The 72,089-nt window shown below is 34.3% G+C and overlaps 1 protein-coding gene, 1 long non-coding RNA gene and 1 other non-coding gene across 3 annotated transcripts; all 3 read left to right on the top strand.

Moving 5' to 3' along the window:
* The first annotated feature begins 62,676 nt into the window (after positions 1-62,676).
* Positions 62,677-66,048, top strand: LOC139875224 (tRNA:m(4)X modification enzyme TRM13). The gene is made up of 9 exons (XM_071862567.1): positions 62,677-62,948; positions 63,021-63,086; positions 63,165-63,467; positions 64,362-64,611; positions 64,755-64,812; positions 65,078-65,164; positions 65,268-65,375; positions 65,452-65,566; positions 65,661-66,048. Exons 1-9 carry the CDS (start codon positions 62,875-62,877, stop codon positions 65,863-65,865), a joined length of 1,266 nt encoding a protein of 421 aa, XP_071718668.1. The 5' UTR covers positions 62,677-62,874; the 3' UTR covers positions 65,866-66,048.
* Positions 66,049-66,256: 208 nt separating this feature from the next.
* On the top strand, positions 66,257-66,329 carry TRNAF-GAA (transfer RNA phenylalanine (anticodon GAA)). Its single transcript has one exon. It is a non-coding gene; the product is annotated as a tRNA-Phe (tRNA).
* A 1,319-nt stretch (positions 66,330-67,648) lies between these two features.
* LOC139875218 (uncharacterized) lies at positions 67,649-70,741 on the top strand. The gene is made up of 3 exons (XR_011767913.1): positions 67,649-67,884; positions 69,315-70,288; positions 70,405-70,741. It is a non-coding gene; the product is annotated as an uncharacterized lncRNA (long non-coding RNA).
* Positions 70,742-72,089: the final 1,348 nt, after the last annotated feature.

Genomic DNA, 72,089 nt, shown 5'->3' with positions numbered 1-72,089 from the left:
AAACCCAGTTTATTGTAAATCTCTCCTTCTCTATTTTTTCACTTTGTTTTTACGAGTTTCTCTCCTCATTGAGACATGGTATCCACTTGGTATCAGAGCCTAAACACCCATTAATGAGTCACTAAACACCTCATCTGGTAAAATACCCTTATATGCAAAGTGTACTTAAATATCAAAAGTTTTGCTATTTCTTTTATTAGTAAAACTATTGTTCATCCAAGATAAGTATGCTCTGTATTAGCCAAACTATGTTTGGAATTTTACATCAGAAAACATGGATGGTATCTAGTTTGAATGACTAGAAATATGTACAATAATGTTCTCTTACAAGATATTCCCGGAGGCTGGAGTGTTATTGTAGCCGAGGAAATGGCGTTGTTTGAACACGTAGCCGTAGGAAGTTGGTAAAAGAAAATTATTGTTTTCAAAACTTGAAACCCAACATCAGAAAACTTTGCAAAAGGTGTGTAATACCAGATCACTTCTAAATATGTCTTTCAGATCTTCATCAAACTCATCTTCTTTACCCTCTTCAAAATTAGATTATCTATATCAGTTATCATATATAGATGATGACTCTAAAATTCCAGAATCTAGATATCCTGTAGTTAATCCTTATGATGTTTATAAAAAACCTCCTTCTTCAATTTCTAGAGTAGCTTCTCAAGTATTTCACTCATCGAAAAAACCAAAAACAAAAGAATTTATCCAAGCTTCTCGATTTGATCAATATCAAATCCCTTCTGATTCAAAAGAGCAGTTGGTATCTCTTGAATTACCAAAACATTTAATCCCTAATTGGCAAAGAGCAGGTTACACACATATGCACTTTGGTGCTATCAGATTAGCTCTTAATTTTCATGGGAGAAAAGGACTTGGAGTAGTCTCTCGAATAGCTCTCCTTGATTCAAGGTTTACAAGATATCAAGATGTTTGTATTGCAACAGTACAAACAACTCTAAATGCTGGAACAGTCTTCCTGACATTCTTTCCAAATTTCAATATGCCTCTCACAGATCCATCACTGTTGACAGCCTTGAAAGTCCAGATGCAGATAACTGGAGCACTTCAGGTAAACACATATGCTGCTACTCTTCACTACCAAATGGTTTACAGAGTACAGAACCATGCTTTTGACATACCAGTTCCATCTCACATAAACACAGAAGATGCTATATTTCTTAATATAGATTCATCAGCTACACCTAGCCTTTCCTACATCCCAAAGCAAATAACCAAAGAAGCCCTTTGTGAATTACTCCCTTCTTCTTGGTTAACAAATTATGAATCAATCCACTCCCAGACACAAACAGCCCAATCAACAGATCCAGTTTTCCACACTAGATCAGATGGTCTAGTTGAAATCCGTTTTCCAAAACCAAATATTGTTCAAAATTGTCCAGTGGTTCCCTCATAACTAAACGTATTATATTCTGATCCACTAAAAGTTGCATATTTTACAAATGAAGGAAATCCTGTTTATCATGGTAAAGATCCAGTCACAGGACATATATGGTTTGATGATTCCATTTGTAAATGCTATCTATGTCTAAATCATCAAGATGATTCTGAATCTGATGAAGATATAGAGGTTCCTCAACCATCTACCAGACGATCAAGAAGAAACCCCAGATCCAGATCTAATGGATCTCGTATCCTACAACCGGAATGCAACATGTTTGAACCACAAAACTCATCATATGAACAAGAATTCCTACCCCTTAAACCTTTTCAAAACCCAGAGAAAATCTCTCATTCATGGACAATAGAAGCCCCTGTAGTTATTGATCATCAAGGCAGACGAACTCAACAATCACCTGTTGAACAAGTACTTAATTGGCAATCAGAAAACCAAGTTGCTCAAAATAGAGTATTAGAAAAGCTTTCAGATGACAATGAAAAAGTGAAATCTAAAGTTTTTTCCATAGAAGCAACTACTGCAGAAATCAAAGCCAAAATTGATGTACTTCATGAAAAATTGATGATGGTGGTTACTACAATGAAAGGTACTGTAAATTATTCTGAACTCCTCTCTCAAAAAGAACAAGAGAAAAAAGCTCTTGAAAACCAACTATTTTATTTTCAGAATAAACAAAATCAACCCTCATCTTTTCCTTCAAATCCTTTTTCCCCAAGAGTTTCACAACCAAACATCCAGATTCAAACACTTCAAGCAAACTCCTCATTCCACCCATCAGTTAACCCATTCTCACTAAAACCAAAACATAGCATAAAATCCAAACCACGAGTTAAACCAAAAGTACCCAATACTATACCCAAAACTGAACCAGATGAACCTGATGCTTTCATTGGAGCTTCAACCTCAACCTCAACAGCAAATGAAACCCTTGAAACCATGGCCCTACAACAAGAAAACCCGATAAGTGCCTTTTTGAAATCCCTTACCATATAACCACTAAATCCAAAACCCCATATCAAGCAAAAAAAACCAGTTCCAGAACCATTTGATCCGTTTCAAGCCTTTGAAGAACTATACATGGCAGATCAAGAAGAACTTCGCTTTGATGATCTTGAAACTCCTTACACAGAAACCCATCAAACACCACAATCCACGATGTTCAAAAGTTTCACTATTGATGATATTCCTTTTCCACAATGGCGAGATCGCATGCAACATTTTCTTGCATGGTGCACGGCTGAATTAGAAGAAAATGATATGCATGAAGTCTGTAAACGATTTGTTGCAAGACTTGAAAGCAGACTCTCTGATTGGTATCATTCTCTTGGCGAATACCGACAGATATAAATCCTTTCAGCAAGAACCCCAATTGATCTCATGAATTATATTCACACAGAATTTCTTGGTACTGGAGATCAGATGATTACTGCAGCTCGTGAAGAATTTTTGAAAATGAAATGCTGCTCCTTCGAATCAAAACACCTGAATAAGCATTATAATCGAATGTCAAAAAGATTTTATATGCTTGGTGGAATAGATGATGTTAATCTCAAACAAGTTTTCTTGAACTCTTTTCCTGAACCTCTGGCAATAGAAGCAACACGAACTATCCAGAAAACAGGCAAGCAATTAAAAGATGTTTCATTAGGTGTTCTATACCAATTCATTACTGAAGCATTGGAAAAGTTTTGCAATCACAAAAAATTTCTCAAATACGTTGAAGAAACTGTCTCTAAGCTTGGCAACGCATGTGATGACAGAAGATTTAAGATAAAGTGCAAAGATGAAAAATGCATTTGTTCTTCCAAAAGATCCACAAGATTTAAGAAATACAGAAACTACAAGATGAAGCCTTTCAAACGAGGAAAATGGAAATTCCTAAGAAAGAAAAATAAAAATTCTTTTAAAGGAAAAAATCGATGCTTCATTTGTGGCAAAAGCGGTCATTTTGCAAAAGAATACAGAAACAAGAAAAAGGATAAATTCATGAAACAAGTCTCGATGATTACAGAAGAAGACTCGTCTGATCATGATGTCGAATCTTTATTTTCCTTAGATGATGAGCCCAATGATGAAACAATTTTAATGATCCAATTATCTGATTCTGAATCAAGTTGCTCAGAAGATACTTCAGAAAATGAATCGATGATGATAGATATTCAGGGAATCTATCCTGTTGAAAGAAGTGTCCCTTATGCACCAGTCCAAATACTCCTTACCCATTATTCAAAACCTCAAACCCTTATCGCCTTTTTTGATACAGGTTCTTCTTCAACCATTATGAATCCAGATCTTCTCCCCTCTCACATGTGGCAACCATGTTCTCAAACCTTTCGAACAGCTAATAGTTCTTCTCTCTCTATAGAACTTATTAGTAAACCTTTACTCATAAAACTCTTTCCACAATGTATAATACGTCATAGAGTTTTAGGATCTCATCTTCCCAACAAAGATTTGTTATTAGGTTTTGATGTCTTGAGTCAAATCAAAAATCTTTCATGGTCAAACCAAGGTCTAAAATATAAGTCTTTTGTATTACCCTGGTTATCACTAACCCATTTGCAGGTACACACAATTGACAACAATTTTGGAGAATTTTCAACAAAGATAATTAGTACATCCTGTGCTAATTCACATACAGAATTTCTTCAAAAATGCAAGAATCCTTTATGGCAGAATCCAGAGTTTTTCATCAAACTACCTTTCAAGCTCAATGAAGATGTCAATCCAACAAAAGCAAGCCACCAAGGAATGAATCCAGAAGACTTACAACTTGCAGTCCAAGAACTTTCTCAACTCCGACAGGAAGGCCTGATCGAACAAACAACATCCCCATGGGCGTGTGAAGCTTTCTATGTCAACAAACACTCAGAGCAGATACGTGGCATGAAAAGACTTGTAATCAACTACAAGCCTTTGAATGAATTCCTTGCAGATGATAAGTTTCCTCTTCCAAACAGATGGACTCTCTTCCAAAGTCTAACCAATGCAAGAGTTTTTTCCAAGTTTGATCTTAAAGCAGGTTTTTGGCAAATTGGCGTTCATCCTGAAGAAAGATACAAAACAGCTTTTTGTATCCCTGATCATCACTACCAATGGACAGTGATGCCCTTTGGTCTAAAAAGTGCTCCTTCAGCTTTTCAAAAGGCAATGATCAAGATCTTTGAACCAATTCTATCAAGTGTAGTAATTTATATTGATGACATTCTTCTCTTTTCAAAAAATGAAGAAGAGCATTTAGTACTGCTAAACAAATTTCATTCATTGCTTTTGCAATATGGAATTATGCTCTCAGAAAAAAAGATGATTCTGGCAACATCTCAAATTGATTTCTTGGGAATGACCATCAACAACTCTCAATATCACCTTCAACCTCATGTAGCGAAAAAACTACTTGAATTCCCAGACATGCTTTCCACTATCAAGGAAATCCAACAATTTCTTGGTATAGTAAATTACATGTCCCCATTCATCAAAAACCTTTCCCATTTAACCAAACCATTGTATGATATGCTCAAAAAGAACCCTCTACCCTGGAATTCTCAACAAACCAAAGCAGTGCAACAACTTAAAAGACTAACTGATAATCTCCCTCCCCTCCAAATTCCATCCAATGGAAAAAGAATATTGCAAACAGATGCAAGTGATGAACACTGGGGAGCAGTCCTTTTAGAAGAAATTAATGGTAACCGCAACATCTGTGGTTATCAAAGTGGTCATTTCAAACCTTCTGAAACACACTACCATTCTACTTTCAAAGAAATCCTTGCAGTAAAAAATGGTATCAAAAGGTTTGCTTTTCACTTATTGGTCACAAATTCCTTATTGAAATGGATATGTCTTCATTTCCTAAAATGTTACAATTCAAGAACAAGACAATCCCACATCCTCAATTACTCAGATGGGCAGAATGGTTTTCCCAATATGATTTTGAAGTCAAACACATAAAAGGATCAACCAATTTTCTTCCAGATTTTCTTTCAAGAAAAGGCGCAGAACAAAGCAATTTACTCATTCATGTTATAGCAGTTTTACAACCAGATGCAGAATCTTCATCTTCATCATCAGCACCTCAATCAACAGTATGGCAAAGAATGGATCAACTCCCACATGAAATCACAGAGAAAATCCTAGAAAAGTCAATTCCTGTCTATTATAATGAAACATGGACAGCATATTGGAAAATACTTCCTAGAAAATATGGAAGTTCTCCATTTTGAGGAATGACCTTCAATTCTGAATATCCTTTTCTCAACCTTTTCCACATTCATGATCCATATCACCTTGTCCCTGAAGTAATCCCTTTCTTCCTCAATCTATCCAGGTGTCATTTCATTGCAATTGTATTCAATGCACAATTGATGGACAGATATTTGTTCTTAACACAAGTAGGAAATCCCCAAGATGAACAACAAATGTTTCAAAATACTATCAAATTCCTTCTAAGATATCAAACAATGTCTTATTGGGAATCAATATTTGGCAATTTCCTCACTACATATGTTGTAGTTATTTTCCATCAGAACCTGGTCCGATGTTCACAGTCTCCAAACGGCACGATAATCCATCAAGATTCATTTGTAAAAATCCATGGCTGGTATGGATATAATCTTATCAGTACAAAAAATGTTCACCCAGAGCAGTGGTTATTATTCAAGGTAGAAATGAGTCAGCTCAACGGATTACCTCATACATTCATTGACTCAGCATTTTTTCGACAAGCAGATCACCCTCTAAGCCAGACACCATCAACAGCTTTGGATACTTTTGTTAAAGATACTATTCGTGAAAGAGATTTAATGGAAACCATAATCAATACAGATCCAAACAATCACATGGATGAAACATCATCAGAAGAAAAACAATACAGGCACCCTAGAGATGATTTCGACAGTGATGAGTGGTCGGATAAAGATTAAAATATGTATTTGTGTAATATTATGTATGCAATGACGTCATAGTGTGGTGTGATGTGTGCAATGATGTCATTAGATCAATAATTGTGAGTGATGTAAGCCATGATGTCAATGTGATCAATAATTGAGCTTTTACCTGATTAGCAGGTAATAAGTCATCCGGTAACCTCTTTAAGAGGTAGCAGGTCATATCCACTTTTATGGCCTATAAATATGTATCGATAGAATGTAGTTGGATCATAACTTTTCTGATCACAACTTCTTCTTCCTTGTATAATAAAAAACCCAGCTTATTGTAATTCTCTCCTTCTCCATTTTTTCACTTTGTTTTTACGAGTTTCTCTCCTCACCGAGACATGGTATCCACTTGGTATCAGAGCCTAAACACCCATTAATGAGTCACTAAACACCTCATCTGGTAAAATACCCTTATATGCGAAGTGTACTTAAATATCAAAAGTTTTGCTATTTCTTTTATTAGTAAAACTATTGTTCATCCAAGATAAGTATGCTCTGTATTAGCCAAACTATGTTTGGAATTTTACATCAGAAAACATGGATGGTATCTAGTTTGAATGACTAGAAATATGTACAATAATGTTCTCTTACAAGATATTCTCGGAGGCCGGAGTGTTATTGTAGCCGAGGAAATGGCGTTGTTTGAACACGTAGCCGTAGGAAGTTGGTAAAAGAAAATTATTGTTTTCAAAACTTGAAACCCAACATCAGAAAACTTTGCAAAAGGTGTGTAATACCAGATCACTTCTAAATATGTCTTTCAGATCTTCATCAAACTCATCTTCTTTACCCTCTTCAAAATTAGATTATCTATATCAGTTATCATATATAGATGATGACTCTAAAATTCCAGAATCTAGATATCCTGTAGTTAATCCTTATGATGTTTATAAAAAACCTCCTTCTTCAATTTCTAGAGTAGCTTCTCAAGTATTTCACTCATCGAAAAATCCAAAAATAAAAGAATTTATCCAAGCTTCTCGATTTGATCAATATCAAATCCCTTCTGATTCAAAAGAGCAGTTGGTATCTCTTGAATTACCAAAACATTTAATCCCTAATTGGCAAAGAGCAGGTTACACACATATGCACTTTGGTGCTATCAGATTAGCTCTTACTTTTCATGGGAGAAAAGGACTTGGAGTAGTCTCTCGAATAGCTCTCCTTGATTTAAGGTTTACAAGATATCAAGATGCTTGTATTGCAACAGTACAAACAACTCTAAATGCTGGAACAGTCTTCCTGACTTTCTTTCCAAATTTCAATATGCCTCTTACAGATCCATCACTGTTGACAGCCTTGAAAGTCCAGATGCAGATAACTGGAGCACCTCAGGTAAACACATATGCTGCTACTCTTCACTACCAAATGGTTTACAGAGTACAGAACCATGCTTTTGACATACCTGTTCCATCTCACATAAACACAGAAGATGCTATATTTCTTAATATAGATTCATCAGCTACACCTAGCCTTTCCTACATCCTAAAGCAAATAACCAAAGAAGCCCTTTGTGAATTACTCCCTTCTTCTTGGTTAACAAATTATGAATCAATCCACTCCCAGACACAAACAGCCCAATCAACAAATCAAGTTTTCCACACTAGATCAGATGGTCTAGTTGAAATCCGTTTTCCAAAACCAAATATTGTTCAAAATTGTCCAGTGGTTCCCTCAGAACTAAACGTATTAGATTCTGATCCACTAAAAGTTGCATATTTTACAAATGAAGGAAATCCTGTTTATCATGGTAAAGATCCAGTCACAGGACATATATGGTATGATGATTCCATTTGTAAATGCTATCTATGTCTAAATCATCAAGATGATTCTGAATCTGATGAAGATATAGAGGTTCCTCAACCATCTACCAGACGATCAAGAAGAAACCCCAGATCCAGATCTAATGGATCTCGTATCCTACAACTCGAATGCAACATGTTTGAACCACAAAACTCATCATATGAACAAGAATTCCCACCCCTTAAACCTTTTCAAAACCCAGAGAAAATCTCTCATTCATGGAAAATAGAAGCCCCTATAGCTATTGATCATCAAGGCAGACGAACTCAACAACCACCTGTTGAACAAGTACTTAATTGGCAATCAGAAAACCAAGTTGCTCAAAATAGAGTATTAAAAAAGCTTTCAGATGACAATGAAAAAGTGAAATCTAAAGTTTTTTCCATAGAAGCAACTACTGCAGAAATCAAAGCCAAAATTGATGTACTTCATGAAGAATTGATGATGGTGGTTACTACAATGAAAGGTACTGTAAATTATTCTGAACTCCTCTCTCAAAAAGAACAAGAGAAAAAAAGCTCTTGAAAACCAACTATTTTATTTTCAGAATAAACAAAATCAACCCTCATCTTTTCCTTCAAACCCTTTTTCCCCAAGAGTTTCACAACCAAACATCTAGATTCAAACATATCAAGCAAACTCCTCATTCCACCCATCAGTTAACCCATTCTCACTAAAACCAAAACATACCATAAAATCCAAACCACGAGTTAAACCAAAAGTACCCAATACTATACCCAAAACTGAACCAGATGAACCTGATGCTTTCATTGGAGCTTCAACCTCAACCTCAACAGCAAATGAAACCCTTGAAACCATGGCCCTACAACAAGAAAACCCGATAAGTGCCTTTTTGAAATCCCTTACCATATAACCACTAAATCTAAAACCCCATATCAAGCAAAAAAAACCAATTCCAGAATCATTTGATCCGTTTCAAGCCTTTGAAGAACTATACATGGCAGATCAAGAAGAACTTCACTTTGATGATCTTGAAACTCCTTACACAGAAACCCATCAAACACCACAATCCATGATGTTCAAAAGTTTCACTATTGATGATATTCCTTTTCCACAATGGCGAGATCGCATGCAACATTTTCTTGCATGGTGCACGGCTGAATTAGAAGAAAATGATATGCATGAAGTCTGTAAACGATTTGTTGCAAGACTTGAAGGCAAACTCTCCGATTGGTATCATTCTCTTGGCGAATACCGACGGATAGAAATCCTTTCAGCAAGAACCCCAATTGATCTCATGAATTATATTCACACAGAATTTCTTGGTACTGGAGATCAGATGCTTACTGCAGCTCGTGAAGAATTTTTGAAAATGAAATGCTGCTCCTTCGAATTAAAACACCTGAATAAGCATTATAATCGAATGTCAAAAAGATTTTATATGCTTGGTGGAATAGATGATGTTAATCTCAAACAAGTTTTCTTGAACTCTTTTCCTGAACCTCTGGCAATAGAAGCAACACGAACTATCCAGAAAATAGGCAAGCAATTAAAAGATGTTTCATTAGGTGTTCTATACCAATTCATTACTGAAGCATTGGAAAAGTTTTGCAATCACAAAAAATTTCTCAAATACGTTGAAGAAACTGGCTCTAAGCTTGGCAACGCATGTGATGACAGAAGATTTAAGATAAAGTGCAAAGATGAAAAATGCATTTGTTCTTCCAAAAGATCCACAAGATACAAGAAATACAGAAACTACAAGATGAAGCCTTTCAAACGAGGAAAATGGAAATTCCTAAGAAAGAAAAATAAAAATTCTTTTAAAGGAAAAAATCGATGCTTCATTTGTGGCAAAAGCGGTCATTTTGCAAAAGAATGCAGAAACAAGAAAAAGGATAAATTCATGAAACAAGTCTCGATGATTACAGAAGAAGACTCGTCTGATCATGATGTCGAATCTTTATTTTCCTTAGATGATGAGCCCAATGATGAAACAATTTTAATGATCCAATTATCTGATTCTGAATCAAGTTGCTCAGAAGATACATCAGAAAATGAATCGATGATGATAGATATTCAGGGAATCTATCCTGTTGAAAGAAGTGTCCCTTATGCACCAGTCCAAATACTCCTTACCCATTATTCAAAACCTCAAACCCTTATCGCCTTTTTTGATACAGGTTCTTCTTCAACCATTATGAATCCAGATCTTCTCCCCTCTCACATGTGGCAACCATGTTCTCAAACCTTTCGAACAGCTAATAGTTCTTCTCTCTCTATAGAACTTATTAGTAAACCTTTACTCATAAAACTCTTTCCACAATGTATAATACGTCATAGAGTTTTAGGATCTCATCTTCCCAACAAAGATTTGTTATTAGGTTTTGATGTCTTGAGTCAAATCAAAAATCTTTCATGGTCAAACCAAGGTCTAAAATATAAGTCTTTTGTATTACCCTGGTTATCACTAACCCATTTGCAGGTACACACAATTGACAACAATTTTGGAGAATTTTCAACAAAGATAATTAGTACATCCTGTGCTAATTCACATACAGAATTTCTTCAAAAATGCAAGAATCCTTTATGGCAGAATCCAGAGTTTTTCATCAAACTACCTTTCAAGTTCAATGAAGATGTCAATCCAACAAAAGCAAGCCACCAAGGAATGAATCCAGAAGACTTACAACTTGCAGTCCAAGAACTTTCTCAACTCCAGCAGGAAGGCCTGATCGATCCAACAACATCCCCATGGGCGTGTGAAGCTTTCTATGTCAGCAAAAACTCAGAGCATATACGTGGCAAGAAAAGACTTGTAATCAACTACAAGCCTTTGAATGAATTCCTTGCAGATGATAAGTTTCCTCTTCCAAACAGATGGACTCTCTTCCAAAGTCTAACCAATGCAAGAGTTTTTTCCAAGTTTGATCTTAAAGCAGGTTTTTGGCAAATTGGCGTTCATCCTGAAGAAAGATACAAAATAGCTTTTTGTATCCCTGATCATCACTACCAATGGACAGTGATGCCCTTTGGTCTAAAAAGTGCTCCTTCAGCTTTTCAAAAAGCAATGATCAAGATCTTTGATCCAATTCTGTCAAGTGCAGTAATTTATATTGATGACATTCTTCTCTTTTCAAAAAATAAAGAAGAGCATTTAGTACTGCTAAACAAATTTCATTCATTGCTTTTGCAATATGGAATTATGCTCTCAGAAAAAAAGATGATTCTGGCAACATCTCAAATTGATTTCTTGGGAATGACCATCAACAACTCTCAATATCACCTTCAACCTCATGTAGCGAAAAAACTACTTGAATTCCCAGACATGCTTTCCACTATCAAGGAAATCCAACAATTTCTTGGTATAGTAAATTACATGTCCCCATTCATCAAAAACCTTTCCCATTTAACCAAGCCATTGTATGATATGCTCAAAAAGAACCCTCCACCCTGGAATTCTCAACAAACCAAAGCAGTGCAACAACTTAAAAGACTAACTGATAATCTCCCTCCCCTCCAAATTCCATCCAATGGAAAAAGAATATTGCAAACAGATGCAAGTGATGAACACTGGGGAGCAGTCCTTTTAGAAGAAATTAATGGTAACCGCAACATCTGTGGTTATCAAAGTGGTCATTTTAAACCTTCTGAAACACACTACCATTCTACTTTCAAAGAAATCCTTGCAGTAAAAAATGGTATCAAAAGGTTTGCTTTTCACCTTATTGGTCACAAATTCCTTATTGAAATGGATATGTCTTCATTTCCTAAAATGTTACAATTCAAGAACAAGACAATCCCACATCCTCAATTACTCAGATGGGCAGAATGGTTTTCCCAATATGATTTTGAAGTCAAACACATAAAAGGATCAACCAATTTTCTTCCAGATTTTCTTTCAAGAAAAGGCGCAGAACAAAGCAATTTACTCATTCCTGTTATAGCAGTTTTACAACCAGATGCAGAATCTTCATCTTCATCATCAGCACCTCAATCAACAGTATGGCAAAGAATGGATCAACTCCCACATGAAATCACAGAGAAAATCCTAGAAAAGTCAATTCCTGTCTATTGTCATGAAATATGGACAGCATATTGGAAAATACTTACTAGAAAATATGGAAGTTCTCCATTTCGAGGAATGACCTTCAATTCTGAATATCCTTTTCTCAACCTTTTCCACATTCATGATCCATATCACCTTGTCCCTGAAGCAATCCCTTTCTTCCTCAATCTATCTAGGTGTCATTTCATTGCAATTGTATTCAATGCACAAGTGATGAACAGATATTTGTTCTTAACACAAGTAGGAAATCCCCAAGATGAACAACAAATGTTTCGAAATACTCTCAAATTCCTTCTAAGATATCAAACAATGTCTTATTGGGAATCAATATTTGGCAATTTCCTCACTACATATGTTGTAGTTATTTTCCATCAGAACCTGGTCCGATGTTCACAGTCTCCAAACGGCACGATAATCCATCAAGATTCATTTGTAAAAATCCATGGCTGGTATGGATATAATCTTATCAGCACAAAAAATGTTCACCCAGAGCAGTGGTTATTATTCAAGGTAGAAATGAGTCAGCTCAACGGATTACCTCATACATTTATTGACTTAGCATCCTTTCGACAAGCAGATCACCCTCTAAGCCAGACACCATCAACAGCTTTGGATACTTTTGTTAAAGATACTATTCGTGAAAGAGATTTAATGGAAACCATAATCAATACAGATCCAAACAATCACATGGATGAAACATCATCAGAAGAAGAACAATACAGGCACCCTAGAGATGATTTCGACAGTGATGAGTGGCCGGATACAGATTAAAATATGTTTGTGTAATATTATGTAAGCAATGACGTCATAGTGTGGTGTGATGTGTGCAATGATGTCATTAGATCAAAAATTGTGAGTGATGTAAGCCATGATGTCAATGTGATCAATAATTAAGCTTTTACCTGATTAGCAGGTAATAAGTCATCTGGTAACCTCTTTAAGAGGTAGCAGGTCATATCCACTTTTATGGCCTATAAATATGTATCGATAGAATGTAGTTGGATCATAACTTTTCTGATCACAACTTCTTCTTCCTTGTATAATAAAAAACCCAGTTTATTGTAAATCTCTCCTTCTCCATTTTTTCACTTTGTTTTTACGAGTTTCTCTCCTCACTGAGACAGCCCTCCACTTGGTATCAGAGCCTAAACACCCATTAATGAGTCACTAAACACCTCATCTGGTAAAATACCCTTATATGCAAAGTGTATTTAAATATCAAAAGTTTTGCTATTTCTTTTATTAGTAAAACTATTGTTCATCCAAGATAAGTATGCTCTGTATTAGCCAAACTATGTTTGGAATTTTACATCAGAAAACATGGATGGTATCTAGTTTGAATGACTAGAAATATGTACAATAATGTTCTCTTACAAGATATTCTCGGAGGCCGGAGTGTTATTGTAGCCGAGGAAATGGCGTTGTTTGAACACGTAGCCGTAGGAAGTTGGTAAAAGAAAATTATTGTTTTCAAAACTTGAAACCCAACATTAGAAAACTTTGCAAAAGGTGTGTAATACCAGATCACTTCTAAATATGTCTTTCAGATCTTCATCAAACTCATCTTCTTTACCCTCTTCAAAATTAGATTATCTATATCAGTTATCATATATAGATGATGACTCTAAAATTCCAGAATCTAGATATCCTGTAGTTAATCCTTATGATGTTTATAAAAAACCTCCTTCTTCAATTTCTAGAGTAGCTTCTCAAGTATTTCACTCATCAAAAAATCCAAAAACAAAAGAATTTATCCAAGCTTCTCGATTTGATCAATATCAAATCCCTTCTGATTCAAAAGAGCAGTTGGTATCTCTTGAATTACCAAAACATTTAATCCCTAATTGGCAAAGAGCAGGTTACACACATATGCACTTTGGTGCTATCAGATTAGCTCTTACTTTTCATGGGAGAAAAGGACTTGGAGTAGTCTCTCGAATAGCTCTCCTTGATTCAAGGTTTACAAGATATCAAGATGCTTGTATTGCAACAGTACAAACAACTCTAAATGCTGGAACAGTCTTCCTGACTTTCTTTCCAAATTTCAATATGCCTCTCACAGATCCATCACTGTTGACAGCCTTGAAAGTCCAGATGCAGATAACTGGAGCACCTCAGGTAAACACATATGCTGCTACTCTTCACTACCAAATGGTTTACAGAGTACAGAACCATGCTTTTGACATACCTGTTCCATCTCACATAAACACAGAAGATGCTATATTTCTTAATATAGATTTATCAGCTACACCTAGCCTTTCCTACATCCCAAAGCAAATAACCAAAGAAGCCCTTTGTGAATTACTCCCTTCTTCTTGGTTAACAAATTATGAATCAATCCACTCCCAGACACAAACAGCCCAATCAACAGATCCAATTTTCCACACTAGATCAGATAGTCTAGTTGAAATCCGTTTTCCAAAACCAAATATTGTTCAAAATTGTCCAGTGGTTCCCTCAGAATTAAACGTATTAGATTCTGATCCACTAAAAGTTGCATATTTTACAAATGAAGGAAATCCTGTTTATCATGGTAAAGATCTAGTCACAGGACATATATTGTAGAGACCCATCCTAATCCATCCAGACGAAGTCCATATCGATTACAAACGATTCACAACAGTTGATTACATCGCGAGGTAATTGAACTCAATATGATAAATTTTACAAACATTGCATTCGTTTTTAAAAGACAAACTTTCATTACATCGACAGTTGACAGGCATGTAAAGCATTTCATAATATATCCAAATATAATTGACTTAATAATAATCTTGATGAACTCAACGACTCGAATGCAACATCTTTTGAAATATGTCATGAATGACTCCAAGTAATATCTCTAATATGAGCAAATGCACAGCGGAAGATTTCTTTCGTACCTGAGAATAAACATGCTTTAAAGTGTCAACCAAAAGGTTGGTGAGTTCATTAGTTTATCATAAAGAATCATTTCATAATTTTAATAGACCACAAGATTTCATACTTCCATTTCTCATAATCATACGTCCCATGCATAGAGACAAAAATATCATTCATATGGATTGAACACCTGGTAACCGACATTCACAATATGCATATAAGAATATTCCCATCATTCCGGGATCCTCCTTCGGACATGATATAAATTTCGAAGTACTAAAGCATCCGGTACTTTGGATGGGGCTTGTTGGGCCCGATAGATCTATCTTTAGAGTTCGCGTCAATTAGGGTGTATGTTCCCTAATTCTTAGATTACCAGACTTAATAAAAAGGGGCATATTCAGTTTCGATCATTCAACCATAGAACGTAATTTCGATTACTTGTGTCTATTTCGTAAAACAGTTATAAAAGCAGCGCATGCATTCTCAGTCCCAAAAATATATATTGCGAAAGCATTTAAAAGGGGATTAATGAAACTCACGCATATAAATATTGTAAAACAGTTAATAAAGCATTTGCATGTATTCTCAGCCCAAAAACGTAAATAGTAAAAAGGGCAAATGAAACTCACAATACTGTATTTTGTAGTAAAAATACATATGACGACATTGAACAATGCAGGGTTGGCCTCGGATTCACGAACCTATATCAAGTATTAACACATTATAGTATAAATCAATTAAGTTTATATATTTGTTATGTATTAATTATTCTTATAATATATTATGATACTTATTTGATATTTAATTATTGTTATATCAATAATATTAGTTGAAACATAATTTTATGTAATATTAGTATATTTTATGTAATAATATATTTACATATATATCTTTTGTTTTGTAAAATTAATAATTGTAGAAATACCTAAGGATAATAATAATAATAATAATTTTTAAAAGTATAAAACTACCTTAGGAGTCAGTTTTAAAAAAATTGCACCAAGCCGGGCTCGAACCCGAGACCTCTCTTTCACTCATCAACACCCTTAACCATTCCTCCATTTCAGTTTTTCTGATTTATAATACAAACCCAAATACTTATCTATTACATGTTTCAACCCACTTCATCTTCTTCACCAAAATCTAAACAATCAAACAACTTCATTCTTAATAGTCAATCATCAAAATGGTTTTAGGACTTCTAAACAAACATGAAACAAACAATAAAAATGTGTTCATGATATAAAAAAAATGAGAAAAAAAAACAAAAAAATGCTACTGCTTGCTAGTAGCCAAGAAAAAAAAATTTGTTTTCAATTTTGAGTTCGTTTTGGACAATCTTTACAACATGAAACATGTTTCAAATCATTCCTAAAAACTATTGAAATCGTCAATTGAACTTAAAACATCAAAACAAGCTCTAATTTCTCTAAGAACAAAACAGTTGACTTTTGACAATTTAACTTTGACTCGCAAATTCGAATTCGTTATCAAGAATTGGAACTTGAGATTTTGCAGGAAGTTTAAGTAAATGATTCCTAACAACTCTACATTTTTAGTTTTTGAAATTTGTTTCGAATTCACGTTAGTGTATATCACTGTGAAGAACTCAAGAACTCAAAAATTGATTTTTAGATTAAGAGTGTTATAGGTTATGATTACAACATGAATTGTGTTGTAAATCATTCCTATAATCTTTATGGATCATCAAATTAACTGGAGATATCAAAACAAACTCGAATTTGATTCAAGAACACTTAGTTGACTTTGAAAACCAAAGCTTTGACTCTCAAATTAGAAATTAATAGAAAGAATTGAGGATTGAAAACTTACAGATAGTTTAGATAGACGATTCCTAACATGACTGCATTATTACATTTTGAAAATTTGTTCTAAATCAAAATATGGTGAAAAAGATGAATGTACAGAGTGTCGAGCTTATTTTCTGGGTTTTCTTTGTTTTCAACTCAAATTGCAGTTTGTAACTTATATAGAGTGATTAGGTACATGATTTAACAGTTAAATTGATTTCCAATTGATTTGTGAAGTAGACTTGTAACAAACTGGAGACATGAAGTACGTAAATTATTTTCATGTGAAGAAAAAGAAAAAAAATTGATAGTTACTTCTAACATAATGGGATTCCCTATTTTTATTTTTAATAAATATTAATAGTAAATACCCTAATAATAATTCTAATAAAATAACTAAATAATATCATAAAAATGATAATAAATAAAAATAAGAATTCGTTTAAATCATAAATAAATTTTAATCTTAATTATCTTGTACATTATTTTACATTTTCAATTCAAATGATTATTTTGTATTTTATTAATACAACTTAATATGCACTCTTATATTTATACATGTATATATATTTACATATTTATTTACACACAATTGTTCGTGAATCGTCGGAAATAGTCACAGGTTAAATGAATCTATATAAATAGTTCAAACATTTCGAGACTCAACATTACAGGCTTTGCTTATTGTGTTGGAACATATAAAGATTAAGTTTTAATTTGGTCGGAAATTTCCGGGTCGTCACAGTACTTACCCGTTAAAGAAATTTCGTCCCGAAATTTGAGTGGAATGGTCATGGCTGATAATAAGTATGTTTTCATGACGTATCCGAGCTAGAAATTAGAGTTTTATCATCAGTGAGTAATATAGGTAAAAAAAAATTTGATTACGCGAAGAGTATAATGGAAGCTATCGCAAGAGAGGGAACTGATGACGTCGTTATGATTGATTTTCGGAATTCATGGGATTTAAAGAAAATCTTCGTAATAAGATTTGGTTCTTCGGCGATATAGGAAATCAGATCTTCTTTGATTAAATGCAATAATCTGTTTCGATTGCTCTGTCGGATATTTTACTATAAATCCACTCCCTTCGTTTCCTTATTTTCACAGCTCACACCTTCCATTCTTTCTCCCCTGATTCATATTTTTAAAGCATTCATTAATATGCTCCATCCAGTTCTGATCCTTGATATACTCTTAACTTTCATATCTGTCATTCTTCTCTTTCATCTACCACCGGAGGATTATATTTACTTCTACTATTATCTTGGGGTTATAGTGTTTTTAATTTTCCCGTGCCTTTACGTGGCAATACGTATTGATATGCACGGTTTGTAATTTATGTGTTGTTGTCGAGCTTTATATTTTCTTTATATTCAAGAGTTCCATACTTTCGTCTCCTCTTCCCGACTTCAAGTCAAGCGAATAATGGTCCGGAATTCGTAGATATGGATTTTGAAATAAACATAGTTAATGTTCTAGAAGGAAATCGTAATGGCACGATCTTGGTTTTTCAAATTACTAGAATATCTGAAAAGATAGAACTATTAAGAATATATGTTCTTGATATACTTGGAGATTGGGTAGAATGTAAGAGTCGTGTAACATGGCACATGATGACGTTATGATCTGTGAATCATCACGTTCCATTAGAAACTCAGCATGACTTACTGTAATATAATCACGTTGATCAAGTGTCATTATATTATAATAACTCATGCATCAGTTCCCAACATTACTTCAATAACATTCATATTTCAAGCTCGAAAGTTTACAGAATATAGAAACTAACAGTTTCTATATGATGTAACACTGATAGCACGAAGAGATTAATGATTTCAGATAAGAATTGTTATGAAAATATTCTCGGAAATATCAAAGATATTTATGATGATATTTTTAGAATTTCTGAGATAGAATGTTGATGAAGAAAATCCTTTCGCAAGGATTTAAAATAAATAAGGAGCAAGATATTCACTAAAGACTTCATCAGAAACAGAATCATCAGGGTTCTTTATGTACAAGTTTAGTCCTTGTGATTTGCTCAGAGTCTCCTTCATGGTTTGCTCAATTCGTTTTTCAGTACCAAACTTCCTTTTGAGCTTTTCCAACGTATCTTTTTTTTTATCAAACTTTTGACTGTTAAAATCATCCATAGTTTTTGTTGCTTCATTCAACTTTTCAAAATTTAGAGCATTAATTCACAAACTGGGTGCTTTTCTGAATTTCAGAATGGAAGATCATAGTTCTAAGAGATAAATGTTATATGGATACATATAACTGTTGATGTGGAAACGTTGCGAGACTCAAAATACAAATTTGCTGATTCCCAGTAATTGGTATGGCAGTTCTCGTTACAAGATGCGGATGAGTATATGATAGGGTTTCAATGAATAAATATAATGATTTGTCAGAGAGATTTAAGCCAAAAAAAAACAACGAGGCTGCTGGTACGTCTTCTGGTAATATGGTGGAATATAAAAGAATTCTCCGTTATAAAAAGGGTAATTGTATATATCAGGATTATAGTAAGGCTACTTCGAATGAAAAGTCGAAGTTGACTTGCTGGAGCTGTGACAAAATTGGCTACTTTGAAAAGGGATCGCAAAGTTATTTTTGCTAATAAATGCCGAAGGATCTGATGCGGCTACGTGTTCAACTTTTACTCAGTTGCCGAGAGTTTCTCAGGTGCATAACTATATGCATAAACCTTTCCTTCCGTAGATGAAGTGCGGTTGATTCATCCTATCGATTGAGGTGTTTTCAAGAATCATGAAAGGTTTGAACGCAGATTGTAATCGTCAAGATACAGATGAGGTTTAAGATGAGATCAAGTGGCAAACTTGAAGATATGTTTAGTTTCATATGTTATAATCAATATTTTAATTCATTTTAATTATCCAATGTCGACAGTCCATATTTGATAGTCCACAATTAACAGTCCGATAATACATATATAGCTTAATATATAATATCCGAATTAATTAATACGTATCGGGACCCGTGTACATGTCTCAGACTCGATCACAACTCAAAGTATATATATTATTATAGAATCAACCTCAACCCTGTATAGAGAACTCGATCATTACTGCATATAGAGTGTCTATGGTGATTCCAAATAATATATATAGATGCATCGATATGATATGTTAAAACCTTGTATACGTGTCCCGATATTTAAAGTGCGTAAAATAAATAACAGGAATTAAATAACGATAACTAAAGTGCGTAAAGTAAATAACAGAAATTAGATGACAATAAATAAAATTGCGGGAATGTAAATTGCGATAATTAAATTGCAATAAATAAAATGCGATAGATAGAATGTAATCAGTTAGCTAGGAACAGTTAGCTGGAACAGTTAGCATGGTTTCTTAACAAAATTCTATATTGTTAATTAGACTGTTTCTAATCAATTTTTATTGTGTCCATTATTTCTTCATTATGCCACTTGTTGGATTCTGGTAAGTAAAAATCCAAATATGAAATTGAATTTGAATGAAAATGGTTATTCTGTGGTGAACGGATTCGTATATCAATAGATGTAGGTAGGATGGTAATCGACCGTTGAATCAGATTCGAAGACTGTACAATGTAACTTATTAATGTGAAATCTTAAATATTTCTCGGGTATTACCTACCCGTTAAAATATTTTTACCATTAACAGTTTGTACGAAAGAATTTTTAATCACAATCTTTATGAAAAAATATTTACATATATATTTTCTTCAGATGTAATTATGGATTTAATGAGTCAATGTGATATTAAACTCATCAGATTTACGATTAGAACTATGATACATAATCTCTAAAACATTAGAGTTTACATAATCTTCATGTCGAACGAAGATAAATGATGTAGAATGATTTGTGGAATGATAATTATACTCGAGGTACAGAATGAGATGTTGAGGCATGGATTGTTGAAACTTGGGTTATTGGTGGTACTGGTGCCATTGGTGCTAAGGCTGGTGATGTTACTGGTGTTGGTGATACTGTTTATGATTGCAAATTGTATACCGTGCTCTCTAAAGTTAATACTCGAGCTCGGAGTTCTCTAACTTCTTCTACTAACCCGAGTTGTTTATCAATGTGAGGTAGAGGTCGGATATCTTCTCTAGTTCCATTAATGGTCGTTTCAAGACGAAAAATTCTTGCAAATAGGGTATAAACGGTATTGCGAACGGGTTCGCCGGTGAGCGGGTCAAGTACTCCAAGGTTAGGTGGTAGATTTGATTCATGATATGGAGTACCTTCTTCCTTTCTCCATAGGGTGAGTATGTCGTGAACCCATCCCCATTTTCTCCAGTAATCACGGTAGTTGATTGGTTGGTGTGCTCCTGTCACGCTGTCTTCGGAGTCAGAGGAACATGGTCGATTCGTAGAGGCCATCTTAAACGATCTCAGGAAAGATTTTTGGTATGAAGAGTTTAGTGGCATCAATTGATAGTTAGATGGTATTCTCAATGCATAATTTGCATAGATATATATAGTACCAGGATCCCTTAAATTAAGGAGAAATTTACGAGAGATATCAGGCAAGGTCTACAGTAACAGATACACTAAGATATGAATTGTCAGATATGCTAAGATATGAATTTTGTTTATACACTATTCATGCAGTCAATGCAGTAAAATGTGTCTAGACTAAGAATAATGAGTAGGTAATTGATGTGCAGCGGGGTGTATATAAAATAGTTATTAATTTTAGCAGGAAATACTATTAAATACGATACAATTTTACACAAGATATTTATTTATTTATAGAATGTATATACTTAAACCTTGCTACAACACTTATAGGCAGTGTACCTAATCGTACAGTAGTGTAGTTTTTAGTAAGTCCGGTTCGTTCCACAGGGAAATCTTTAAACAAAGCTTAACGCTATATTAGTTTACTTTTATAAAAATACAAATACATATATATAAGTAATATTATTCTTATAAAGGGGTTTTTTTTACCGTTTAATGACCGGTTTGTCGATTTTAAAACTTTAGTTGCAGTTAAAACCAAATGTAAAATATTAAAAATAAATACAAGACTTAAATTAAAGCGTAAAGTAAATAAAGATAATGAAATTGCGAATAATAAAAGTGCGATAAAATAAATTTGCGATAATTAAAGAGTACGATAATTAAAAGTGCAATTAAATAAAATAACAATAAAAATGCGATAATTAGAAGTGCAATTAAATATAAAATAAAGGAAATTAAATATGAAATAAAAGAATTATGCTTATTTAAACTTCCGTAATCATGATGTTTGACGTGTTGATTTTAGTTTTATGCCCATGGGTTAATTGTCCTTTGTCCTGGATTATTTAATATGTCCGTCTGGTTTTTGTCCATAACAGTTCCATCAGTCATAAATATAAAGTGCGAGTGTCCTCGTCAAATTATCCTTATACCCGAAGTTAAATTTTCCACTAATTGGGGACTTAAACTGTAACAAGATTTTAATACTTTGTTTAATAATTACACCAGGATGTCAACTGAGTGTAACCCAAGGTTTTAATATTTTGTTATCAATTATACCAAGTGTCCCTGTACATAATTTCACCCCTGTTTTAATTATTCTAGTGACTATTAATCCATTCCCGTGTCCGGTTAAATGAACGATTATTCGTACATAAAAATACCCCGCCCATCGTGTCCGATTGAGTGTATATGGTAATTTATAGGGACGCCCAATTGTAAATCTTTATATTAACATTAACAAACTATCATTTAGTTAAACAAATATAAAGCCCATTAATAGCCCATAGTCTAATTTCCACAAGTGTCGTTCTTTTGTCCAAACCCCAATTATGGTACAAAGCCCAATTACCCAATTTTAGTGATTAGCCCAACATCATGATTACTTTGGATTAAATAAGCATAATAATAACTTAGCTACGAGACATTAATGTAAAAAGGTTGAACATAACTTACAATGATTAAAAATAGCGTAGCGTTACACGGACAGAATTTCGACTTACACCCTTACAACATTCGCTAACATACCCTTATTATTAGAATTATAATTAAAATTAAAATATAAATTATAAATATATATATATGTTTTACGTATGAGAAAAGAGAAAGATGGATTGATTTTTGGTGCACTAAAGCTCGATTTTTATAGGCATGTGGGCTGGAACTGGGGCTCATCGTATGGATTTATGCCTTCCAGGCCATGCGATCGCATGGCCAGCTGGGGAGGCTCATTTTTGGTTGTTTTATTCTGCCGACGGTTTTATAAATAATATAATATATTAAATAATTATAAGAATTATTTAAATATTATATTATATTTATGTGCATAGTTGACTTGTAATTTTTAGTCTGTTGCGTCGAGCGTTGAGAGTTGACTTTGATCCCGGTTCCGGATTTTCGAACGTCCTTACGTATAATTTAATATCTTGTACTTTGCGTTTTGAATCTTGTACTCTTGTAATTTCGAGACGTTTCTTATCAATAATTGGAACCTCTTTGATTGTATTTTGTACTTTTGAGCTTTTTGGTCGTTTGCGTCTTCAATTCGTCGAATCTGTCTTTTGTCTTCACCTTTTATTATTTAAACGAATATCACTTGTAAATAGAACAATTGCAACTAAAAGCTTGTCTTTCTTGAGGAATAATGCTATGAAATATATGTTCGTTTTTAGCATTATCAAATATTCCCACACTTGAGCGTTGCTTGTCCTCAAGCAATATCGTCTTGAAATACTAGAATCACTTCTTTATTCTTCACACTTTGTACATCAGTGATTTCTATACGGCGGTATAAACAATGATAGTAATGATAGAACCATGGTTAAAGGTGGGTGTGTCATCCACAGTTGCCTCGGGTTTAGGTCAACGACACTTGCAATCAAATAGCCGATTTACTTTCGGTTTCCAAAGCAAAGTGCACATTTGAAAGGCGGTTTACAGTCCCACATGACTATGAAAATGTAGATCCTTAAGGAAATTGGATCTTTATGAAAATATTTGATCTTTTGAAAATTCAATCTAGCTTTTACCCTAGATAAGTTTTCCGGAATAACCCTTCACCGGTGTTTGCAAAATATTTTTGTGGTTTTGGTGGGTTTCAGATTTGAAAATTTTAGCTCAAAACTTGCGGTTTTGTGTCACCCACTTGCTAACCTTGTATTTGGAAAGCAACACATCCAGTTTACTTGTCCCGTATATTACCTTTCGATAAACTACCGTCCGGTTGTAAAGGAAAGCGTTGAACAAGCAACTGTTAAGGCAATGTCCCCTGACATGCTTTTAATTATGGTCTATAACGTGTCGGAAGCAATTACTATCCTTGGTAGGAGCAATAGTAAAGCTCACCCTTATGATTTTTCGGTCTGGCACAAGGTCCTGTCTTTGACCACTATGCAACCACCGTTCTTACGGTTGACACCCGATTTGGTTCAGGTGACCTAATGAATTCCAGGTGAATTTCTAGGATTTTACGTTCAATGGTAATGAACGCATTGAAAATAGGGTTTTCAGAAAACAAATCAGTTTGTAATTTTGATCAAAATATTTTCTCGTTCAAGCTCGAGTTTAGATATCATCGAATTCCATGAGTTTGTAATTCTCAATCTTTAAAGTCAATCTCAAGGATTGAGTAATATCAGTCTTAAAAGCGGATTTTTGATCTTTTAAGGAGATTATCCTTTCTGGAGATCTGATTCATTAGTCTTATCAAGCTAATTTGCAAGGTGTCTCCCCATTGTACGAGATAAATCCTTCTCATGGTTAGGATAAATCTGACCACATGGCGACCCTGTTTGATGCTGAGGTCCGTGGATTTCCTGCTGATTTTAGAGATGACTTTTCTAGATTTTTCGTCAACCTACAGCTGGTCTGGACGACAACTTCTTGACCTAAATCAAGAAGCGCGTGTCTTTTTCGGAAGACTTTACTTCCTTTTAATGATGGAATTGATTCATCGTGTAGATCCATCTCTTCTTTTCTTTCATCGGGTAAAATGGTTTAGTTTAGTCCAAAGCAAAAGTATTTTCAGTTATTTGTTACAGATATATGTGACATATGTTTAAGATAACTTGGTAAATTTTCCCACACTTGACTTTTATTTTCCTTTTTATCGTCCTCTATTCCATTTTAAATGAATTTCAACATTTTGGTTTGTTTCTCAATTTATGTCCTTTCCGAGGTTACAATAATTTCGGTGTTAACACCTAGTTTTATCGTTCATAAATATGTATAAACATGATTTTGAGTTCATTTAATTGAAAATTTTGAAAAATTTTACTAGAATTGGGTAGTCAGTATTTAAGACTAGGGCTGTTCTTTATTATCAGAGAGCACTAGATTCTAATACAACTACTACGTTACTAGTATTTTTAATGGTAACCAAGTGTATAAAGATAAAAATTTTAAAAATCCGAAAGAATTTAACCCCTTCCCACACTTAAGATCTTGCAATGCCCTCATTTGCAAGAAATCAGTACAATTTAAATTATTGAGGGTGATTAGCGTAGAAATGATTAAATTTTACCAAAGTTTCCAAATATATTGACGTTTGTTTGCTGAATGATAAATGGTGCATATCATTTGTTCATTTCGTCTGTTGTTACATCACATTTATTTGTCATCTTGTCGTCAAAATTAGTAGCTTTTGCTGAACTTAATGCCAGTCTTTGAAAATGCGCTGTTTTACCCTGTTTTGTACAATCGACAATATACATACATACAAATATAATCATGCATGGCAATTTGAAATGGGACTTAATATCCCACTTTCAAATTCTAAATATGAAATATTAGTACACAATAATAATAAAATAATAAAAATTACACAAATATATCCAATAACATAAGTTTAAACATGAAAAAGTCAAAAGATAAAAACATAAAAATCATAAAAATAACCAAATGGAACTAAATCAGTCTGGATAGGGGTTCCAGTTCATCTCATCGGGTGGGTTCCATTGTTGGTTATAGGTGTTCTGATAGGCTTGGTCATAGTCATACCGGTTAAAGGGTGGTCGGATATCGGGGCTATGTGGCGGAAAATGAGCAGGTCGAGTAGGTACATAGTTATTTGGTACCTGATATGATAGATGGCTCATGATTTGGTGCTGATGAACTAACCAGCTATCGTGTTGGCGTCGCCTATAATCCTCGTATACTCGCTCGGAGTTCCACTGCTCATACATACTATGTCTTGCCGCGTTCGTCATTGCTTCCTCATCTATACGAACGTGGACGTCAAGAATAGCATCTCGAAAGACATCCCTAATGTCTTCCGCCTCCTCCATTTCCTCGTCTGAGCCTCTCTCTACCTGAGGATGAGATCCCTCATAGGGTACTGCCTGGTTACGTCTACTTTTCAATACCTTAGCACCCACATAAACTTTCAATCCTAAGGGCTCAACATGTTCTCTACAAATCTGTAATGGACCCCCTGGTTCCTATCAACACCTAAATACTCTCCAATGAGAGTAACAAAAATACCTCCTCCTATTATACTCCCGTCCTGCATTCCCTCTACCATTTTAGATAAATAAAAAGCAACACAGTAAGGGATATTGACAAAGCTTCTAGGATCCCGAATACACTTTAGGTAGAATAAATCATATAAGGTAATTTTTTTGTTTATTATGACCTCTTTGTGTAATCGAGTTGGCCAAAAATCTATGAATAATACGAAGCTCGGCTCTGTCAATATGTGTATAGGAGTGTCCTCCTGCTCGTGTAAAAACATCAAAATGTGACATACGCCTCCAAATGGCGTCAGCGTCAAAGTTACTATCGACCCGTTCACCATAATGAATCAAGTTTGTACAATCGGGTAATAGCAACTCACCAGGAGTATATATCTGTAAGGCCCTGGCCATGTCCAGCATGGACATTCTATACATCCTACCGCCAAGGATAAACCTAAGAAATCTTCTATCATCTATCCTAACTATATTTGTATCAAGTGATACAGTACTCGTCAACTCAACACACCATTCCTTATATACAGGTCTACGAATGGTGAAAAGACGTTCCCAATCTGTAAAAGAAGAATTGCCATACCTTTGAACTAAAAGCTGTCTAACTCGGTCAGCTAGATGGACCGTTTCCAAAGGGGCCCAATCAATTACCCTTGGCACCTCTACATTTTTTGTTACCAATTTGAATTTGTTCCTTTGATATGTCTCGTAATCTCTCCATCTTCTATCAAATCTCAGATTAGGATGTAGAGTATGCTCAGGAATCGTTGGGAATTCTACTGGCGGCCTCATTGGGAATACTATGAATTCATCAACAAACTGTACTGGATCATAATAAGGTATGTGCTGATCAGGCTGTTGTTGTTCCTGTTGCGGTTCTTGTTCGTGTTGCATTTCTGGTTCTGGTGCTGGTACTGGTCGTCTAGATGATGATGCTCCTGAACCTCCAGTGTCGGCTCTCTGTAAAATACATTAAACACAAAATTTGTGCATCCAAATATGCATTAGTGTTATTAAAATAACAACTTAAAACAATCACTATAACATGTTAAATCAAAATTAAACTTATACACATTTTCACAATTTTTCACAATTCTACATTTTTCAAATAAGCACATATGAAAATGTATACAAAATTCATAAGCATTTAACTCAAATAACATGTCAAAATATTCATTACTAATAATTTAACAAGTCTCAAATGGCAAATATATCAAATAAATCAAGTTCATGAATTTTGGACTTAAAAAGTCCACTTTAATCTCCAAAAATCATGTTTAGGATCATTGTTTGGATCATTTAACTATCTAAACATGTTACACTATTCAATTTAGCAATAATTCATGACAAAAATCGGCCATAACCTGTTTATATCAAAAAGCCCCAAATTGCTCAAGAACACAAACCCTAGATTTCTAAAAATTTTGAAGTTTTTGGCTTCAAATCATGTTAAATAGCATCAATCTAAGTTATACATGCATAAAATACTAACAATTTATCACTAATTACACTAGAAATTAACAAAATTGCATTAGGTAAAAAATTGGTAATTATCACAAAAACTAGGAATTTATAGAGTTTAGGGGTGTAATTTTTACCAATTTGCTGAGGAATGAGAATCTAGACATGATTAGAGCAAGAAAAATGACGAATTACGGTGGAAAAATGGCGAAAATTGGTGAATTTTTGGGTGAGTTTCGTGAATGTGTGTGTGTTGTGGTGAGGAAGGCAGAACAGGCTGCTGTATGTATCAGGTCTGGACTTCAGCTCCATGCGATCGCATGGAGTTGAAGTGTAAAACTCATGCGATCGCATGGGGGTCCGGGTACAGTGTTTTCAGGTTTTTTTTTTTTTTTATATAAAACCTTATACTTTATAAAACTTATAATTATTTAAATTTTAAAAATTTGGTTTCCTTTAGGAGCGAGGGCGTTTCGGATCGTTGTCCTAGTCTGTCCCTCGACAAAATTTTAAAATTTGTCAAATCAAAGCGCTGTTTTTAAAAGTAAAGATTTTTGGGTTTAGTATATTTTTTTTTTTTATGTTTTTGGCATACTTTAATTCAATAAGATTAAAAATAATGATAATAAAAGTTCTCGTCCCTCCCTCGGGTAAAGCAATTTCGGTTTAAAGACCTAGTCTTCAACTTACGATGAATTTTAAAAATCATATTTTTAACTTAATGAGATAAAGTAAATTTTTGTTTTTAAATTCACACAATTTAAATATAAAATTCAAAATTAATATTAAAAAATCACACCAAACTTAAAATTTGAAATGCATAAAATTAAAAATTCATATTTTAAAAATTAAAAATTCACACCAGACTTAATTTAAAAATTCAAATATTTATAATTTTAAAAATATTGTTTTTACAAAGTTTACAATATTAATTTAAGATTTAAATATTTATTTTAAAAACATGGTAAAAATAAAATTAAAAATCTTTTTGGCTTTTTATCCCACTTTAATCAATCAAATATTATCAAAAATATGCGCCCCTCTTTTCGGTAAAGTAATTTCGGTTCCAAGACCTAATTTAACTCATGACGAATTTTTGAAATATTTTGGATTGATTGTTTAAAGATATTTATGCCTTAAGAATAAACGTTAAATTTCGCAGTGATGTAATAAATTTTTGAATGATATCAATAATTTCGGTCGCCAAACCTAATTTTATTCAATACCAATTTAATACTTTTTAGCGAACAAATTAGCGTTTATTATCAAAAGGTTAAAAATAAAAATAAAAATAAAAATAAAAACTGTACAGACATACCTGTGAAATAGATTTCTTAGTTATATGATCTATCCCATTCATAAGATAGTCGGTTTAATTAGTTTTCCATAGCTACATAGTCGTAACCTCGAGCATTCAGTGTCTTTTCTTCTAAACATATGAACGGTCCGTCTCTGCATAAAGTAACAAATTCGGTGTTTGAATAGGTTTGATTATTTGAACATTTACCTCCATGTGACCATTTTCCGCATTTGTGACATCTTTCTAGGTGTCGTGCTCTTCTTTTTGCTGCGGATTTTAATTTTCCTTTACCAAATTGTAACTTATTATCTTCGCATCTGGATTCTTTTCTAACTCCGTCCATTCTTTCTCTGATTACTGATACTAGTTCACTCGGTAGTATGTCATTTCCTAAAAACCTAAAAAAAAATAAAAATTCAGAATGGGGGGAGAAGACTAGTTCTTTAGGGTCTGCTAGGGAAAGACCATTCGGGTTCCATTTTCGAGAACTACACGAAAATAGACAATCTAACTCTAACAGAAATACATATTATCCTTTAAAGACTTGATTCTCCCCACACTTAGTTAGCTGTGGTGTCGAAATTGTGATTAACTTCGTTGTCGACTTCCATCGGACCATGTATGTAATGTTTAACTCTGTGACCATTAACTTTAAATTCAATCCCATTTGAATTTATTAATTCTATCGTTCCGTATGGGAAAACTCTTTTGACCATGAATGGTCCAGACCATCTTGATTTCAATTTTCCAGGAAATAGCTTGAATCTTGAATTGAAAAGAAGAACTCTGTCTCCTTCTTTAAATTCTTTTGAACTTCTGATTCTTTTATCATGCCATTTCTTCGTTCTTTCCTTATAGATTAACGAATTTTCGTATGCTTCATGTCTTAATTCTTCTAATTCGTTTAGTTGACTTAATCGTAGACGTCCAGCTTAATGTAAATCAAGATTACATGTCTTCAAAGCCCAAAATGCTTTGTGTTCAATTTCTACTGGAAGATGACATGCTTTTCCATAAACAAGTCTAAAAGGTGTGGTTCCAATTGGAGTTTTGTAGGCTGTTCTAAAAGCCCAGAGTGCATCCTCCAATTTAATGGACCATTCCTTTGGATTTGATCCTACGGTTTTCTCTAGAATACGTTTTAAAGCTCGGTTGGTATTTTCAACTTGTCCACTTGTTTGTGGATGATATGCGGTGGAGATTTTATGAGTTACTCCATATCTTTTAAGAACTTTCTCAAGTTGATTATTACAGAAATGAGTACCCCGATCACTTATTAAAGCTTTCGGTGTTCCAAACCTTGCAAAAAGACGTTTTAAAAAGTTGACTACAACTCGTGCATTGTTGGTTGGGAGAGCTTGTGCTTCCGCCCATTTAGATACATAATCAATGGCTACGAGTATATATAGATTATTATAAGATTTTGGAAATGGACCCATAAAGTCAATACCCCAAATGTCAAATACTTCACATACTTGGATGACATTTTGTGGCATTTCATCACGTTGACTTATTTTTTCGGCCCTTTGACAAGCATCACAGGATTTGCAAAGAAGGTGTGCGTCTTTGTAAATTGTAGGCCAATAGAATCCAGCATCATAAACTTTTCTTGCTGTTAGTTGAGGCCCATAATGCCCTCCTGTTGGTCCTGTGTGACAATGGTTTAAAATTTTACTAGCTTCATCTCCAAATACACATCGGCGTATTATTCCATCGGGACAACTTTTAAACAAATGTGGATCTTCCCAGAAATAGTGTTTTATATCACTGAAGAATTTCTTTCGTCTTTGGTACGATAATCCTTTTTCAAGGAATCTACAAACTAAGTAGTTTGCATAGTCTGCAAACCATGGGATTTCATTATAATCTATCTTCAATAGATATTCATCAGGAAAGTTGTCTTGTATGGCCGATTCATTTAGAACTTCTAACTCAGGATTTTCAAGACGAGAAAGATGATCAGCGGCGAGATTTTCTGCTCCTCTTTTATCTCGGATTTCAATATCAAACTCTTGTAAGAGTAAGATCCAACGGATTAATCTTGGTTTAGCATCTTGTTTTGAAAATAGGTATCTAAGAGCAGAATGGTCGGTATAGACCACCGTTTTTGCTAGAACGAGATATGATCGAAATTTGTCAAAAGTAAAGACAATAGCAAGGAGTTCTTTTTCAGTAGTTGTATAGTTCGTTTGTGCTCCTTGTAACGTCTTACTAGCATAATATATAGGTTGAAATCGTTTTTCAATTCTTTGTCCTAAAACGGCTCCCATTGCAAAATCACTTGCATCGCACATTAGTTCAAATGGTAGATTCCAATTTGGTGTTATCATGATCGGTGCATTAGTGAGTTTCTCTTTAAGAATATTAAAAGATTTGATACACTCATCTGAAAAGATGAATGGAGCATCCTTTTCTAGGAGTTTATTCATAGGAGTGGCAATTTTAGAAAAATCTTTTATGAAACGTCGGTAAAAACCGGCATGCCCTAGAAAACTCCTAACTCCTCTAACATTGGTGGGATGTGGAAGTTTAGCAATTACATCTACTTTAGCTCTATCCACTTCAATTCCTTCTTTTGAAATTTTATGTCCAAGAACGATGCCTTCTTTAACCATGAAATGGCATTTCTCCCAATTAAGTACTAGATTTGATTGTTCGCATCTAAGAAGCATTCGTTCCAGATTAACTAGACATGATTCAAATGTATCATCGAAGACTGAAAAGTCATCCATGAAAACTTCCATGCATTCTTCTATCATGTCATGAAAAATCGCCATCATACACCTTTGAAAGGTTGCAGGGGCGTTACAAAGTCCAAATGGCATGCGTTTGTAAGCAAAAGTACCATAAGGGCACGTGAATGTGGTTTTCTCTTGGTCCTCGGGTTCTATTGGAATTTGAAAATATCCGGAAAATCCATCTAGAAAACAATAATAACTATTTCCGGCTAATCTTTCCAACATTTGATCTATGAAAGGTAAGGGAAAGTGATCTTTTCTGGTGGCGTCATTTAATTTTCTATAATCAATACACACACGCCATCCTGTTACAGTCCTAGTAGGAATAAGCTCATTTTTCTCATTTGTAATGACAGTCATGCCACCCTTCTTAGGTACGCATTGAACTGGGCTTACCCATGGACTATCAGAGATTGGATAAATTAAACCTGCATCTAGCAGTTTAATAATCTCTTTCTTAACTACATCTTGCATATTAGGATTTAGTCTTCGTTGGCGTTGCACATACGTTTTATGACCTTCTTCCATAAGGATTTTATGTGTGCAATACAAAGGACTTATTCCTTTAATATCATGAATCTTCCATGCAATGGCTGGTTTATGAGCTTTCAACACAGAAATGAGTTGTGATTTCTCATTTTCAGTAAGAGAAGACGATATTATTACAGGTAATTCAGATTCACCATGTAAATAAGCGTATTCCAAATGGTTTGGAAGTGGCTTTAACTCTAATTTCGGAGGTTCTTCTATCGATGATTTATATCGATATCTGTCTTCTTCTTTTAGCATTTGAATTTCTTCTGTTGTTGGTTCATATCCATTAGCTATAAGTGTAGCTAACATTTCAGCTTCATCAATTGGTTCATTACCTTCTCCTAAAGAACATTCTCCTGTTCCTTGTAATTCTGGAAATTCTTCTAATAATTCTGCATGTGCATCTATAGTTTGAATATAATAACATGTATCATCTGCAGATTGTGGTTGTTGCATTCCTCTATCAACTGAAAAGGTAACACTCTCATCCTCTATACTTAGGGTCAATTTCTTACCGAACACATCTATCATTTCTTTAGCCGTGTTTAAGAATGGTCTTCCTAATATGAGAGGAACTTGAGAATCTTCTTCCATGTCCAGAACAACAAAATCTACTGGAAATACTAAAGTACCAACTTTAACTAGCATGTTCTTCATTATCCCTCTAGGATATTTTATTGATCTATCGGCTAGTTGTATGCTTATTCTGGTTGGTTTCAATTCTCCAAGGTCTAGTTTAGTGTATAGTGAATACGGCATTAGATTTATACTAGCACCTAAGTCTGTCAATGCTTCTATTGAACTAAGACTACCCAGAAAACATGGAATTGTGAAACTTCCTGGATCAGATAGTTTTTCTGGTATCTTATTCAACAGCACTGCTGAACAATTAGCATTCATAGTAACAGCCGAGAGTTCTTCCATTTTCTTTCTATTTGAGATTAGATCTTTCAAGAATTTAGCATATCTAGGCATTCCTGAAATCACATCAATGAAAGGAAGATTTACATTTATCTGTTTAAACATATCCAAGAATTTGGATTGCTCGGTTTCAAGTTTCTCTTTCTTCATTTTACTCGGGTAAGGAAGTGGTGGTTGGTATGGTTTAACATAAGGTTTATCCTTAACTATGTTATCTTCATTAACCTTTTCAACTACCGGTTCTTTTTCCTTATCTTGATCAGGTTGTGGTTCTTGTGGAGTAGGAATAGCTTCATTAGAAGTTACAGGTATTTCAGGTGGTTTAAGTGTTGTACCACTTCTTGTGGTAATGGCTTTAGCTGTTTCATTCCGGGGGTTAGCATTTGTATCACTAGGTAGACTTCCCGGTTTTCTTTCACCTATTAACCTTGCTAGGTTACTTACTTCTTGTTCCAGATTTTGAATAGAAGCTTGTTGATTTCTAAATGCTTGAGCATTTTGTTCATTGGTTTGTTTCTGAGAGGTGAAAAACTGCGTTTGAGTTTCAACTAGCTTCGTCATCATATCTTCTAAATTCGGCTTTTTATCATCGGTTTGTTGTGGTGGCTTGTTTTGAAAATTAGGTCTTTGCTGATTGTAATTATTATTGGATACTTGTTGATTGCTAGGACCTTGTTGGTTGTTGTATGGAATATTTCTGTTATAATTCTGGTTTTGATTGTAAATTGGTCTTGGCGGTTGATAATTATTCTGATAATTATTTCCAGGCCTTTGGTTTATGTATGAAATATTCTCTCTTTGTTCCATTGTTAATTCAATACTGAGACAATCTTTTGTCAAATGCGGTCCTCCACACTGCTCACAACTAATTCGTATTGAGTGAATATCCTTCGTCATCTTTTCCATTCGTCTTTCCACAGCATCTATCTTTGCGGAAATGGAATCTAAGTCATGGCTAGAATCGGCTCTAGCTGCTTTAGATGATCTAATGATATCTTTTTCTTGGTGCCACTCATGTGAGTGGGAAGCAGTGTTATTAATAATTTTGTAAGCATCAGTTTCGGTTTTCTTCATAATAGAACCACCAGCTGCTATATCTATGTCTTTTCTTGTAGTGATGTCGCATCCTTGGTAGAATATTTGTACTATTTGACAGGTGTCTAAACCATGTTGCGGACATCCTCTTAACAACTTTCCATATCTTGTCCATGCCTCATATAGAGTTTCATTTGGCTTCTGTGTAAACGTAACAATTTCTGCTTGAAGTCTTACGGCTTTAGATGCAGGAAAGAATTGTTTAAGAAATTTGTCAACTAAAACATCCCATGTATCAATCGCCCCTTCAGGTAACGATTCCAACCAATCTTTGGCTTCTCCCTTTAAAGTCCAGGGAAATAACATGAGATATATCTGTTCATCCTCCACTTCTCGGATTTTAAATAGTGTGCAGATCCTATTAAAGGTACGTAGATGTTCATTTGAATCTTCCTTCGGCGCACCACTAAATTGGCATTGATTAGTCACCATGTGTAGAATTTGTCCTTTGATTTCATAATCTGGCGCATTAATGTCTGGATGAGTAATTGCGTGACCTTGGCCAGTGCGTTTAGCTCTCATTTGGTCTTCCATACTTAAAGGTTCCAGATTCTCCATAATTGAATTTGTTGAATCGGTATCACTAGATGATTCTGATTTAATGGTTCGTTCCTCAACAATCTCTGTTTGAATGATTGGTGGTTCCAGAGGAAAGTTTAATGGTTCAGGATCTACGAACCGTTCCTGAATATTCTCCGGATTCTCAATTGTGAGGTTGGGTTCAAAAAATGGATTATCGGAAATTTGAACTGAAGTACTTGGTCGACTGGATGACGATTCTAAAGAAAAATCAACGGCGGTTATATTTGCTAAATGTCTTGATCTAGTTACAGGTGGTGAACGTACAAAAGGTGGTGAACGTCTTGCTCGGTGCATTCACTGAATATCCTATTAGTTTTTAAAAGGAAAGAAAAATTATAATAAGTTATCCAATCAATAGACTTTTCTGATTTTGCCCACGTTTCGAATAGCCAAAAGATGCAGCAGAGGGGCAGGATTCGTTTGGTCTCAATATAATTGAGGACTGTTTGGCTCCAATAACCCGGTCCACGTACAAATCCAACTATTACTACGAACCAGAAAATTTTTATGTCTATCTATTTAACCACTTAAAATAAATTTTCGTAATTTTAAGAAATTTAGATAAGAAGTAGAATAAAAATCTATGTCCTAAAACTAGAATAGCGAGAAATAAGAAAGAAAAAGAGCTCGTCGAAAAAGAAAAATGGTTGAAAAATAAAAGGTGACGGAAAAATAAAAGAAACTTATAAAACTTAAAAATACTTTGACTAACCTAACCTTATTACTACAACTAACTTAAAATTATAATCGCAAATTGAAATTACTAATTGGAATGATAATTGGTACATAGTAAAAGGTGTCTAAAAATATTAAAGCTTACAGGAAAAACTATATTCCAAATGGAAATAACTTAAAAAGAAACTAAAACTTAAAAAGGCGTCGCAAAATTCTAGAGTACCTAAATCTTAGTCTAAAGAAAAAGCACTTAAGGAATTCTACGGCAAAGCCTAAAAATCTAGAAGTAAAAATCATTATGGCAAAAACTATGAATTAAAACTAAATATGAGCGAAAAATACAAATATTACGCTAAAACGATTAAAAAGGAAAAAAAATAAAAATATATAAAAAGTTGTAAAAAGTACAATTTTTATAAAAATATTATTTTTATATTATTTATTTTATAAAACTATTAATTTTACAATTTAAATAAACTATTAAACTAAAAATACAAATTAAACTTAAACTAATAACTAATTAAATAATAAAACTTAATTAGGGTTAATAATAAAATTAATAATTAATTAAAACCCTAATCGCATTAATTGCTGTACGATGATGGCCTGTCAGATACGCTCATGCGATCGCATGAGTTCTAAGTTACCCAGCCATGCGATCGCATGGGCTAGGGTTTCGGGCCAGAGTTGGGCTGCTACAGTACAGGCCGATTAAAATTTTATTTTTTTTTTTTTCTGTTTTTGCTGTAAAATATAAAATATATTTATTAATTAAATAAAACTTATATTTTTACAAAATAAAAAAAATAGAAATAAAGAAACTTTATAAAACTTAAATATTTACCAAACTCTAAGAAAAAATATTTATATTTTTGTTTTTTTTTTTTGAATATTTAAAACGTATTTTTACAAAAGCGTACTAAAAGTAAAAATCTTTTTTTTTATAGCGTTGCGATTCCGGCTTTTAAGACGATTCCCCGGCAGCGGCGCCAAAAATACTTGATGTGCAGCGGGGTGTATATAAAATAGTTATTAATTTTAGCAGGAAATACTATTAAATGCGATACAATTTTACACAAGATATTTATTTATTTATAGAATGGATATACTTAAACCTTGCTACAACACTTATAGGCAGTGTACCTAATCGTACAGTAGTGTAGTTTTTAGTAAGTCCGGTTCGTTCCACAGGGAAATCTTTAAACAAAGCTTAACGCTATATTAGTTTACTTTTATAAAAATACAAATACATATATATATAAGTAATATTATTATTATAAAGGGGGTTTTTTTACCGTTTAATGACCGGTTTGTCGATTTTAAAACTTTAGTTGCAGTTAAAACCAAATGTAAAATATTAAAAATAAATACAAGACTTAAATTAAAGCGTAAAGTAAATAACGATAATGAAATTGCGAATAATAAAAGTGCGATAAAATAAATTTGCGATAATTAAAGAGTACAATAATTAAAAGTGCAATTAAATAAAATAACAATAAAAATACGATAATTAGAAGTGCAATTAAATATAAAATAAAGGAAATTAAATATGAAATAAAAGAATTATGCTTATTTAAACTTCCGTAATCATGATGTTTGACGTGTTGATTTTAGTTTTATGCCCATGGGTTAATTGTCCTTTGTCCTGGATTATTTAATATGTCCGTCTGGTTTTTGTCCATAACAGTCCATCAGTCATAAATATAAAGTGCGAGTGTCCTCGTCAAATTATCCTTATACCCGAAGTTAAATTTTCCACTAATTGGGGACTTAAACTGTAACAAGATTTTAATACTTTGTTTAATAATTACACCAGGATGTCAACTGAGTGTAACCCAAGGTTTTAATATTTTGTTATCAATTATACCAAGTGTCCCTGTACATAATTTCACCCCTGTTTTAATTATTCTAGTGACTATTAATCCATTCCCGTGTCCGGTTAAATGAACGATTATTCGTACATAAAAATACCCCGCCCATCGTGTCCGATTGAGTGTATATGGTAATTTATAGGGACGCCCAATTGTAAATCTTTATATTAACATTAACAAACTATCATTTAGTTAAACAAATATAAAGCCCATTAATAGCCCATAGTCTAATTTCCACAAGTGTCGTTCTTTTGTCCAAACCCCAATTATGGTACAAAGCCCAATTACCCAATTTTAGTGATTAGCCCAACATCATGATTACTTCGGATTAAATAAGCATAATAATAACTTAGCTACGAGACATTAATGTAAAAAGGTTGAACATAACTTACAATGATTAAAAATAGCGTAGCGTTACACGGACAGAATTTCGACTTACACCCTTACAACATTCGCTAACATACCCTTATTATTAGAATTATAATTAAAATTAAAATATAAATTATAAATATATATATATATATATATATATATATATATGTTTTACGTATGAGAAAAGAGAAAGATGGATTGATTTTTGGTGCACCAAAGCTCGATTTTTATAGGCATGTGGGCTGGAACTGGGGCTCATGCGATCGCATGGATTTATGCCTTCCAGGCCATGCGATCGCATGGCCAGCTGGGGAGGCTCATTTTTGGTTGTTTTCTTCTGCCGACGGTTTTATAAATAATATAATATATTAAATAATTATAAGAATTATTTAAATATTATATTATATTTATGTGCATAGTTGACTTGTAATTTTTAGTCCGTTGCGTCGAGCGTTGAGAGTTGACTTTGGTCCCGGTTCCGGATTTTCGAACGTCCTTGCATATAATTTAATATCTTGTACTTTGCGTTTTAAATCTTGTACTCTTGTAATTTCGAGACGTTTCTTATCAATAATTGGAACCTCTTTGATTGTATTTTGTACTTTTGAGCTTTTTGGTCGTTTGCGTCTTCAATTCGTCGAATCTGTCTTTTGTCGTCACCTTTTATTATTTAAACGAATATCACTTGTAAATAGAACAATTGCAACTAAAAGCTTGTCTTTCTTGAGGAATAATGCTATGAAATATATGTTCTTTTTTAGCATTATCAGTAATTTCCTAAGGATGATAAGCAGATGTTTTCCGATAAAAATGATAAGCAAAACTTTTGACATGCAGACACGGTCGAAGTCCAGACTCACTAATGCATCCTAACGACTATCAGTTAGGCACGCTAATGCAAGACCTGGTTCGCTAAGACCACCGCTCTGATACCAACTGTAGAGACCCGTCCTAATCCATCCGGACGAAGTCCATATCGATTACAAACGATTCACAACAGTTGATTACATCGCGAGGTAATTGACCTCTATATGATAAATTTTTCAAACATTACATTCGTTTTTAAAAGACAAACTTTCGTTACATCGACAGTTGACAGGCATGTAAAGCATTTCATAATATATCCAAATATAATTGACTTAATAATAATCTTGATGAACTCAACGACTCGAATGCAACATCTTTTGAAATATGTCATGAATGACTCCAAGTAATATCTCTAATATGAGCAAATGCACAGCGGAAGATTTCTTTCGTACCTGAGAATAAACATGCTTTAAAGTGTCAACCAAAAGGTTGGTGAGTTCATTAGTTTATCATAAAGAATCATTTCATAATTTTAATAGACCACAAGATTTCATACTTCCATTTCTCATAATCATACGTCCCATGCATAGAGACAAAAATATCATTCATATGGATTGAACACCTGGTAACCGACATTCACAATATGCATATAAGAATATCCCCATCATTCCGGGATCCTCCTTCGGACATGATATAAATTTCGAAGTACTAAAGCATCCGGTACTTTGGATGGGGCTTGTTGGGCCCGATAGATCTATCTTTAGAGTTCGCGTCAATTAGGGTGTCTGTTCCCTAATTCTTAGATTACCAGACTTAATAAAAAGGGGCATATTCAGTTTCGATCATTCAACCATAGAACGTAATTTCGATTACTTGTGTCTATTTCGTAAAACAGTTATAAAAGCAGTGCATGCATTCTCAGTCCCAAAAATATATATTGCGAAAGCATTTAAAAGGGGATTAATGAAACTCACGCATATAAATATTGTAAAACAGTTAATAAAGCATTTGCATGTATTCTCAGCCCAAAAACGTAAATAGTAAAAAGGGCAAATGAAACTCACAATACTGTATTTTGTAGTAAAAATACATATGACGACATTGAACAATGCAGGGTTGGCCTCGGATTCACGAACCTATATCAAGTATTAACACATTATAGTATAAATCAATTAAGTTTATATATTTGTTATGTATTAATTATTCTTATAATATATTATGATACTTATTTGATATTTAATTAATGTTATATCAATAATATTAGTTGAAACATAATTTTATGTAATATTAGTATATTTTATGTAATAATATATTTACATATATATCTTTTGTTTTGTAAAATTAATAATTGTAGAAATACCTAAGGATAATAATAATAATATTAATAATAATAATAATTTTTAAAAGTATAAAACTACCTTAGGAGTCAGTTTTAAAAAAATTGCACCAAGCCGGGCTCGAACCCGAGACCTCTCGTTCACTCATCAGCACCCTTAACCATTCCTCCATTTCAGTTTTTCTGATTTATAATACAAACCCAAATACTTATCTATTACATGTTTTAACCCACTTCATCTTCTTCACCAAAATCTAAACAATCAAACAACTTCATTCTTAATAGTCAATCATCAAAATGGTTTTAGGACTTCTAAACAAACATGAAACAAACAATAAAAATGTGTTCATGATATAAAAAAAATGAGAAAAAAAAACAAAAAAATGCTACTGCTTGCTAGTAGCCAAGAAAAAAAAAATTTTGTTTTCAATTATGAGTTCGTTTTGGACAATCTTTACAACATGAAACATGTTTCAAATCATTCCTAAAAACTATTGAAATCTTCAATTGAACTTAAAACATCAAAACAAGCTCTAATTTCTCCAAGAACGAAACAGTTGACTTTTGACAATTTAACTTTGACTCGCAAATTCGAATTCGTTATCAAGAATTGGAACTTGAGATTTTGCAGGAAGTTTAAGTAAATGATTCCTAACAACTCTACATTTTTAGTTTTTGAAATTTGTTTCGAATTCACGTTAGTGTATATCACTGTGAAGAACTCAAGAACACAAAAATTGATTTTTAGATTAAGAGTGTTATAGGTTATGATTACAACATGAATTGTGTTGTAAATCATTCCTATAATCTTTATGGATCATCAAATTAACTGGAGATATCAAAACAAACTCGAATTTGATTCAAGAACACTTAGTTGACTTTGAAAACCAAAACTTTGACTCTCAAATTAGAAATTAATAGAAAGAATTGAGGATTGAAAACTTACAGATAGTTTAGATAGACGATTCCTAACATGACTGCATTATTACATTTTGAAAATTTGTTCTAAATCAAAATATGGTGAAAAAGATGAATATACAGAGTGTCGAGCTTATTTTCTGGGTTTTCTTTGTTTTCAACTCAAATTGCAGTTTGTAACTTATATAGAGTGATTAGGTACATGATTTAACAGTTAAATTGATTTCCAATTGATTTGTGAAGTAGACTTGTAACAAACTGGAGACATGAAGTACGTAAATTATTTTCATGTGAAGAAAAAGAAAAAAAATTGATAGTTACTTCTAACATAATGGGATTCCCTATTTTTATTTTTAATAAATATTAATAGTAAATACCCTAATAATAATTCTAATAAAATAACTAAATAATATCATAAAAATGATAATAAATAAAAATAAGAATTCGTTTAAATCATAAATAAATTTTAATCTTAATTATCTTGTACATTATTTTACATTTTCAATTCAAATGATTATTTTGTATTTTATTAATACAACTTAATATGCACTCTTATATTTATACATGTATATATATTTACATATTTATTTACACACAATTGTTCGTGAATCGTCGGAAATAGTCACAGGTTAAATGAATCTATATAAATAGTTCAAACATTTCGAGACTCAACATTACAGGCTTTGCTTATTGTGTTGGAACATATAAAGATTAAGTTTTAATTTGGTCGGAAATTTCCGGGTCGTCACATATATGGTATGATGATTCCATTTGTAAATGCTATCTATGTCTAAATCATCAAGATGATTCTGAATCTGATGAAGATATAGAGGTTCCTCAACCATCTACCAGACGATCAAGAAGAAACCCCAGATCCAGATCTAATGGATCTCGTATCCTACAACCGGAATGCAACATGTTTGAACCACAAAACTCATCATATGAACAAGAATTCCCACCCCTTAAACCTTTTCAAAACCCAGAGAAAATCTCTCATTCATGGAAAATAGAAGCCCCTGTAGCTATTGATCATCAAGGCAGACGAACTCAACAACCACCTGTTGAACAAGTACTTAATTGGCAATCAGAAAACCAAGTTGCTCAAAATAGAGTATTAAAAAAGCTTTCAGATGACAATGAAAAATTGAAATCTAAAGTTTTTTCCATAGAAGCAACTACTGCAGAAATTAAAGCCAAAATTGATGTACTTCATGAAGAATTGATGATGGTGGTTACTACAATGAAAGGTACTGTAAATTATTCTGAACTCCTCTCTCAAAAAGAACAAGAGAAAAAAGCTCTTGAAAACCAACTATTTTATTTTCAGAATAAACAAAATCAACCCTCATCTTTTACTTCAAACCCTTTTTCCCCAAGAGTTTCACAACCAAACATCCAGATTCAAACACTTCAAGCAAACTCCTCATTCCACCCATCAGTTAACCCATTCTCACTAAAACCAAAACATACCATAAAATCCAAACCACGAGTTAAACCAAAAGTACCCAATACTATACCCAAAACTAAACCAGATGAACCTGATGCTTTCATTGGAGCTTCAACCTAAACCTCAACAGCAAATGAAACCCTTGAAACCATGGCCCTACAACAAGAAAACCCGATAAGTGCCTTTTTCAAATCCCTTACCATACAACCACTAAATCCAAAACCCCATATCAAGCAAAAAAAACCAATTCCAGAACCATTTGATCCGTTTCAAGCCTTTGAAGAACTATACATGGCAGATCAAGAAGAACTTCACTTTGATGATCTTGAAACTCCTTACACAGAAACCCATCAAACACCACAATCCACGATGTTCAAAGGTTTCACTATTGATGATATTCCTTTTCCACAATGGCGAGATTGCATGCAACATTTTCTTGCATGGTGCACGGCTGAATTAGAAGAAAATGATATGCATGAAGTCTGTAAACGATTTGTTGCAAGACTTGAAGGCAGACTCTCTGATTGGTATCATTCTCTTGGCGAATACCGACAGATAGAAATCCTTTCAGCAAGAACCCCAATTGATCTCATGAATTATATTCACACAGAATTTCTTGGTACTGGAGATCAGATGCTTACTGCAGCTCGTGAAGAATTTTTGAAAATGAAATGCTGCTCCTTCGAATCAAAACACCTGAATAAGCATTATAATCGAATGTCAAAAAGATTTTATATGCTTGGTGGAATAGATGATGTTAATCTCAAACAAGTTTTCTTGAACTCTTTTCCTGAACCTCTAGCAATAGAAGCAACACGAACTATCCAGAAAACAGGCAAGCAATTAAAAGATGCTGAGTCAATGAATGTATGAGGTAATCCGTTGAGCTGACTCATTTCTACCTTGAATAATAACCGCTGCTCTGATACAAAATGGAAAGATGTACTTAAATAAACTGGGTTTTTTATTATACAAGGAAGAAGAAGTTGTGATCATAAAAGTTATGATCCAACTACATTCTATCGATACATATTTATAGGCCATAAAAGTGGATATGACCTGCTACCTCTTAAAGAGGTTACCGGATGACTTATTACCTGCTAATCAGGTAAAAGCTCAATTATTGATCACATTGACATCATGGCTTACATCACTCACAATTATTGATCTAATGACATCATTTCACACATCACACCACACTATGACATCATTGCTTACATAATATTACACAAATACATATTTTAATCTGTATCCGGCCACTCATCACTATCGAAATCATCTCTAGGGTGCCTGTATTGTTCTTCTTCTGATGATGTTTCATCCATGTGATTGTTTGGATCTGTATTGATTATGGTTTCCATTAAATCTCTTTCACGAATAGTATCTTTAACAAAAGTATCCAAAGCTGTTGATGGTGTCTGGCTTAGAGGGTGATCTGCTTGTCGAAAAGATGCTGAGTCAATGAATGTATGAGGTAATCCGTTGAGCTGGCTCATTTCTACCTTGAATAATAACCACTGCTCTGGGTGAACATTTTTTGTGCTGATAAGATTATATCCATACCAGCCATGGATTTTTACAAATGAATCTTGATGGATTATCGTGCCGTTTGGAGACTGTGAACATCGGACCAGGTTCTGATGGAAAATAACTACAACATATGTAGTGAGGAAATTGCCAAATATTGATTCCCAATAAGACATTGTTTGATATCTTAGAAGGAATTTGAGAGTATTTTGAAACATTTGTTGTTCATCTTGGGGATTTCCTACTTGTGTTAAGAACAAATATCTGTTCATCACTTGTGCATTGAATACAATTGCAATGAAATGACACCTGGATAGATTGAGGAAGAAAGGGATTGCTTCAGGGACAAGGTTATATGGATCATGAATGTGGAAAAGGTTGAGAAAAGGATATTCAGAATTGAAGGTCATTCCTCTAAATGGAGAACTTCCATATTTTCTAGCAAGTATTTTCCAATATGCTGTCCATGTTTCATGACAATAGACAGGAATTGACTTTTCTAGGATTTTCTCTGTGATTTCATGTGGGAGTTGATCCATTCTTTGCCATACTGTTGATTGAAGTGCTGATGATGAAGATGAAGATTCTGCATCTGGTTGTAAAACTGCTATAACAGGAATGAGTAAATTGCTTTGTTCTGCGCCTTTTCTTGAAAGAAAATCTGGAAGAAAATTGGTTGATCCTTTTATGTGTTTGACTTCAAAATCATATTGGGAAAACCATTCTGCCCATCTGAGTAATTGAGGATGTGGGATTGTCTTGTTCTTGAATTGTAACATTTTAGGAAATGAAGACATATCCATTTCAATAAGGAATTTGTGACCAATAAGGTGAAAAGCAAACCTTTTGATACCATTTTTTACTGCAAGGATTTCTTTGAAAGTAGAAGGGTAGTGTGTTTCAGAAGGTTTGAAATGACCACTTTGATAACCACAGATGTTGCGGTTACCATTAATTTCTTCTAAAAGGACTGCTCCCCAGTGTTCATCACTTGCATCTGTTTGCAATATTCTTTTTCCATTGGATGGAATTTGGAGGGGAGGGAGATTATCAGTTAGTCTTTTAAGTTGTTGCACTGCTTTGGTTTGTTGAGAATTCCAGGGTGAAGGGTTCTTTTTGAGCATATCATACAATGGTTTGGTTAAATGGGAAAGGTTTTTGATGAATGGGGAGATGTAATTTACTATACCAAGAAATTGTTGGATTTCCTTAATAGTGGAAAGCATGTCTGGGAATTCAAGTAGTTTTTTCGCTACATGAGGTTGAAGGTGATATTGAGAGTTGTTGATGGTCATTCCCAAGAAATCAATTTGAGATGTTGCCAGAATCATCTTTTTTCTGAGAGCATAATTCCATATTGCAAAAGCAATGAATGAAATTTGTTTAGCAGTACTAAATGCTCTTCTTCATATTTTAAAAAGAGAAGAATGTCATCAATATAAATTACTGCACTTGATAGAATTGGTTCAAAGATCTTGATCATTGCTTTTTGAAAAGCTGAAGGAGCACTTTTTAGACCAAAGGGCATCACTGTCCATTGGTAGTGATGATCAGGGATACAAAAAGCTGTTTTGTATCTTTCTTCAGGATGAACGTCAATTTGCCAAAAACCTGCTTTAAGATCAAACTTGAAAAATACTCTTGCATTGGTTAGACTTTGGAAGAGAGTTCATCTGTTTGGAAGAGGAAACTTATCATCTGCAAGGAATTCATTCAAAGGCTTGTAGTTGATTACAAGTCTTTTCTTGCCACGTATCTGCTCTGAGTGTTTGTTGACATAGAAAGCTTCACACGCCCATGGGGATGTTGTTGGTTCGATCAGGCCTTCCTGCTGGAGTTGAGAAAGTTCTTGGACTACAAGTTGTAAGTCTTTTGGATTCATTCCTTGGTGGCTTGCTTTTGTTGGATTGACATCTTCATTGAGCTTGAAAGGTAGTTTGATGAAAAACTCTGGATTCTGCCATAAAGGATTCTTGCATTTTTGAAGAAATTCTGTATGTGAATTAGCACAGGATGTACTAATTATCTTTGTTGAAAATTCTCCAAAATTGTTGTCAATTGTGTGTACCTGCAAATGGGTTAGTGATAATCAGGGTAATACAAAAGACTTATATTTTAGACCTTGGTTTGACCATGAAAGATTTTTTATTTGACTCAAGACATCAAAACCTAATAACAAATCTTTGTTGGGAAGATGAGATCCTAAAACTCTATGACGTATTATACATTGTGGAAAGAGTTTTATGAGTAAAGGTTTACTAATAAGTTCTATAGAGAGAGAGAAGAACTATTAGCTGTTCGAAAGGTTTGAGAACATGGTTGCCACATGTGAGAGGGGAGAAGATCTGGATTCATAATGGTTGAAGAAGAACCTGTATCAAAAAAGGCGATAAGGGTTTGAGGTTTTGAATAATGGGTAAGGAGTATTTGGACTGGTGCATAAGGGACACTTCTTTCAACAGGATAGATTCCTTGAATATCTATCATCATCGATTCATTTTCTGAAGTATCTTCTGAGCAACTTGATTCAGAATCAGATAATTGGATCATTAAAATTGTTTCATCATTGGGCTCATCATCTAAGGAAAATAAAGATTCGACATCATGATCAGACGAGTCTTCTTCTGTAATCATCGAGACTTGTTTCATGAATTTATCCTTTTTCTTGTTTCTGCATTCTTTTGCAAAATGACCGCTTTTGCCACAAATGAAGCATCGATTTTTTCCTTTAAAAGAATTTTTATTTTTCTTTCTTAGGAATTTCCATTTTCCTCGTTTGAAAGGCTTCATCTTGTAGTTTCTGTATTTCTTGAATCTTGTGGATCTTTTGGAAGAACAATTACATTTTTCATCTTTGCACTTTATCTTATCTTCTGTCATCACATGCGTTGCCAAGCTTAGAGCCAGTTTCTTCAACGTATTTGAGAAATTTTTTGTGATTGCAAAACTTTTCCAATGCTTCAGTAATGAATTGGTATAGAACACCTAATGAAACATCTTTTAATTGTTTGCCTGTTTTCTGGATAGTTCGTGTTGCTTCTATTGCCAGAGGTTCAGGAAAAGAGTTCAAGAAAATTTGTTTGAGATTAACATCATCTATTCCACCAAGCATATAAAATCTTTTTGACATTCGATTATAATGCTTATTCAGGTGTTTTGATTCGAAGGAGCAGCATTTCATTTTCAAAAATTCTTCACGAGCTGCAGTAAGCATCTGATCTCCAGTACCAAGAAATTCTGTGTGAATATAATTCATGAGATTAATTGGGGTTCTTGCTGAAAGGATTTCTATCTGTCGGTATTCACCAAGAGAATGATACCAATCAGAGAGTCTGCCTTCAAGTCTTGCAACAAATCGTTTACAGACTTCATGCATATCATTTTCTTCTAATTCAGCCGTGCACCATGCAAGAAAATGTTGCATGCGATCTCGCCATTGTGGAAAAGGAATATAATCAATAGTGAAACTTTTGAACATCGTGGATTGTGGTGTTTGATGGGTTTCTGTGTAAGGAGTTTCAAGATCATCAAAGTGAAGTTCTTCTTGATCTGCCATGCATAGTTCTTCAAAGGCTTGAAACGGATCAAATGGTTCTGGAATTGGTTTTTTTTTGCTTGATATGGGGTTTTGGATTTAGTGGTTGTATGGTAAGGGATTTCAAAAAGGCACTTATCGGGTTTTCTTGTTGTAGGGCCATGGTTTCAAGGGTTTCATTTGCTGTTGAGGTTGAGGTTGAAGCTCCAATGAATGCATCAGGTTCATCTGGTTCAGTTTTGGGTATAGTATTGGGTACTTTTTGTTTAACTCGTGGTTTGGATTTTATGGTATGTTTTGGTTTTAGTGAGAATGGGTTAACTGATGGGTGGAATGAGGAGTTTGCTTGAAGTGTTTGAATCTGGATGTTTGGTTGTGAAACTCTTGGGGAAAAAGGGTTTGAAGGAAAAGATGAGGGTTGATTTTGTTTATTCTGAAAATTAAATAGTTGGTTTTCAAGAGCTTTTTTCTCTTGTTCTTTTTGAGAGAGTAGTTCAGAATAATTTACAGTACCTTTCATTGTAGTAACCACCATCATCAATTCTTCATGAAGTACATCAATTTTGGCTTTGATTTCTGCAGTAGTTGCTTCTATGGAAAAAAACTTTAGATTTCACTTTTTCATTGTCATCCGAAAGCTTTTTTAATACACTATTTTGAGCAACTTGGTTTTCTGATTGCCAATTAAGTACTTGTTCAACAGGTGGTTGTTGAGTTCGTCTGCCTTGATGATCAATAGCTACAGGGGCTTCTATTTTCCATGAATGAGAGATTTTCTCTGGGTTTTGAAAATTTTTAAGGGGTGGGAATTCTTGTTCATATGATGAGTTTTGTGGTTCAAACATGTTGCATTCCGGTTGTAGGATACGAGATCCATTAGATCTGGATCTGGGGTTTCTTCTTGATCGTCTGGTAGATGGTTGAGGAACCTCTATATCTTCAACAGATTCAGAATCATCTTGATGATTTAGACATAGATAGCATTTACAAATGGAATCATCATACCATATATGTCCTGTGACTGGATCTTTACCATGATAAACAGGATTTCCTTCATTTGTAAAATATGCAACTTTTAGTGGATCAGAATCTAATACGTTTAGTTCTGAGGGAACCACTGGACAATTTTGAACAATATTTGGTTTTGGAAAACGGATTTCAACTAGACCATCTGATCTAGTGTGGAAAACTGGATCTGTTGATTGGGCTGTTTGTGTCTGGGAGTGGATTGATTCATAATTTGTTAACCAAGAAGAAGGGAGTAATTCACAAAGGGCTTCTTTGGTTATTTGCTTTGGGATGTAGGAAAGGCTAGGTGTAGCTGATGAATCTATATTAAGAAATATAGCATCTTCTGTGTTTATGTGAGATGGAACTGGTATGTCAAAAGCATGGTTCTGTACTTTGTAAACCATTTGGTAGTGAAGAGTAGCAGCATATGTGTTTACCTGAGGTGCTCCAGTTATCTGCATCTGGACTTTCAAGGCTGTCAACAGTGATGGATCTGTGAGAGGCATATTGAAATTTGGAAAGAAAGTCAGGAAGACTGTTCCAGCATTTAGAGTTGTTTGTACTGTTGCAATACAAGCATCTTGATATCTTGTAAACCTTGAATCAAGGAGAGCTATTCGAGAGACTACTCCAAGTCCTTTTCTCCCATGAAAAGTAAGAGCTAATCTGATAGCACCAAAGTGCATATGTGTGTAACCTGCTATTTGCCAATTAGGGATTAAATGTTTTGGTAATTCAAGAGATACCAATTGCTCTTTTGAATCAGAAGGGATTTGATATTGATCAAATCGAGAAGCTTGGATAAATTCTTTTATTTTTGGATTTTTCGATGAGTGAAATACTTGAGAAGCTACTCTAGAAATTGAAGAAGGAGGTTTTTTATAAACATCATAAGGATTAACTACAGGATATCTAGATTCTGGAATTTTAGAGTCATCATCTATATATGATAACTGATATAGATAATCTAATTTTGAAGAGGGTAAAGAAGATGAGTTTGATGAAGATCTGAAAGACATATTTAGAAGTGATATGGTATTACACACCTTTTGCAAAGTTTTCTGATGTTGGGTTTCAAGTTTTGAAAACAATAATTTTCTTTTACCAACTTCCTACGGCTACGTGTTCAAACAATGCCATTTCCTCGGCTACAATAACACTCCGGCCTCCGGGGATATCTTGTAAGAGAACATTATTGTACATATTTCTAGTCATTCAAACCAGATACCATCCATGTTTTCTGATGTAAAATTCCAAACATAGTTTGGCTAATACAGAGCATACTTATTATGGATGAACAATAGTTTTACTAATAAAAGAAATAGCAAAACTTTTGATATTTAAGTACACTTTGCATATAAGGGTATTTTACCAGATGAGGTGTTTAGTGACTCATTAATGGGTGTTTAGGCTCTGATACCAAGTGGAGGGTTGTCTCAGTGAGGAGAGAAACTCGTAAAAACAAAGTGAAAAAATGGAGAAGGAGAGATTTACAATAAACTGGGTTTTTTATTATACAAGGAAGAAGAAGTTGTGATTAGAAAAGTTATGATCCAACTACATTCTATCGATACATATTTATAGGCCATAAAAGTGGATATGACCTGCTACCTCTTAAAGAGGTTACCGGATGACTTATTACCTGCTAATCAGGTAAAAGCTCAATTATTGATCACATTGACATCATGGCTTACATCACTCACAATTATTGATCTAATGACATCATTGCACACATCACACCACACTATAACGTCATTGCTTACATAATATTACACAAATACATATTTTAATCTGTATCCGGCCACTCATCACTATCGAAATCATCTCTAGGGTGCCTGTATTGTTCTTCTTCTGATGATGTTTCATCCATGTGATTGTTTGGATCTGTATTGATTATGGTTTCCATTAAATCTCTTTCACGAATAGTATCTTTAACAAAAGTATCCAAAGCTGTTGATGGTGTCTGGCTTAGAGGGTGATCTGCTTGTCGAAAAGATGCTGAGTCAATGAATGTATGAGGTAATCCGTTGAGCTGACTCATTTCTACCTTGAATAATAACCACTGCTCTGGGTGAACATTTTTTGTGCTGATAAGATTATATCCATACCAGCCATGGATTTTTACAAATGAATCTTGATGGATTATCGTGCCGTTTGGAGACTGTGAACATCGGACCAGGTTCTGATGGAAAATAACTACAACATATGTAGTGAGGAAATTGCCAAATATTGATTCCCAATAAGACATTGTTTGATATCTTAGAAGGAATTTGAGAGTATTTCGAAACATTTGTTGTTCATCTTGGGGATTTCCTACTTGTGTTAAGAACAAATATCTGTTCATCACTTGTGCATTGAATACAATTGCAATGAAATGACACCTGGATAGATTGAGGAAGAAAGGGATTGCTTCAGGGACAAGGTGATATGGATCATGAATGTGGAAAAGGTTGAGAAAAGGATATTCAGAATTGAAGGTCATTCCTCGAAATGGAGAACTTCCATATTTTCTAGGAAGTATTTTCCAATATGCTGTCCATGTTTCATGATAATAGACATGAATTGACTTTTCTAGGATTTTCTCTGTGATTTCATGTGGGAGTTGATCCATTCTTTGTCATACTGTTGATTGAGGTGCTGATGATGCAGATGAAGATTCTGCATCTGGTTGTAAAACTGCTATAACAGGAATGAGTAAATTGCTTTGTTCAGCGCCTTTTCTTGAAAGAAAATCTGGAAGAAAATTGGTTGATCTTTTTATGTGTTTGACTTCAAAATCATATTGGGAAAACCATTCTGCCCATCTGAGTAATTGAGGATGTGGGATTGTCTTGTTCTTGAATTGTAACATTTTAGGAAATGAAGACATATCCATTTCAATAAGGAATTTGTGACCAATAAGGTGAAAGCAAACCTTTTGATACCATTTTTTACTGCAAGGATTTCTTTGAAAGTAGAATGGTAGTGTGTTTCAGAAGGTTTGAAATGACCACTTTGATAACCACAGATGTTGTGGTTACCATTAATTTCTTCTAAAAGGACTGCTCCCCAGTGTTCATCACTTGCATCTGTTTGCAATATTCTTTTCCATTGGATGGAATTTGGAGGGGAGGGAGATTATCAGTTAGTCTTTTAAGTTGTTGCACTGCTTTGGTTTGTTGAGAATTCCAGGGTGGAGGGTTCTTTTTGAGCATATCATACAATGGTTTGGTTAAATGGGAAAGGTTTTTGATGAATGGGGACATGTAATTTACTATACCAAGAAATTGTTGGATTTCCTTGATAGTGGAAAGCATGTCTGGGAATTCAAGTAGTTTTTTCGCTACATGAGGTTGAAGGTGATATTGAGAGTTGTTAATGGTCATTCCCAAGAAATCAATTTGAGATGTTGCCAGAATCATCTTTTTTTCTGAGAGCATAATTCCATATTGCAAAAGCAATGAATGAAATTTGTTTAGCAGTACTAAATGCTCTTCTTCATTTTTTGAAAAGAGAAGAATGTCATCAATATAAATTACTGCACTTGACAGAATTGGTTCAAAGATCTTGATCATTGCTTTTTGAAAAGCTGAAGGAGCACTTTTTAGACCAAAGGGCATCACTGTCCATTGGTAGTGATGATCAGGGATACAAAAAGCTGTTTTGTATCTTTCTTCAGGATGAACGCCAATTTGCCAAAAACCTGCTTTAAGATCAAACTTGGAAAAAACTCTTGCATTGGTTAGACTTTGGAAGAGAGTCCATCTGTTTGGAAGAGGAAACTTATCATCTGCAAGGAATTCATTCAAAGGCTTGTAGTTGATTACAAGTCTTTTCTTGCCACGTATCTGCTCTGAGTGTTTGTTGGCATAGAAAGCTTCACACGCCCATGGGGATGTTGTTGGTTCGATCAGGCATTCCTGCTGGAGTTGAGAAAGTTCCTGGACTGCAAGTTGTAAGTCTTCTGGATTCATTCCTTGGTGGCTTGCTTTTGTTGGATTGACATCTTCATTGAGCTTGAAAGGTAGTTTGATGAAAAACTCTGGATTCTGCCATAAAGGATTCTTGCATTTTTGAAGAAATTCTGTATGTGAATTAGCACAGGATGTACTAATTATCTTTGTTGAAAATTCTCCAAAATTGTTGTCAATTGTGTGTACCTGCAAATGGGTTAGTGATAACCAGGGTAATACAAAAGGCTTATATTTTAGACCTTGGTTTGACCATGAAAGATTTTTGATTTGACTCAAGACATCAAAACCTAATAACAAATCTTTGTTGGGAAGATGAGATCCTAAAACTCTATGACGTATTATACATTGTGGAAAGAGTTTTATGAGTAAAGGTTTACTAATAAGTTCTATAGAGAGAGAAGAACTATTAGCTGTTCGAAAGGTTTGAGAACATGGTTGCCACATGTGAGAGGGGAGAAGATCTGGATTCATAATGGTTGAAGAAGAACCTGTATCAAAAAAGGCGATAAGGGTTTGAGGTTTTGAATAATGGGTAAGGAGTATTTGGACTGGTGCATAAGGGACACTTCTTTCAACAGGATAGATTCCTTGAATATCTATCATCATCGATTCATTTTCTGAAGTATCTTCTGAGCAACTTGATTCAGAATCAGATAATTGGATCATTAAAATTGTTTCATCATTGGGCTCATCATCTAAGGAAAATAAAGATTCGACATCATGATCAGATGAGTCTTCTTCTGTAATCATCGAGACTTGTTTCATGAATTTATCCTTTTTCTTGTTTCTGCATTCTTTTGCAAAATGACCGCTTTTGCCACAAATGAAGCATCGATTTTTTCCTTTAAAAGAATTTTTATTTTTCTTTCTTAGGAATTTCCATTTTCCTCGTTTGAAAGGCTTCATCTTGTAGTTTCTGTATTTCTTGAATCTTGTGGATCTTTTGAAAGAACAATTACATTTTTCATCTTTGCACTTTATCTTAAATCTTCTGTCATCACATGCGTTGCCAAGCTTAGAGCCAGTTTCTTCAACGTATTTGAGAAATTTTTTTGATTGCAAAACTTTTCCAATGCTTCAGTAATGAATTGGTATAGAACACCTAATGAAACATCTTTTAATTGCTTGCCTATTTTCTGGATTGTTCGTGTTGCTTCTATTGCCAGAGGTTCAGGAAAAGAGTTCAAGAAAACTTGTTTGAGATTAACATCATCTATTCCACCAAGCATATAAAATCTTTTTGACATTCGATTATAATGCTTATTCAGGTGTTTTGATTCGAAGGAGCAGCATTTCATTTTCAAAAATTCTTCACGAGCTGCAGTAAGCATCTGATCTCCAGTACCAAGAAATTCTGTGTGAATATAATTCATGAGATCAATTGGGGTTCTTGCTGAAAGGATTTCTATCTGTCGGTATTCGCCAAGAGAATGATACCAATCAGAGAGTCTGCCTTCAAGTCTTGCAACAAATCGTTTACAGACTTCATGCATATCATTTTCTTCTAATTCAGCCGTGCACCATGCAAGAAAATGTTGCATGCGATCTCGCCATTGTGGAAAAGGAATATCATCAATAGTGAAACTTTTGAACATCGTGGATTGTGGTGTTTGATAGGTTTCTGTATAAGGAGTTTCAAGATCATCAAAGTGAAGTTCTTCTTGATCTGCCATGTATAGTTCTTCAAAGGCTTGAAACGGATCAAATGGTTCTGGAATTGGTTTTTTTTGCTTGATATGGGGTTTTGGATTTAGTGGTTGTATGGTAAGGGATTTCAAAAAGGCACTTATCGGGTTTTCTTGTTGTAGGGCCATGGTTTCAAGGGTTTCATTTGCTGTTAAGGTTGAGGTTGAAGCTCCAATGAAAGCATCAGGTTCATCTGGTTCAGTTTTGGGTATAGTATTGGGTACTTTTGGTTTAACTCGTGGTTTGGATTTTATGGTATGTTTTGGTTTTAGTGAGAATGGGTTAACTGATGGGTGGAATGAGGAGTTTGCTTGAAGTGTTTGAATCTGGATGTTTGGTTGTGAAACTCTTGGGGAAAAAGGGTTTGAAGGAAAAGATGAGGGTTGATTTTGTTTATTCTGAAAATAAAATAGTTGGTTTTCAAGAGCTTTTTTCTCTTGTTCTTTTTGAGAGAGGAGTTCAGAATAATTTACAGTACCTTTCATTGTAGTAACCACCATCATCAATTCTTCATGAAGTACATCAATTTTGGCTTTGATTTCTGCAGTAGTTGCTTCTATGGAAAAAACTTTAGATTTCACTTTTTCATTGTCATCTGAAAGCTTTTTTAATACTCTATTTTGAGCAACTTGGTTTTCTGATTGCCAATTAAGTACTTGTTCAACCGGTGGTTGTTGAGTTCATCTGCCTTGATGATCAATAGCTACAGGGGCTTCTATTTTTCATGAATGAGAGATTTTCTCTGGGTTTTGAAAAGGTTTAAGGGGTGGGAATTCTTGTTCATATGATGAGTTTTGTGGTTCAAACATGTTGCATTCCGGTTGTAGGATACGAGATCCATTAGATCTGGATCTGGGGTTTCTTCTTGATCGTCTGGTAGATGGTTGAGGAACCTCTATATCTTCATCAGATTCAGAATCATCTTGATGATTTAGACATAGATAGCATTTACAAATGGAATCATCATACCATATATGTCCTGTGACTGGATCTTTACCATGATAAACAGGATTTCCTTCATTTGTAAAATATGCAACTTTTAGTGGATCAGAATCTAATACGTTTAGTTCTGAGGGAACCACTGGACAATTTTGAACAATATTTGGTTTTGGAAAACGGATTTCAACTAAACCATCTGATCTAGTGTGGAAAACTGGATCTGTTGATTGGGCTGTTTGTGTCTGGGAGTGGATTGATTCATAATTTGTTAACCAAGAAGAAGGGAGTAATTCACAAAGGGCTTCTTTGGTTATTTGCTTTGGGATGTAAGAAAGGCTAGGTGTAGCTGATGAATCTATATTAAGAAATATAGCATCTTCTGTGTTTATGTAAGATGGAACTGGTATGTCAAAAGCATGGTTCTGTACTCTGTAAACCATTTGGTAGTGAAGAGTAGCAGCATATGTGTTTACCTGAGGTGCTCCAGTTATCTGCATCTGGACTTTCAAGGCTGTCAACAGTGATGGATCTGTGAGAGGCATATTGAAATTTGGAAAGAAAGTCAGGAAGACTGTTCCAGCATTTAGAGTTGTTTGTACTGTTGCAATACAAGCATCTTGATATCTTGTAAACCTTGAATCAAGGAGAGCTATTCGAGAGACTACTCCAAGTCCTTTTCTCCCATGAAAAGTAAGAGCTAATCTGATAGCACCAAAGTGCATATGTGTGTAACCTGCTCTTTGCCAATTAGGGATTAAATGTTTTGGTAATTCAAGAGATACCAACTGCTCTTTTGAATCAGAAGGGATTTGATATTGATCAAATCGAGAAGCTTGGATAAATTCTTTTGTTTTTGGATTTTTCGATGAGTGAAATACTTGAGAAGCTACTCTAGAAATTGAAGAAGGAGGTTTTTTATAAACATCATAAGGATTAACTACAGGATATCTAGATTCTAGAATTTTAGAGTCATCATCTATATATGATAACTGATATAGATAATCTAATTTTGAAGAGGGTAAAGAAGATGAGTTTGATGAAGATCTGAAAGACATATTTAGAAGTGATCTGGTATTACACACCTTTTGCAAAGTTTTCTGATGTTGGGTTTCAAGTTTTGAAAACAATAATTTTCTTTTACCAACTTCCTACGGCTACGTGTTCAAACAACGCCATTTCCTCGGCTACAATAACACTCCGGTCTCCGGGAATATCTTGTAAGAGAACATTATTGTACATATTTCTAGTCATTCAAACTAGATACCATCCATGTATGTATCCTTAATGATATCTTTAATTAAGGATACATACATGGATGGTATCTAGTTTGAATGACTAGAAATATGTACAATAATGTTCTCTTACAAGATATTCCCGGAGGCCGGAGTGTTATTGTAGCCGAGGAAATGGCGTTGTTTGAACACGTAGCCGTAGGAAGTTGGTAAAAGAAAATTATTGTTTTCAAAACTTGAAACCCAACATCAGAAAACTTTGCAAAAGGTGTGTAATACCAGATCACTTCTAAATATGTCTTTCAGATCTTCATCAAACTCATCTTCTTTACCCTCTTCAAAATTAGATTATCTATATCAGTTATCATATATAGATGATGACTCTAAAATTCCAGAATCTAGATATCCTGTAGTTAATCCTTATGATGTTTATAAAAAACCTCCTTCTTCAATTTCTAGAGTAGCTTCTCAAGTATTTCACTCATCGAAAAATCCAAAAACAAAAGAATTTATCCAAGCTTCTCGATTTGATCAATATCAAATCCCTTCTGATTCAAAAGAGCAGTTGGTATCTCTTGAATTACCAAAACATTTAATCCCTAATTGGCAAAGAGCAGGTTACACACATATGCACTTTGGTGCTATCAGATTAGCTCTTACTTTTCATGGGAGAAAAGGACTTGGAGTAGTCTCTCGAATAGCTCTCCTTGATTCAAGGTTTACAAGATATCAAGATGCTTGTATTGCAACAGTACAAACAACTCTAAATGCTGGAACAGTCTTCCTGACTTTCTTTCCAAATTTCAATATGCCTCTCACAGATCCATCACTGTTGACAGCCTTGAAAGTCCAGATGCAGATAACTGGAGCACCTCAGGTAAACACATATGCTGCTACTCTTGACTACCAAATGGTTTACAGAGTACAGAACCATGCTTTTGACATACCAGTTCCATCTCACATAAACACAGAAGATGCTATATTTCTTAATATAGATTCATCAGCTACACCTAGCCTTTCCTACATCCCAAAGCAAATAACCAAAGAAGCCCTTTGTGAATTACTCCCTTCTTCTTGGTTAACAAATTATGAATCAATCCACTCCCAGACACAAACAGCCCAATCAACAGATCCAGTTTTCCACACTAGATCAGATGGTCTAGTTGAAATCCGTTTTCCAAAACCAAATATTGTTCAAAATTGTCCAGTGGTTCCCTCAGAACTAAACGTATTAGATTCTGATCCACTAAAAGTTGCATATTTTACAAATGAAGGAAATCCTGTTTATCATGGTAAAGATCCAGTCACAGGACATATATGGTATGATGATTCCATTTGTAAATGCTATCTATATCTAAATCATCAAGATGATTCTGAATCTGATGAAGATATAGAGGTTCCTCAACCATCTACCAGACGATCAAGAAGAAACCCCAGATCCATATCTAATGGATCTCGTATCCTACAACCGGAATGCAACATGTTTGAACCACAAAACTCATCATATGAACAAGAATTCCCACCCCTTAAACCTTTTCAAAACCCAGAGAAAATCTCTCATTCATGGAAAATAGAAGCCCCTGTAGCTATTGATCATCAAGGCAGACGAACTCAACAACCACCTGTTGAACAAGTACTTAATTGGCAATCAGAAAACCAAGTTGCTCAAAATAGAGTATTAAAAAAGCTTTCAGATGACAATGAAAAAGTGAAATCTAAAGTTTTTTCCATAGAAGCAACTACTGCAGAAATCAAAGTCAAAATTGATGTACTTCATGAAGAATTGATGATGGTGGTTACTACAATGAAAGGTACTGTAAATTATTCTGAACTCCTCTCTCAAAAAGAACAAGAGAAAAAAGCTCTTGAAAACCAACTATTTTATTTTCAGAATAAACAAAATCAACCCTCATCTTTTCCTTCAAACCCTTTTTCCCCAAGAGTTTCACAACCAAACATCCAGATTCAAACACTTTAAGCAAACTCCTCATTCCACCCATCAGTTAACCCATTCTCACTAAAACCAAAACATACCATAAAATCCAAACCACGAGTTAAACCAAAAGTACCCAATACTATACCCAAAACTGAACCAGATGAACCTGATGCTTTCATTGGAGCTTCAACCTCAACCTCAACAGCAAATGAAACCCTTGAAACCATGACCCTACAACAAGAAAACCCGATAAGTGCCTTTTTGAAATCCCTTACCATACAACCACTAAATCCAAAACCCCATATCAAGCAAAAAAAAAAACCAATTCCAGAACCATTTGATCCGTTTCAAGCCTTTGAAGAACTATACATGGCAGATCAAGAAGAGCTTCACTTTGATGATCTTGAAACTCCTTACACAGAAACCCATCAAACACCACAATCCACGATGTTCAAAAGTTTCACTATTTATGATATTCCTTTTCAACAATGGCGAGATCGCATGCAACATTTTCTTGCATGGTGCACGGCTGAATTAGAAGAAAATGATATGCATGAAGTCTGTAAACGATTTGTTGCAAGACTTGAAGGCAGACTCTCTGATTGGTATCATTCTCTTGGCGAATACCGACAGATAGAAATCCTTTCAGCAAGAACCCCAATTGATCTCATGAATTATATTCACACAGAATTTCTTGGTACTGGAGATCAGATGCTTACTGCAGCTCGTGAAGAATTTTTAAAAATGAAATGATGCTCCTTCGAATCAAAACACCTGAATAAGCATTATAATCGAATGTCAAAAAGATTTTATATGCTTGGTGGAATAGATGATGTTAATCTCAAACAAGTTTTCTTGAACTCTTTTCCTGAACCTCTGGCAATAGAAGCAACACGAACTATCCAGAAAATAGGCAAGCAATTAAAAGATGTTTCATTAGGTGTTCTATACCAATTCATTACTGAAGCATTGGAAAAGTTTTGCAATCACAAAAAATTTCTCAAATACGTTGAAGAAACTGGCTCTAAGCTTGGCAACGCATGTGATGACAGAAGATTTAAGATAAAGTGCAAAGATGAAAAATGTAATTGTTCTTCCAAAAGATCCACAAGATTCAAGAAATACAGAAACTACAAGATGAAGCCTTTCAAACGAGGAAAATGGAAATTCCTAAGAAAGAAAAATAAAAATTATTTTAAAGGAAAAAATCGATGCTTCATTTGTGGCAAAAGCGGTCATTTTGCAAAAGAATGCAGAAACAAGAAAAAGGATAAATTCATGAAACAAGTCTCGATGATTACAGAAGAAGACTCGTCTGATCATGATGTCGAATCTTTATTTTCCTTAGATGATGAGCCCAATGATGAAACAATTTTAATGATCCAATTATCTGATTCTGAATCAAGTTGCTCAGAAGATACTTCAGAAAATGAATCGATGATGATAGATATTCAAGGAATCTATCCTGTTGAAAGAAGTGTCCCTTATGCACCAGTCCAAATACTCCTTACCCATTATTCAAAACCTCAAACCCTTATCGCTTTGATACAGGTTCTTCTTCAACCATTATGAATCCAGATCTTCTCCCCTCTCACATGTGGCAACCATGTTCTCAAACCTTTCGAACAGCTAATAGTTCTTCTCTCTCTATAGAACTTATTAGTAAACCTTTACTCATAAAACTCTTTCCACAATGTATAATACGTCATAGAGTTTTAGGATCTCATCTTCCCAACAAAGATTTGTTATTAGGTTTTGATGTCTTGAGTCAAATAAAAAATCTTTCATGGTCAAACCAAGGTCTAAAATATAAGTCTTTTGTATTACCCTGGTTATCACTAACCCATTTGCAGGTACACACAATTGACAACAATTTTGGAGAATTTTCAACAAAGATAATTAGTACATCCTGTGCTAATTCACATACAGAATTTCTTCAAAAATGCAAGAATCCTTTATGGCAGAATCCAGAGTTTTTCATCAAACTACCTTTCAAGCTCAATGAAGATGTCAATCCAACAAAAGCAAGCCACCAAGGAATGAATCCAGAAGACTTACAACTTGCAGTCCAAGAACTTTCTCAACTCCAGCAGGTAGGACTGATCGAACCACCAACATCCCCATGGGCGTGTGAAGCTTTCTATGTCAACAAACACTCAGAGCAGATACGTGGCAAGAAAAGACTTGTAATCAACTACAAGCCTTTGAATGAATTCCTTGCAGATGATAAGTTTCCTCTTCCAAACAAATGGACTCTCTTCCAAAGTCTAACCAATGCAAGAGTTTTTTCCAAGTTTGATCTTAAAGCAGGTTTTTGGCAAATTGGCGTTCATCCTGAAGAAAGATACAAAACAGCTTTTTGTATCCCTGATCATCACTACCAATGGACAGTGATGCCCTTTGGTCTAAAAAGTGCTCCTTCAGCTTTTTCAAAAAGCAATGATCAAGATCTTTGAACCAATTCTGTCAAGTGCAGTAATTTATATTGATGACATTCTTCTCTTTTCAAAAAATGAAGAAGAGCATTTAGTACTGCTAAACAAATTTCATTCATTGCTTTTGCAATATGGAATTATGCTCTCAGAAAAAAAGATGATTCTGGCAACATCTCAAATTGATTTCTTGGGAATGACCATCAACAACTCTCAATATCACCTTCAACCTCATGTAGCGAAAAAACTACTTGAATTCCCAGACATGCTTTCCACTATCAAGGAAATCCAACAATTTCTTGGTATAGTAAATTACATGTCCCCATTCATCAAAAACCTTTCCCATTTAACCAAACTATTGTATGATATGCTCAAAAAGAACCCTCCACCCTGGAATTCTCAACAAACCAAAGCAGTGCAACAACTTAAAAGACTAACTGATAATCTCCCTCCCCTCCAAATTCCATCCAATGGAAAAAGAATATTGCAAACAGATGCAAGTGATGAACACTGGGGAGCAGTCCTTTTAGAAGAAATTAATGGTAACCGCAACATCTGTGGTTATCAAAGTGGTCATTTCAAACCTTTTGAAACACACTACCATTCTACTTTCAAAGAAATCCTTGCAGTAAAAAATGGTATCAAAAGGTTTGCTTTTCACCTTATTGGTCACAAATTCCTTATTGAAATGAATATGTCTTCATTTCCTAAAATGTTACAATTCAAGAACAAGACAATCCCACATCCTCAATTACTCAGATGGGCAGAATGGTTTTCCCAATATGATTTTGAAGTCAAACACATAAAAGGATCAACCAATTTTCTTCCAGATTTTCTTTCAAGAAAAGGCGCAGAACAAAGCAATTTACTCATTCCTGTTATAGCAGTTTTACAACCAGATGCAGAATCTTCATCTTCATCATCAGCACCTCAATCAACAGTATGGCAAAGAATGGATCAACTCCCACATGAAATCATAGAGAAAATCCTAGAAAAGTCAATTCCTGTCTATTGTCATGAAACATGGACAGCATATTGGAAAATACTTCCTAGAAAATATGGAAGTTCTCCATTTCGAGGAATGACCTTCAATTCTGAATATCCTTTTCTCAACCTTTTCCACATTCATGATCCATATCACCTTGTCCCTGAAGCAATCCCTTTCTTCCTCAATCTATCCAGGTGTCATTTCATTGCAATTGTATTCAATGCACAAGTGATGAACAAATATTTGTTCTTAACACAAGTAGGAAATCCCCAAGATGAACAACAAATGTTTCGAAATACTCTCAAATTCCTTCTAAGATATCAAACAATGTCTTATTGGGAATCAATATTTGGCAATTTCCTCACTACATATGTTGTAGTTATTTTCCATCAGAACCTGGTCCGATGTTCACAGTCTCCAAACGGCACGATAATCCATCAAGATTCATTTGTAAAAATCCATGGCTGGTATGGATATAATCTTATCAGCACAAAAAATGTTCACCCAGAGCAGTGGTTATTATTCAAGGTAGAAATGAGTCAGCTCAACGGATTACCTCATACATTCATTGACTCAGCATCTTTTCGACAAGCAGATTACCCTCTAAGCCAGACACCATCAACAGCTTTGGATACTTTTGTTAAAGATACTATTCGTGAAAGAGATTTAATGGAAACCATAATCAATACAGATCCAAACAATCACATGGATGAAATATCATCAGAAGAAGAACAATACAGGCACCCTAGAGATGATTTCGACAGTGATGAGTGGCCGGATACAGATTAAAATATGTATTTGTGTAATATTATGTAAGCAATGACGTCATAGTGTGGTGTGATGTGTGCAATGATGTCATTAGATCAATAATTGTGAGTGATGTAAGCCATAATGTCAATGTGATCAATAATTGAGCTTTTACCTGATTAGCAGGTAATAAGTCATCCGGTAACCTCTTTAAGAGGTAGCAGGTCATATCCACTTTTATGGCCTATAAATATGTATCGATAGAATGTAGTTGGATCATAAAACTTCTTCTTCATTGTATAATAAAAAACTCAGTTCTTTTAAGAGCATAGAATATAACCACGACTCAAAGCTACTCGTAAAGCAAGTGATCGCTGATTGGATATGCAGATTATATTACGGTTTCTTGTGTGTGTATAGTTTTGACTGCTGTTGTAACCGAGAATAAACTTTTAGGCGCCAGGTCCGTTGATAAATACTCACGTGAGTCCGCCAAACGCCACCCATACCTAGGGTTCCGGCGAATGGGAAGGCGCTGCACGTTTTGGCTACCAAAGAAAAAGAGATTTTGCGCATATCCACCACTCCCTAACTCCGAGTAAGCTAATTTAATAATCACTAATTCACTACCCTAACACTTTAAACTAATCGTATCCCTAATTTAATCCAGATTATGCGGTAATCACACTAAACGGTCTGATGACACGTGGATTGTGTGCTCAATCGATCCGTCACAGTAAGCCATCACACTTCTTCACTATCAGTAACCCTAACTGAATTCTTAATTTCAATTTCAAGTTCAATTTTATTTCAGTACTGTATTGGAATCAAATCTTGAGTCTCACCTGAAACGGTGTCCGTTGCTAAAGCGTAAGACCTCGCTGTCACTTCAACCGTTTTACCAAAAAGGAATCAATGGAGGTGAGGATGATGATGATGATGATGATGACGTCACATCGGAGTTAAAGAGGATGGCTGTGCATTCCATGTCTACGAATCAATTTATCGAGCTAATCGAAAAAATTAAATCTGTTCACGGTTTGATGTGTAAGGATATTCGAGAATCTTACGTTGTTCCGGAAACGTGTAGGGTTTGGATGGATCAAGCAATTAACTGGTATGACACATATGATGCAGCTGTTTAATTGTTTTTCTAATATATATAGCATTGTCTTTTGATCATTGTATATGGTTAACATAGATACTATTTTCATATAGTATCAATGGACAAGTTAAAGTTAATATACAACATGTACGTATTACGAGTATGATTTATTAGTTACTTCATTACCTTCTCAACTGATACAGTTAAACTACCGAGACTAATTACAGATGCTAGCATCGATGTCAATATGTGTTGTTAGCATAATTAGCTTGTACGTATTAATGAGATTATCTGCTAATTGTCGCCAACTCTTATAAGGAAAGATTTTTTATTCATATATTGCTGTTATATTCTCTGTTTATGTTAATCATCATGATGGAAATGAAAGGTAGTGCGAATCCGGGGCTAGCATTCTATTCTAAGTTAAAATAATATGAAGGTGAATACTCACGATATTTCAAATTTGGAGATGAGTTTGAGAACTACATTTTTTGCTTATGTTATGCTCTTTGTGATGCAAGTCCAGGTTTCACATTTGGACACCCATTATGTAGAATTGGAAATGATGGTCATTTTTAAGTTGACTCCATTATTTTGTGGAAGCTCTATAACTTTTAGTGCTATAGGACTCTTTCCTACGATGTAGATATAGGGAGCAGTGTTGATATCTGATGATGTTGACTAAGACCGCAAGGTTCATTGAATTGTTTGGGAAATATCTATGTCTGTGACGATTTGAGGACATTAAACGTTTTAACCTTATGATGTCAAGGCTGTTATGATCATAAAGTAGGGTGGAAAATATGAAAAATCATTATTATTGTGATTTTATGTTATGAAATGATTTATAGAATTGCTATTAGTTCTGGTTTTCACTAAAGGGAACCCTATTTTCTTTTTGTCTAGGAAAATACCATTTCAAGAAAAGCATGTTATCCAGCAGGCTTCAATTCTTGGAAACTTGGAAAAGCATGGAGTATTGAAGGCTCCTAGTATTGATTCAAATGGGGAGCCGATTCATTCATCTGCGGATTCTAGTAATACCCCTGCAGTGGTCGAGTTCGGAGCTGGACGGGGGTATCTGACACAATCGTTAGCAGACTGTTATGGGGTATCAAAAGTCTTCTTGATTGAACGCAAGTCATATAAACTTAAGGTGACTAAAATTGCATTATTTGATTTTGTTTTATAAATGTTGAAACCAGTGTTAAATAATAATTTAAAAGCATTAGTGTGTTGGGTGATACTCTAAATAAACACAAATGACAAAATTTCAACTCTAACTCTGTCTTACTTTAGGCTGATCGAAGCTTGCGGCAGAAAGAGAGCTTGATGTTAGAGCGTTTGAGAATTGACAGTAAGAAACATCTATGTTACACTTTTGATCTCTTCTCGTTTTTGAGTTAACTGTTTGTATGTCTGCGTTCGACATAAATATTGTCATGTTGTTGGACCACATAATTTAGTAGTTTTTGTTTAATTGCGTAAATGTCCTCTAATTGTAACAAAGTGTGTCAAGTGAGCTGGTTTCTGGTTTTATGTTGATCTGTTTCTTATGGTATTACGCAATTTAACATACCATTTTTGTTTGGTTTACCACATGAAATATGACTATGTTGCAGTTGAGGACTTAAATTTGAATGCAATCGAATCATTACAAGGACTTCCTTATCTTGCAATTGGAAAACATCTCTGTGGACCTGCAACTGGTAATATTGTAGTTGTTTTTTTATTTTTTTTTATTTTGTAGTTTTCTTTATATGAATTAACCCTGAAGATGTATGGCTGATTAATGACCTTTATCAACGTCAGATATGACCTTAAAATGCTGTGTCGGGGAAGGCGTAGCTAAATCTTACCTTAGAGGACTTTCTATAGCCACATGTTGCCACCATCTTTGCCAATGGAAGCATTTTATCAGTAATATCCCGACTCCTAAAATTTATGTTTGTTGAATGTCTCATGAGAGTAACCCATACTGGTTGTCGGCTTGCAGATAAAGGTTTTTTTAAAAGCCTAGGGATTACGAAAGATGAGTTTCATGCAATTACTTGGTTTACTAGTTGGGCAGTAGATGCAGACCACGGTTCAGATTTTGCTGATACAACAACGTACGTCCTGAACAAGTTTTATCAATATTATAAAATTACCCGTCTTTTTGTGTTGTAATGGTATAATGAATATATACCGTCTTGTGTTTGACAGTCACAATGAAAAGATATTAGCTGAAGTCGATATGTTGAGTAATATGTCTGCAACAGAGCGGGCCGTGTTAGGGTTCATGTGCAAGGATATAATTGATGCAGCGAGGTTCATGTGGATGAGGGATAATGGACTAGAGTCTGATCTTGTCAAATATGTCCCATCTAACATTTCTCCTGAAAACCATTTGCTCATTGCTAAGCGTTGAGGCTTATTGAGATGGTTTACGGAAACCAAATTTTGTATTTTCATTGACGTTTTAGATTTGAAGTTGCATTATGGTTCCTTAATCATTTGATGTCTTTTAAGGATATGACTTTAGGGTCTTTTGATTAGTGGTTAACATCTTTAGTAAGGAGGCTGCAAGTACTATATGAAATCTAGTTATTTGACAGCTTATAATGGTTTACCTTTACTTAAACTCTCATTAATGCTATGTAATAACTTGGTCATTTGAAACTTGATAGCTACTATTACCAATAACACCCATGTTTTCTACTTGCTTGCCATATACGGAGTATGTAAAGCATGTTTCTCTCAATTTATTCAAAGAAAAATATATATTGATAAATTAGTGTAAACATGAGAGTAACATAAATGCGGGGATAGCTCAGTTGGGAGAGCGTCAGACTGAAGATCTGAAGGTCACGTGTTCGATCCACGTTCACCGCATTTTTTTTTTTTTTTTTTTTTTTTTTTTTTGAAAGTTCATAATGTCAATTTCTTCACAGTACCTCCCCTGCTTCTATTTTCTTTCTTGGGCCGGCCCAAACTACCAGAATTCGTCTATTTCCCTCCGTCCACCTGTCGGCGCAAAATGGAGAGCCGTCAGTATCTCAGAGAAATCTCAGCTCTCTGTTTTTCTCAACCTTCCTCCTCCAGCTTCGTCACTTCCATATCTCCTTGCTGGTTCACACCTGTTAGGCTGTTACTTGCTCTGTGCCATCTTCACGCACACCACAATTTTGAACGCCCGGCCCCACGCGCTACTGATGTGCTAGAAAGGTGATGGAGGCACATCATTATTGAGCACGCAAGTTTTTTGAAATTGTCAAATACCAAAAAAAAAATTACAATCTAACTACTTTCAATACCTTACTCTTCTATTCATAATAGTTCTACATGTACACATTATCTCTATCTCCATCTCTATCTCTCTATCTCTCTCTCTCTATATATATATATATATATATATATATATATATATATTATATATTATATATTATATTATATATTATATATTATATTATATATATATATATATATTATAACAAACTAAAAAAAGAGACCATTAATTATGCCTGGCAAACGGGTCAACTTGGATCGGTTTGGGTAACGGGTCAATATGATTTTGGGTTGAAATGGGTCATAAGTCAAACGGGTCAATTTTTTAAACGGGTCAAAATGGGTCAGGTTGGGTCGGTTTGGGTAACGGATCGAAACGGGTCACAGGTCAGTTGGGTCAAATGAGTTGCATCGCTTTTTTTACATTTATTACTTTATTTTAGTTATTATTATTTATTATATATACATAAGAACTATTAATAAACATAATAAATGATATAACCATAAATGCTTTCATAAACTTTTGACGGATGAAACTTTTTGTGCTCGTCCCATTTGACCCGTTCACAAAACTCATTTGACCCATTTGTATTTATTGATTTTTGAGTATTGATACCCATTAGACCCGTTCCTTCAGTTTTTTTATAGGACTCAATAGGTTGGAGAGAAACACATTTAGATCGTTTTTTAAGTTTTAATTTACATTTTTAGGCTTAATTTTTTTCAAGACCTAATTGACCTGAAAGCTTGACTCATTTGACTCGAATTTGAGTGTATGGGTCATAATTGTCAGGTCTACTAATACTACCCTTAAAATGTCCATATCATGTCATAATCTCAAGGTTTAGCATTAATTTGACTAAATTAGCCTTTAAACTGAAAAACAATGCGGTATCAGTCTTAAAAAAAATAAGGGTTCAGTAAATTTCAAACCATTCGACTAGACAGAAAAAACCCTAAATTCCTCTATAGCAAATGAAACGCACCCTAACTTCGTTCCATGAAATTAAGGTTTTCAAACTCATACAATCACCAAGCTGTTTACTGTGATGGTTACATTCTGTTAGGCGACGATTAATCAACCATCAATCCACGCAACGATTTCGGCCTTCAGTTTCGATTACTCGGGTGTAATGTTGCAATTTTTACTATTCATCGCAAGGTTATTTGATTTTTAATCTTTCTTGAATCTATGTTTGTATGTTAATCTACTGATGATTGCACATCAATATTCATGCAGTGTTTTTTGAATATATTTTTTATTTGGATCTATTTTCATTGCCCTTTATAACACATGAATATATATGATATATTCATGAATCCATTCATACAAATAGATACCTTCCCAGAAGAACTAAATTCGAAAGGTTTGTTTTTTATTGTTTTCGAATCTATTTTGTGATCCCTTTGGATAACGTATATGTTTATTTTTGCACAGTGTACTTAATTTTGGTTTAGATTATCTTATACGGAGTATTCATTGATGATGATGATGATGATGATGATGATGATGATGATGATGATGAAGGTGAGTATCTGACTGAAACATAACAATAACATAGGGATTTCATCTTTTGACCTTTGTTTAGTTGGGCTAAACTTAATGTATTAGGGATATTAGGATTGTGAGTTTAGAGACATTAATATGAACGCATAACATGAAAAATGTGAATTAGCTAAACATTTGATATCGATCGAAATAGGTCTTTGTTCCTATTTATCGCGAATTAGTTCACTTCACAAAAAAAGAAACTAAAAACCCCGGCTAGTAGAATCAGTTTGAAATAGGTATGTCATAATTGATTCTAAAACTTTTGAATATTAAAGATCTAGAGGCGTATTATAAATTTTATGGTTTTATAAAAAATTTCAATTTGAAAACAGACCAATTATATGCAAAGACGTTGAGTGAGGCGAAGATTAGGCATGAGAAGCTTATGAGGTTGTCATTTTATTTAAGGCGAAAGTCTAAATTTGTTCTATTGTTACTAAATGTATTTAAGATGACGCAACAGGATCAAATGAGTTCATTTGAATTTCAAAATTAACCTTTGTTTGAGCTTCGTGAGGTATGTTTAATTCTGATTAAACAATCGTTTTGTTTATCAATTCCTTATAGATTACCCTACAATGTTGTTTATTACTCAATGGATACAAAACACTCATTCTTTATCACCTGGTGCAACAGCTCTTGGTGCAACATCAAGCACCAGTTTAACTTGGGGCGGTGATTGAGTAGCATTGGAAGGCAATACTATATAATGAGTATACCGAAATCCACAAATCGCTTGAAATAACCAGTTATATATTTTATTTCCGTGAAACATGTATTAAATGATAATCAGTTGGTAACATTGAAATTGAAAATATGTGGAGCTACTTATAGGGCTTTATATTGCAACTTGATAACTAAGGTGATGATTAATTGAAGGCATATATTTAAAACTTAGTATTTTGCGGGATTAATTATGTGTGCTTACTGTAAGTGGTGTACTGATTCCACCAACTTCTTTTTAGCAACTATTGATCTTCTGATTTGTGCAATCTATAGTTTTTTCCATATTGTTTATGTAGGATATGTTTTTATTGTAGCTTTGAGCGATTGGGTGAAGCTGTGAGAGACTATGAAATCTTGAAGAAAGAACTTCCATGAGAAAATGAGGTGGCGGAATCATTATTGCAAGCTCAAGAAGCATTAACATTGAACTGTTGGGTGTTGATCGTGTTAGAGATACCAAATATTGATGTGGTAACTTTTCCTAACTTTCCTCGATCTTTTATATGTTGTTCTTGCTCTAAATTAGAGGTCAGATGGACAGATTGGTGGGTGGAACCTTCAAAAAACAAAGTGCTTTACCTTGTGTCAATTCGGGCTGGTTAGGGTGCTATCCATTTTCGTACTCCTTCCATGTGAAAACAATCATTTCATCACATAATATAAGATTACCTTTAAAGTAAATCTTAAATATACTAATAACTTTGACAAGGGTTTATACATTTTAACTCTGATTTAAACATGGTATGATTGTTCCGTAACTATTAACTTGTGTATAGATACAAATTCAGTATAACTGGTTAGTTACTCTTAAGCGATAATGGTTTCAAACATGAGATTTTATTCCAGCCAGGTATAGCAACATTGTATGTAAGTATATACTTTGACTCGATATGTATGTCTAGTATTAATGAACTTTTAGAACCGCAACATCTTCTGTTCTATATCGAATATTAAAGATATTAGTCTATTGACTAACTATTGTGTTCCATGTATTATTGTGTCTGTTTGTTTGGAAAGTTATTGTATTTTAGATACTGATGTACTGAGATCCTTTACTACCTTTGCCAAGTAAGTGGTCATTTGTAATTTTCAGCTTTCCTCTTTGTTCACTCTTTTTTTTTTTTTAATTCAAGGTTAATATGATTTGACATCAAAATTACCACTAAAATATGTTTGATCAACGACATGTTCAGGTCGAAGGTGAAAATAAAGCTAGGATCCTCACAAATGCAATAAGGGGATTCTATATATCCAAAAAGGAGCATGTGTCACTGTTTTTGTTGGTGAGGTAAATTACCGTGTTCACAATATTGATTTGTTACTTTTAAAATGGATGGATTTGGGTAGTCATATTTCTCTTATCGATGTTAACCATGTAAGTTTATATGACCATGCTTGATGCAGTTGCAAGTGTAGTCCTATTTTTGTACACGTGGAGTCGATTCAAGAGATTAACTTTGAAAGAGTGTTAAACTTTGAAAGAGTGTTACAGGCGATTATGAATTGGACTCATATAATTTTCATTCACACATAATACCCAATTATTTGTGACCAATCAGATGGATCATACGTCAATGACAATTGCAAAGTAAAGTGTCATGTAAATGTTTAAATGTTTGGTCAAATAAATGCTATATGTATGTATTAATGTCAGTCAGATGAATCATGTCACCAATCAATATTTTCTGTAAAGGGATTATTCAAATCTATGTACATATTAATTGTGTCAACGTCTTAAAAATACCGGTATATCTTGTTATATATTGCGGGTCCTTAATACTCTTTTGTAGTATTTTATGAAATTTTGATTACTTGATTGTAGGCATATAGTTAATAGCTATAAAATTAATTGTAGGCTCATATTCAATAGCTATAAAATGTTTAAGAGTTCAGCAGTACTACCAGGTTAGGTTAGGTTACTATCAGTTCTATGAAGCAATAAACGAGAGAAACATAAACTAAAACTGTAACGACCCAACCCGTTATCCAACCAATTACGCAAAATAATTTTTTTTATAACAGAAGGGTGCGCGGCATGCAACCCTTGTTGTGCGCGGTGTGCACATGGCCTGACAGCCCGCTGTCCAAAATTTCCATTTTTTGATTAAAGATCTCCCACTTTCCGACACTTTTAGACTAAACGCTTTTCACAACATATTATAATATGTAAAACTAACGCGTTTCAATAATAAAACAAGTTTTACGATACCGGGCCCACATCGGCCGTTTTACGACTTTCGTACAAAATACAAGTTTTCGACTACATGAGTTTAAGTTCCAAACACAACTACGAGCATGATGTTTGGGGATAAACTACCCAATCCTAAGTCGAAACCAAAAGTAATCCAATCAAGCATCAAAAGGGGAATTCAACTAATCCCGAGCATACCCTTGCCACGTCCGCCTCCGAACCTAAAAATGTAAACAACAAGAGGGTAAGCTAATGCTTAGTGAATGCAATACTTATACGCATACATACATAATTCAATCAGTTGCATACACCTACACAAACAACGCAACATCATTAGCAAACTGCAATAAACGAATAATCAACGTACAATGCTAATAAAAACTTACACACCCCAATATACACAATGTCGACATTCGACTCGATGGTGGCCGACGAAGAGCGGTAGGTCAAATACGTTAACCACTCACCACCCATCGCAACGCGTACGTGGCCGACGAAGAGCGGTGGGTCAAAATCATTAAACACTCACCACTACACACCATGAGGCCGACGAAAAGTGCAACCGAAACGTTAACACTTACCTCAATCACAAGGATGGCCGATGAAAAGCGAATCCGCTTACCATCCTACGATAAGTGGCCAACGAAGAGCGGATCCCCAAACAGATAACACTCACCACTTACCCCAAAATACACATGTGGCCGACGAAGAGCGATAGGTCAAACATTAATCACTCGCCACATAACCAAACACACACATGTGATCGACGAAGAGTGATAGGTCAAACATTAACCACTCGTCACATAACCAAACGCACACACATGTGACCGACGAAGAGTGATAGGTCAAACATTAACCACTCGCCACATGCCTCACCTCCAATCGTGGTCGACAAAGA

The sequence above is a fragment of the Rutidosis leptorrhynchoides genome, chromosome 1 (assembly GCF_046630445.1).
Source record: "Rutidosis leptorrhynchoides isolate AG116_Rl617_1_P2 chromosome 1, CSIRO_AGI_Rlap_v1, whole genome shotgun sequence".
NCBI classification, from domain to species: domain Eukaryota; kingdom Viridiplantae; phylum Streptophyta; class Magnoliopsida; order Asterales; family Asteraceae; genus Rutidosis; species Rutidosis leptorrhynchoides.
Note: the sequence above shows the minus strand (reverse complement) of the source record. Positions and strands in the feature narration are given on the sequence as shown.

Coding starts and splice junctions, on each gene's coding strand:
- LOC139875224 (XM_071862567.1), top strand. CDS start 62,875: ATGGGAAGGCGCTGCACGTTTTGGCTACCAAAGAAAAAGAGATTTTGC. Junction 63,087..63,164: donor TGCTCAATCGATCCGTCACA/GTAAGCCATCAC, acceptor ATTTTATTTCAG/TACTGTATTGGAATCAAATC. Junction 65,165..65,267: donor TCTCTGTGGACCTGCAACTG/GTAATATTGTAG, acceptor TATCAACGTCAG/ATATGACCTTAAAATGCTGT.